We start from the raw sequence: 72,089 nt of genomic DNA, 5'->3' as shown, positions 1-72,089 counted from the left end.
TACCCCCGTAGGTACACCAGATGTATAGGGGTCTCCTAGATATGCCCATGAGCGTGGTTGCAGGTGGGAGAGGGCCCATCTTAGGCATACCCCAGAGGGGTATCCCTACCTTGTAGATGATAGGACAGGAGCCATCATCATGAATGATGAGGGGAGGAGGGTGATGGCTCGTATGAGAGAGTTGTGCCAACAAGTTTTTCGGCACAACGTCTTGGATCATTGGAAGAACATACCTGAGGGGAGAAATGACTACATAGTAGCATCCTTGCATGAGGAGTTTCCAGTACCAGCCACAACAGATAGGTTTTCCACGGGCTAGATGCTGGAGTGCATGCATGCATACATGTCACACAGACGATCGGACGCACGCAAGGTACTCAAGAGTAGGGCTTCAAAGCCCGAGTGGCTAGACGCAGACGACTGGCGCCGACTCAGAGAGGAGGCTACAGATTCTCCAGGATGTTGAAGACAGCAGCGCAAGGCAAGGAGGACACGACTAGAGGCCGGAGTGGTCCATCATCTTGGGAGTGGCGGCCACATGACATATTTGGAGGACTTTGTAAGTTTTTCTTTTGTTCTACTTGCTTATTTTTTTGCAATATCCTTTGTATTGACAATCGTGTTTCTAACTTCTTCTTTTTTTTTTGCAGCACTCCATTACAAACCACGATCCCACCGGCCTTGAGACTCGATATGCAGAGAGGCACAATCTCACTGCATTGATTGACCGATTGTATGGACACGGCGGCCCTGTAAGTCACTCATCTTTCTTGTCCGTAGTTACTAAGTTTAATTAAAATGCATTATTGTATGGTGGACTGATGTATAGTTGTTTCTTTTTTTGCAGAGTCTGTTCGATGCTCCTTTGTAGCGGGATGAGGTTTCGAATAGCGAGGATCTACATCTCACCCTTGGATCCCTAGAGCTCACATACTCTTCTTTTTTTGTCATGTGATCTATATAGACATTTTCTATGTAGTAGTAGTATCTTGCCATGATTGTACCGGTCACTTTCATTACGCGATCATACATTTATTTCATATATCAGTGTTATGATTTAAGTACACTTCGCATTTATTTACATGAGTATTGTACACATTACTGAAACTAATTTGTATGGCCCAAATAAAGCACATAGTGCTATATGTGGCAGGGCAGCTTACTGACCTGTCACTAATTTTTTTTTCCATGTTACTGTCGCTATTAGCGTCGCAAATTTACTACACGCGTCGCTATTAGCGTCGCAAAGCATTGTTATCAGCATTGCTATTTGCGTCAGTATCAGCGTCACTGATATCGACGAAAATAGTGACTCTGATAATGACGTTAATACCAACTGTTCTATGGCGTCACTAATAACGATGTTTTTTGCGACGACGAGGGTAAATTTCTTTATGAACATTTTCATCGCTTTTAACGTCGGTATAAGGCCTATATCTTGTAGTGATTATTTTGCTATAATTATAGCAATCTATATTATTATCATTTGTTGTCCTTTATAGTCATTATGGTAGGTACTTCTCATGCATCAAGTAATAGTGCTATTTTCAACATTAAAAAGCTTGATGATAACAACTTTCATATTAGAAGATGCAAATATGGCAAGTCTTGGTGCAAAAGAAGCAAGTTAGACCATTGAAGACAAAGGGCATAAAGCCAAAAGGTTAGAATAGAGAAGATTTGGATGAGCTTGATAAGTTATACAAGTCCACTGTCATAGTGTCTTTGTTTAAGCACGTCTACTTCAATGTTATTTGTACGGAGGGTAGTATGTATGAGTTATAGAAGAATATCATTGATCTTTATGACAAGTAGAGTCTTACATCTCAATTGTATTGGTTGAAGAAGCTTGTGAACCTTTGTATGAAGGAGCATACCCCTATGCCTACTCATTTGAATGAGTTCCACTCTATTTTCAACTAGCTTATCTCGCAGGACATCAAGTTCTTTGTTCTTGCATGTTACATTGCTGCTTGAATCATAGGATACATTTTGTACTGCTATGAGTGAGAATCCCCCTGAGAATGGTTTTAAATATGGTGATGTAGAGAGTGCTCTATTGACAAAATAAGTAAATAGAAAGAATATTAATGCAACCCACACTTCTTATCCATTAACTATTAGAGACAGAAATGGTAAAAATAATTGTAGTAGAGACTCATAGCCCAATAGGGGGAAGTCTCAATCTCATGAGAAATCTCACAGTAAGTCCTGCCATCGTAAGTCCTCATTAACATGTCATTATTTTGGACAACATTATCACATTAGCTATAGTGCCATGAAATTTGCAATGATAGGTGCAATGAGAAAGACAAGGGGTGTCACAAATCACATGGTGGGGGGAACTTGCTTGAGCTACAATGCCAAACACACACAATACACATAAAAGAAAGCTCACTCAAGAACACAAGAAGAGAGATGGATGTCAAAACATTTTCTTACTAGTTTTTCTTTCTTCTTCCTCTTACAATATAATGTACACAAAGTATAGATAAGATATACCATAAAAGAAAGTGGCCTACTAAGTCAAATAGTGCATAATTGACTATACTAATTAATTAGTACTATAACTATGCTAGTTGTAAGTAGGTGTAACTAGCACTATAACTATGCTAGTTGTACGTAGGTGTAACTAACCAAATATAATAATTGATAAGTCAGTGGCCATGTGAGGATCATAATGACCACTAATGTATTAAGTGTAGACATGTAGACCTATCTAACTAGGTTGTCCATTATTAATGTCTACACATGTTCAACTTTCCATCTCAATGCTCCCCCTTAAGCTCAACTATATCTCTACAAATCTAAGTAAGCTTCAAAATTTTTGAAGCTTCTCTGTATCCAATGCCTTTAAAAATTTCTACTATATGATCCTATGTGTTGATATATAGTAAGTTTATCTCTCCGAGAAAGTACATTCTCTCTTACAAAATGGTGATGCATCTCAATGTGTTTTGTCCTACCATGGAACACTATGTTTCTAGCTAATTACATACTACTCATGTTGGCACAGTGAATGACAACTAGACTATTTCCTTGCACATCCAAATCACCCAATAACTTTTATAGCCATACCACCTCACATTTGCCATAACAACGCCTCTATACTTGGCCTCTATACTCAATAAATCAACTATTTGTTGCTTTAAGTAGCTATTGCACTACCAAGGAAAACATGAATCTGTTGGTAGATCTTCTATCAAACTTGCTAGTATATCTTTACCTACCTTATAAAAAAGTCCATAATATAAGGTAGACTTCGCATATCTCATTATGCATCTGATTGCATCTAAATGAGCTTCATAGGCACTTGCATAAACTGACTCACAATTCCAATTGCATAGCTCAAGTCGGCCCTATGATGATCATATAGCTCAAACTCCCCATTATCTTCCTAAAAATAGTAAGGTTCTCTATCTTATCTCAGACATCAACACTTAACTTTATATTTTGCTACATTGGCACTAAAAGAGGTTTACATGCCATCACACCATACTTTGATAATATATCCAAGGCATACTGCCCTTGGGACAACCATATACCATTAGCACATCTAATCACCTCAATGCTAAGGAAGTATCTCAACTTACCCAAATCCTTCATCTCAAACTTTTGCTTCAAAAGCCCCTTGACGTTAGCAATCCCATTGTTTAGTACTATCGCCTGTAATAATCAAGTCATCCACATAGATGACTATGATGACCAAACTTGCGTCACCCTTCCTCACATAGAGTAAGTGATCTACATCTTAAGCATAAAAGCCATTATTGACAAGATATTCTCCAATCTTATCAGACCATGCTCTAGGCACTTATTTCACTCTATATAATGCCTCATTTAACCTACATACATATGTGGGATGCCCTAAATCCTCATAACCTGCTTACTGCCTTGCATATACCTCTTCTTGCAAATCACCATGCAAGAAAGCATTCTTTACATCCATTTATTTGTAAACTCCAACCTTTGGCTACTACCAAAGCAATCACATATCTAAGAGTTGCTATCCTAGCAATTAGATAAAATGTTTTTTCATAAGATACGTCATATGTTTGTGCATAGCCTTTCACAACCAACTTGGCCTTATACCTACTAATAGGTCCATCTGCATTATACTTTATTTTGTAGACTCACTTGCAACCAATAGCTTTCTTTCCTTTGGGCAATGGTGTTAGATCCCAAGTCTTGTTGGCCTCATCCACCATTGCTACATCCCAATGAGAGTATGACCAACAACGTCCTCAAAACAAGTGGGCTCAACATCCTCAACTACTTTTATACGCATAATGGCGAGTTGCATAACCCTAAAAATCAAATCTTTTAATAGGATATCTCACCTTGCTAGACCTTCATACCACTAGATCACTCAAAGGAGTAGTTGCATTACCATGTGTTCTCATACACCTAATGTCCTAACTAAAGGAATACCAAGTTCATCATGGATACTCTCTGAGCTACTAGAGTCTCTATCAAGAACCGGATGACTACTATATGTATTATTACCATCTGACACTTTCTTCTTCCCTTTGTCATTACCTACAACACTTAATAGATACACTTGAATATGTGGGACTACTCCTTAATCTTCTAGACCAAGGACTAATTGTAGATCTACTACCATATGATGTCTCTAGTCCACTAAGAGTCTGTGATTTCTACTTTTTGGTCTGCACATGACTATCATTGATATGTTTGTGTCTTATTTCAATGTATGCAACCAAACCTTTTCCTTCAGTATATAGAGCAGTATTTATAACAATAATTTTAGCATTAAAAATAAACATGTGACCAACTCTACTTCCGTTTTCAACCAACTTACACTTATTATTAAAATCTTCAACAACATAACCCTTTCCATTAAATCTAACATACACTCCTTGCTCTACCATTTAAGCAATAGATACCAAATTCTTTGTGATGGATGGCACATGTAAAACATTTAACAAACTCTTTGATTGACCATCATATAAGAACAAAGTAACTTTTCAAACATGTAAGATCGGATGGCATGAATCATCACCTATCTCTACATAACCTAAACTTTGTAAATCATACATCTCTACAAACCTTTCAACATGGCTAGTCATATGATTAGATGCACCCAAATCAACATACCATATATAATCACATGTCCCCTTTCTTGTAACAACATTCATCATATACTACATGACAAACAAATGCTTATTTTTCTCATCATTATATCTTGAAGTTGATGCATAATTTCCTTGTTATAAGTTACACTATGAATGTCATCCTTTATATCATAACAATGGGCTATAATATGATATGTTCTTTCACAAAAAATAACAAACAATACCAAAATTATTAGAACCTCTATTTTTCCAACCACCTCTTCCTCTAGAGCTCTCCTTGCCCTTTAGAATTGCCATGGCCTTCTGAAATCTATAAGTCACCAAATTGTTGATTAAACAAGTTTTGTTGGTTACCATCAACATTTCCCATACCACAGCCTCTTGAAGAGAATCTGCCACAACCTCTTCTTGAACTTGAGTAAAATGTTTGGACCTATTCACCACTTTTTTCAAATGATTCATCCTACATATTATAAAGACCACCCAAAGTAGATGAAACCAAATCATCATCATTAGATATTGCACAAAAATGTTACTAAGACGTCTCCAATACTCCTCACCTTCAAATCATACTCATTTATAGACAATTTTTTTTTTTCAAAGTATTCAACTCTTACTTGAGTTGAATCTCTTATGTCTTTGTATTTACTAAAAACATATTCTCGAAGGGTGTCCAAGCTATATGTGAACGTTTTGTATTTCTAACTAGTATTATCAATGATTGTAGATAGCCAATACATTACATTTTTGTCTTTTGCATTCCATTCTTGTCATGCCTTTAATTCTTCTATAGTCACAGGATCACTTAGCTCTTGTTCAATTTTCTTCATCTAAAACTAACTCATAGAGCCTTTTCCACTAAGGAAGTTTGTCACACATAACTTCCATAATAGGTAGGTGTTCTTGTCTAGCTTCTTAATAATTGGATTTTCATTATTCTCAGTCACTATGATAAAATTGAGTACTAAATAGCAAGCAAAACTTCTATAACCCTTCACAAAATGTGAACAATGATAAAGTAGGCAGCCTTTCTCACTAATAACTGCTCAATAGTTGTAGCTAAACCTTGTGTTTACTTCTTGACAAATACCTCAAAACTTATAGATTTGAAATCTATAATTTGTACACCAAAGAACATCCAACATAATCGAAATTTGCAATATGTTGTGAAACTGTTACCCATAACCTTACGAAGCCAAAATGGACCCCAAAATGACCTTAAATGGCAAAAAAACACAGTGGAAAAGCCTTGAAGAGCACATCCGTAAAATATACACTAATTTATTTGCTCATGAAATCTCACAAGAATTTAAGATTTTTGCTTTGTCCTACTTTATATGTACCTCTATAAGCATTATCCATGAAAAAGAGAGAAAGAATATGAGGGCTTCTTAAATGATTGCTTGCTTGCTTATATCATTTATCCTTCTTCTTCACTTTAACCTTCAAAACCAACCTCTCTCAATGGCAGTACTTTGATACCATGTCAAAATCACGTGGTAGGGGGACTTGTTACTTGAGCTATTACATTGAATACACACAAGAGGAAGCTTATTCAAGAACACAAGAAGAAAGATGAAGGCCAATATGTTTTCTTATTGGTTTTTTTTCATTCTTCTTCTCACAATACAATGTATAAAAAGTATAGATAAGATACAACATAAAGGAAAGTGATTTACTAAGTCAAACAGTACATAATATACTATACTAAATGGACTGGCACTATAACTATGCCAGTTGTAAGGAGGTATGACTGACCAAATGTAATAAGTGATAAGTCAGTGGTCATGTGAGGATAATAATGACCACAGATATGCTAATTGTAGACATGTGGACCTATTTAACCAAGTAGTGTATCATCAATGTCTGCACATGTTGAGCTTGCCATTTCAATAATGGGAAAGTATAAGAAGATACAAAGTCCACTGAGATTGTACCTAAATCCAATATGAAGACAAAGGAGATCAATGCATTGGAGTACAATTCTGATGATTACATTCATACATTATCATCTCTTGATGCCGATCATTTGATTGATACACTGTCCACTTACTCTTAATGTTGGCTTCTTGATTCAGGGGCTTCATTTCATGTTACCCTATATCGCCATTAGTTCATAGATACGAAACTATTACGGGTTCAACTAGACGATGAGATGACACTACATTAGATATCAGTAGCAAAGGTTGTGTTACTTCAGTTTGGTATTGGTGCTCCTTTTATGCTTCATCATGTATGTCATATCTTTGCTTTGACGAAAAGCCTTATTTCAACTGGGTAATTGGATGATGACAAGTACCATGTATCTTTTAGTAATTCTTCATCTAGAAGATCACCCATGGTAATTTGGTTTTTACTAAAGGTACCAAGGTTAGCAACCTCTATCTTTTGCTTGTTTTTGGGTCAATTGATTGTGTTTTGGTTGTGATTGTTCTTTTATATGTATCTTTATGGCATTGTCACCTTAAGTACGTCTTTGAAAGCAATGAAAGTATTGATCCATTTGTAGTATCTCTTTGCCTTAGATTATTCTTGTTTCAATTCATGTAGTCATTATCTTTATGGCAGGAAAATTCATAATTCACACAAGAAGTTTTGTTCTACACATGTGGGTGAGCCTTTGGCTCTTATGCATTTAGATATTTATGGCCTCATTCCCTATCAGTCCTTGGGTGGTGCAAAGTCTTTTATTACATTTATAGACAATTTTTTGTGTAAGGTTTGGGCTTATCCTATTAAGTAGGAATTGAATGTTTTGCCTACGTTTTAGTACTTTCTTGCCATGGTTGAGAACTAGTTTAGGTATAGGCTGAAATGCCTATAGTTTAACAATGGGATGAATATGTCTCTAAGGCTTTTGAGAAACTATGTGATGAGAGGGGTATTAAGCGTCAGTTGATTGTCCCATACATGCCACCCAAGAATAGTATTGCAAAATACATGAACATCACTATACAAGAAAGAGCCCATAGTATAATTAGTTAAACAAGCTTACTACAACACTTTTGGGTTGATGCAATTACTATTTCCATGTACCTCATTAATAGATCCCCATGCAGTGGTCTTGGTGATAGAGTTGTAGAGGAGATATAGTTTGGGAAACCTCCCTCGTATGCATACTTGTGAGTCTTTGGATGTGAGGCTTTTTGCCATATTCCCAAAGACAAGCATAATAAGTTGGATCTAAAGTATCAAATGCATATTTCTTGGATATGGGGATGCAAGTGAGATGGACTATCGACTTTGGGATTCACAAGCTCGGAAGGTTATCCACAACTATGATATTATCTTCCATGAGGATAAGATTCATATGAGACTAGAGCAAGTGATTGAGATACACAGGGTTAGCTTTCAAGAGGAGCCTCATATTATAGTATAGCCAACCTCAATGAGACAGCATGCTACTATTGTTGATGATGTAGTGGCCTAGGATCTACATGTTGTGTAGGATCATGATGTTGGACAAAGATAATAGGTTATATAGGCCCCACAGCCCATCTTGAGATGCTTTGCTTGAGCTTCACGTCTTCCTGATCATTATGAGTCCTTTATGGATTTTATCATGGTGACAAACTCTACTAAGCCACTTACCTATGAGAAGATTATGCGTAGAGGTGATTCTCATTTTTGGAAGAGGGCTATGTAGTCTAAGTTTGACTTGTTGTAGAATAATGATACATGAAACTTAGTTTCCTTACCTAATGGAAAGCATGCATTATCATGCAAGTGGATGTACAAGTTGAAGAGTATTGATGGCCACCCTAAGCCAGCATATAAGACTAGATTAGTTGCTAAGGGATTTAAGCTTGGAGTTGATTTTGATAAGATATTTTCTCCTATGGTCAAGATAACTACCCTACGCTTGGCCTTAGCCTTGCCTTAGCCTTAGTTGCTTAGTTGGATTTGAATCTTTATCAAATGGATGTTAAGATGGATTTTCTGCATGGGGACTTGCATGAGGACATTTATATACAGTAGCCTTAGGGCTTTATGGAGAAAGGTAGGAAACATCTAGTGTGAAAATGGAAGAAGAGTATTTATGGGCTTGAGCAAGCACTAGAGAGTGGTACTATAAGTTGATACTTTCATGCATTCATAAGGGTATTCCCATAATAATATGGATCCAAATCTATACATGAAGAAGGCCCATGATGGTAGTCTTATTATCTTAGTGATTTATGTTGATGATATGCTATCTCTTGGATGTTCAGGGTGTAGAAATACATGGCCTTGTCTATTATCGAGGCTGAGTATATTGCATCCAATGAGGCTTGCAAAGAGGTGCTATGGTTAGGCTATCTTGTTACATATCTTAGTATGACTAGGACTCCTACACTACATTCGGATCCGATAAGCACCATTTAGTTGGCCCACAATCTAGTCTTCCATGATGTGAAGACGAAGTACATTTAAGTGCACTATCACTTTATCAAAGAGGTGGTAGAGGACATGTCCATTGAGCTTCTCAAGATCCCTATTGATATGAATCCTGCAAATCTACTGACTAAAAGTCTCTCAATGGAACAATATGCCTTCCTTAGGAGGTTGATGGGTGTAGAATGACATGACATCTTTCCCCATCCTATTGTACTCTATGTACATGTTGTAGTTTTCTTCTTTTTATTTTACTCCTCACTAAGGCACGTTCGTCTTTAAGTGGGAGGTTGTTAGGGATTGAAGAGGCTACCTATGCCTAGCCACCTACATTTACTTGTATACAAACTTGCACACCTGCACATTGCAAGTGGCCAGCGTACATCACTATTACTTTATTCTTTATTCTTTACATGACGACAAAACAAGGGAAGACAAGTCACACATTGTATCTATTGGAGTTCGCACATACTAGTCTCTCTCTTCTTGCTTGAACCTCCATATCTCTTACACTCTTCTTACTTCCACTTATGCTTCCACCTTCTGCTCACCTTTCATTTTTATAACTTAGGAAAGCCAAATATAGCAATCCTTGGTTCTAAAATGGAAATGTATGCTTATAATGAGATAATTTTCTTGCTTTTTTCATGTTTAATTTGGCTTTTATGTTACTGTTTGTCATTCTACGAGTCCCATATATATACATGTGAATTTTCATGGGAAAGTAAATGCACCCACTAGAGTGGGTCAAGTGTCTATGTCTCTACTCCAATATTGATGTAGTTATATATCCCAATAATATTTGGTTATCTTATATGAGCACATGTGTTAGACCATGGTACACTCAACAAATAATGCAATCAAGTCACACACCTCTACATCTTTTCGCTATCCCAACAAATCAACTTGAGAGTAGGTGGTGGTGGTGCTCTACTATTAGACCCATTTGCAATCCAAGTGACCACTATTGTAGTACATGAAAAGTTCCCCAATCCCCCACATCTAAGGTTCATAGATGAATGGACTTGAGAAAGGATCAAAACGACAATATCTAACAAGAGGGTCATTAATAAACAAAGAGCAATGGAAAATAAGAGGAGGGTAGAGCAAGGCTTGGATCCCAAGCCAATGCCAATCATTACACATGGTCAAGAGTGGATAGAGGCTCAAACCAGGCTAGAGCATGGGGTCTTTATCCCACAATAGCAAGAGGCCTCGATGAATCCAGAAGCGATTTGGTTTGTCACATTTTGGATAATGAGGTGTTGATAGATGGTAGGCAGACTTTATAAGTATTTGATTTTGTATTTCAAAATTTTTGTGTAACAATTTTGCATTGATTGTATTAAGTACTCTTGGTTGTTTCATTTTGCAATGGAGTCTTGTTGGGGCCGAGTCTACTAATAGCAAGATGAGCCATAAGTGTTGTCATAACATGCTCAATACATGGATGCACTTATGGTAGCAAGGTGTCATCACAAAGTAGTAGGCGCATGAAATCATAATATGTAGTTGAGAGAAAGAATAGATATATCATGGAGATATCAATGTTGCCCCTTTTGGTTCTATACTTGATGTTCGTAGCTTGCCAACTTTTTTGGTCCTTTGGACATGTGTGCATTGACACTTTTATAAAATAACCTCAAGTCTACGAGCTTTAACAAGATAGGTCTCTGAGTTGAGAGAAAGAACAAATATCTCATGGAGATGGCACAATGTATGATCAAAACTTGAGCTTTGCAATTGGCTTGAGGCTATCATCTATGCAACATGTGTACTTAATAGGTGTCCCACTAAAGCATTGTAGTCTCTTAATACTTATGAGGCTTGGCATAATAAAAAGCTCACTTGCATACTTTTGATTGCCTAGCTTATGCACTAGTATCAATGCAATAATGCAAAAAGTTGGATGACAAAGCTAAAAATCTATATTTGTTAGTACAGTACTGAAAGCAAATGTCACATGTTATGTCATCTACAAACTAAGTTTACTTGGTCACTTGTGATGTTATCTCTGTAAAAATATTTCCATGAAGATAACATCACAAATGGCCAAATACAATAGTAAAAACTCTATTGTGAGTAGCATCTTATTGCATTTTCACTCGATGGATAAAGAATAAGGATATACATGTGTAGTTAGGGTTAGTACCACATTGGCCTTTACCCCAACAACCTCCCACTTAAAGGCCAATGTGCCTTTAAGGGAGACAAATGAGTAAGAGAATGTGTGAGATAAATACACGTGAGGTACCATCACTAAATACTCATCAACTTCATGAAATGTGCAAACTTTTGAGAGGGCAGACTCTTAGTGAGAAAGTCTACATGGTTATCATCAATATAAACTTTGACAAGTCCAAAATGCTTGTAGTCAAGTACTTGATGAATGAAGTGATACCTCACTTCCATGTGCTTGGTTTTCATATGAAAAACTTTGCCACAATCATGGCCAATCTTGACTATCTAGAGACTTTAAAAAAAGGGCTAAAATCCAAAAAGAAAGGTTTCATACATGTACATGTTCAATCTAGTCTTAAGTGATAGTTGGGCACTCCAACGACTCAAGGAGTTGAGTCTATGCATCCAAAGTGAGTGCACCATAGACGTGGACACTAAGTAGGCAATCAAGCAATTAGTTGTGGCCACACATAGTCACCTTATCCACATAGAAACCTCTTTTCAACCTACTTCTCAAGATCTCAAGCAAATGAAACATAAAGTATACTAAATCTGATGTGAGTAGCCAATGAATCAAAATGCACAACATGGCTAATATAGGATTGAGAATTTTGATTTTTTAAGGGCTATTCTACTCTAATCTACCTTCATTCTCTAAACCAATTTGTCAACAATTTTGTCTTCGACATAGTTGTATATATTTCAAAATAAGCACAATGTGTGAGCAATAAGGGTGCAATTGCTTGGGGTACTTGGCAAGGTATATAAGCTTGTTAATTAAAGTGAAAGTGGCATGGACCTCCTTTTGTGGAATGGGAAGTTTGATGGAGTGGGATAAATAAAGTGTGAAGGAAGGATCTAACTAGAGTGGAGGTCGTTTTGAATTGATCTCCCATGGCAATTTACTTTAGGCATACTAGCCAATGGTGGTGGTTGTTTGAAGTGTTAGAGTATATGGAGGTAGAGGGTGAAGGCACACGAGGTAATCGGAGAGTGCATGGGGTAATGTGAGGAAGTAAATGGTGAGTGGTATAAAGGAGAGAGGAAGGTTGGTGGGGCCAAGGGGAGTGGGACCAATGAGTTGAGAGGGTGGGGTCACGAATGGGGGGAAATATAAGGTCATGGACTAGAAGGGAAGGATGGCCAACCTTCAAGGAAGGTTTCCATGGGAGAGAGGGTGCTAATGTGCCTTTACACTTAGAGACCAATCAATTATTAATCTTTACTATTAGTTAAGGGGAGGGCCCCCAACCTCCCCACAATGAAACGCGAGGGCAGGTGCCACGCGCCCAGCACCTGCCCTCGCCGCGAAAATCGCGCCCGCCCCACCGCGAAGCGCCGGGGTGAGTCTAGGCGCGAAGCGTCTAGGCGTTTTCATTATAAAGAATGTAAGGGGTTCTAGATTGGCATTTCAAGACATTGCATGCCAGTAGACATTTCTCTATACATTTCAAGGCATTGCATATCCATAGACACTTTTATATACATTATACCGTGCCTTTCCATAAGATCCAGAAATTTAATGCCACTTATGATTTTGCTTACTCATTTACCTCACAATCTCAAAACTTTGATTTTGTTTTACCATATACTTTAAAGTCTCTCAACTTTTGGAGATCTTAAGATGGGCACCGCCTACAAGAAGGCTTTTTGTAGGCGCACCGCTAAGGGTGGCTGAGTGTGAGACTCTGTCTCTTGGTCTAACTGGTTGGGTGGTGAAAGCCATTCAATGGCTGCAGTGGCCGTTCGTTCTTGCTGCCTGAGGGGCTGCTCCCCATCCATCGCTATGGTCTCCGCGCATCACCATGGCATGCCTCCCCCTCTCGGACCCACCCACCATCACCTGCCTCTCTCTTCAGCTCTATTGGCCAGCACCGTCTCGCATTTGCGCCCTCTCTTAAAGCGCATTGGTGGCCACCAACCTTTCCAGCTCTTCTTCTCCAGCAGTCCCTCCCCCAAGATCAGCATGAGCTTGCGGACAGGCATCGTTGGCTTGCCCAACGTGGGCAAATCCACTCTTTTCAATGCCCTGGTAAGAGGTTTTATTTACCTTTCTTTTTGTGCTTTGTTTCAGAGAAATCGAAAATTTCAAGAGTCGATTCGTACATACAAACAATGCCGGTTTTTGACTAAGTGCATCAGTAACTACATTAGCATGACTGGTGCTTGTCTGTATGACTCTTACCTCAGAAAATAATAAGTGGCTACCGAGTGCAATATGTAAGGCAGAATGTATACAGACGGATTGTAGTAGAATGTAAGGCATACTCATAGTAGAGTTTATACAGTAAAAATTTAATAGACCTATGTCCTGTTTCACGGGGAAAGTCCCACATACACCAGGGGTAAGCTTTTACGACTGCGCTGAGAGGTTGGTGGCTCGGGCACGTGTTGTTTTGGATTTGTGCTCCGACAATTTAGTTCAGAGAAAAGTAGTGCATGTGTAACATACAAAGTTTGGGGTCAAAATTTTGAGTTTTGCACCACAGCAAACAACCACCTTTTAAGCGTGCATCTTACATCTTACATCAAGTTTAATTTCAACTACTTTTAAAGCTGGAGGATAAAAGACACTCACATTTTGAAGGATGCAAGGGAGGTTTATGAGTAGGCTGACCCAGATGGTGATTGCTGACAGGTTTTGACTCCTAAAATTGTTTTCTTACTTTAGTGGTAGCCAGAGACTAGACTTGTCCATGTAGGATTCATTGTTGGAGATGTGACTCATCCATATCTCTCAAGTGGGATGGTTGAAGTTAGATGCAGTAGAAATCATAAGAACTTGGGATATACCATGGATTCCACTTTGACATTACTAACCCATACAATGTGGAAGAGAACAAGGATTTGAGAATTCCATTATAATCATGGCTAGCAATGTCTTTGGTTAACCACCATTTTACACACCTTCAATTGGCCTCCTTTGTTTATAGGGTCTGGATCATGTCCATCATTGAAGTCACAAGAAACCGGCAATCTATTGGTAGAAATGTAGGTGTAGTTGTTAGTTCAGCATAGCCCACAAATATATTTTTGTCCAATGTAGAGATTGGGGAGTTTCTATCTCCAATTTCAATCTTTGTAGTCTAGGATGTGGTTTGGATCTTTTTCTCTTTTTGGGCCTATAAAAAGGGGTGGTTCACTAGAACAAAAGACAACAATTGTTAGTTGGAGCTAAATGAAACAAAATTGAATTTTGGGCTGTTTTACCCTTGCAACACCTCTACTTCCTCGCATGCTTTAATAGACGGTGACTGGGCAGGATGTTTTGATATGAGTGTCTACTAGTTTCTATAGTGGCCACTTCAAGTTGTGAAGCTGAATACAGGGCAGCTTTTACAGCTCAGTTGAATATGTTTGGCTGAGACACCTTCTATCAGACCTACATATTGTACTTCCATCAGCTATATGTACCTACATTGAGAGTCGAAGTGCATTGGTAGTTACACGAAATCTGGTATTTCATGCATGATCAAAGCACATTGAGGTGCATTATCACTATGTTAGAGAGAGATTCCATGCAAGGGAGATTGATTTGGTCTATGTGCCTACACAAGATAACATAATAGACATATTCACCAAGGCTCTATCCAAAGAAAAGTTTGAAGCTTTTTGCAAAGTGACATCCATGTTTCGTTCACATCATTCACTCCAAGGGGCTTTGTTAAATACACCTTGTATTTTCCTTTGAGTCATTCTAGCGTGAATGCATCCTATCCACGGACACTTTTTACCCTCTTGCTTGGGAGGGGTTTTTTTCCCTGTGTGAACACACTTTAGTGTGTAGGTCTATATAATCTTATGGTTGTACCTTGTATTATTATTATTGTGATTCATTTTAGTGAAGGTACTCTTGTACACTTCTTTGTGTGTCTACTCTCACTCTTCTCCACTTCTTGTCTATTGAGTTGTTTATTTGATCCAACAATAGGAAGATATGCTCACTTGTCGGTGTAAGGCACATTGTTAAAAGGTGGCATTTCTGCTAATGATGTACCTGTCAGAGTGCAGCGATGCGGAAGCCTTGGACCAAGACTGAGAGAGAGAGTGAACGCAGAGAGGAGGGAGAGAGAAAGAGACAGTGGAAGATGAAGATCTGCTGTATAAAGTGTGTTGTATACAAAGATATGCAGATATGTACCCGGGCGCAGTGCGCGGGACTGCGTGTCTCCACCTCGACGATGCAACCTGCTGTTCACCTTGAAGTCCGCTGCAGTCTGCACGATTTCTAGCCTGTAACCTGCGAACAGAACTGTGGCAAATTGTGTAGAATATCGGCTATAAATAGCCAGCAAAAATGCGCCCAGAATATGCAGGTCGCCTGCATTAAATGTAGCCGATTGACCAGTACAAGTTAGACTGCCACGTGGCAGTCTGACTGGTTAGTCCGACCAGGCTGCCGTACTGTACGGCCAGGAATCTAATCGCTATCACCCCCTCTCAGAGCCTGGACGGGGTAGAAGCTTGAGGGATCTGGCATGTCTCCGAAGTAGAGCCTGGGGAAGCGCCTTCGTAAATAAATCTGCAAGATTGTCCTCTGTCTTACAGTACTCCACAGCTATGGTCTCATCCAGAAGCTTCTCTCTGATGAAGTGGTATTGGATCTCTATGTGCTTCGTCCGGGCATGGAAAACAGGATTCCGTGCCAAGGCAATGCAACTCTCATTGTCGCATTGCAGCAAAGTAGGACGAGTCTGGGGGCAGCCAAGCTCCTCCAACAATCGCCGAAGCCACACAGCCTCACATGTGGTGGAAGACGCGGCCCGATACTCCGTCTCAGTAGACGAAAGGGCTACCGTGGGCTGCTTCTTGCTACTTCATGAGATAACACCTGCACCCAAGGTAAAATAATAGCGTGTAGTAGACCGCTTGTGGTCCACATCACCAGTCCAATCCGAGTCTCTCCAACTTGCAAGTACAAGATCTAAACCACCTGTGCCTACTGGATAATGAATCCCTAAGTCAGATGTCCCCCTCAAATACCGAAGTATCCTCTGGGCAGCCTGCCAATGCACCGTCTGAGGTTCACTCATGAACCCTGCCAAGAGACCAATAGCAAAACAAAGATCAACACGAGTGTTAAGGAGCCAAATCAATGATCCAATCAACTGACGATAGCGGGAAGCATCCGCCAAGGGAGAATCTGAATGTGAAGTGGCCTTCCAGTTCGGATCCATAGGAGTAGAAATGGTCCGACAATCCTCCATCGCAAAAGAAACCAAGAGCTCCTGTACATATCTCTGCTGAGAGATGAAAATCCCCCTCTGAGACTGATAAATCTCATGGCCCAAGAAGAAGTGGAGTAGACCCAAGTCCGTCATCTCGAACGCCTGATGTAAAGTTGCCTTTGTCTCTTTGACCTTCTGTGCATGATCACCTGTGACAATCAAATCGTCAACATACAGCACAAAAAGCACACAACCAGCCTCGGAAGTGTGTTCATAAAGCTGTGGATCGGCCTTGAAACGCCGATATCCCAACTGTGACTGAAGGAACGAGTCAATCTTCTTGTTCCATGCACGCGGAGCCTGCTTGAGGCCATACAAGGCCTTCTTTAACCTGTAGACTTGCCCATCTGAAGATCCAAAGCCAGGAGGCTGCTCGACATAGATCTCCTCCTTCAAATCACCATTGAGGAAGGCCGACTTCATATCCAACTGGTAGATAGGCCATCTCCTACGGCCAGCCAAGGCAAGAACAACTTGAATAGTCGCCATACGAGCAGTGGGGGCAAAAGTGTCATGACAATCAATCCTTGGGCGCTGTGCAAAACCTTTAGCAACAAGGCGAGCCTTGTGCTTGTCCAAAGAACCATCACTAAGGCACTTGGTCTTGAAGATCCATTTGACGCCAATCACCTTCTTATTCGAGGGGCGAGGCACGAGATACCAAGTGCCATTCCTCTCAATAGCCTCCAACTCGGCTTCCATAGCTTTCTTCCATGGTGCGGACTGTAAAGCCTCCTTCACAGAGGTGGGCTCTCGATCCTGCATAACACGGGTTATTAAACAACAGTTAGAGCAAACAAGCTCCGTAGAATGTGCCTGGTGCCTTCGTGACCACCGCGGACCATCCTGCGGTCCCCACTCCTCATGGACCCCCTTGATTCCTGAATCTCGGAGTGTGTCACGGGCCCAACGAGGAGGAGGCCGGACCTCTCCTCGTCGCTCTCCATCAGCTGAAGACTCTGGGATATCCACTGGTGGTAACTCCTCGGGGGTGACCGGTGGGACAGTAGATTCTGTATCGGAAACAGAATCGGAATCAAAAGGCGCTGGCTCCAAAGGAACTGTCTCGGGAGCCCAACTCTACCCTGGATCTCCAAGAACGGGATGCTCCTCACCCGCTGCTATGGCTGGAACCTCCACAAACCGCACATCTCGACTGGTGTACACATCCCGCTTGACGGGGTCATACAAACGATAGCCTTGGGACTGAGAGCTGTAGCCAACAAACACCTATCTTGGGGAAGCTGCTTCAAATTTATCGCGATGAGTCTTGGGAATGTGAACATAGGCATCATACCCAAAAGTCCTGAAATAAGAAACATCGGGCTTAGTCCCAAAGTAAGCCTCAAAAGGTGTCATCCCATCAACAACCCAAGTGGGGGATCGGTTAAGGATGTGGACTGCAGTAGCCACAGCATCGGCCCACAGAAACTGAGGTGTCTGTCGGTGCTCCATCATGGTGCGCGCCATCTCGATCACACTTCGGTTCTTCCGTTCAAGAATGCCATTTTCTTGAGGAGTGTTGGTGTTAGCAAACTCCTGGTGAATGCCTTTATTTGCACAAAAACGAGCTAACTCATTAGAAACAAATTCACCACCCTTGTCGGAGCGCAAGGTCTTCAATCACCAGCCTGATCGGTTTTCCTCAAAGAGAAGCCAATCCTTGAAGTGGGAGAAAGCCTCCGACTTCAATGCCAAGAAGTAGGCCCAAGTCATCCTGCTGTAGTCATTTACGATCAACATGAAGTACTAGCTCCCTCTCAAGGACTCGTTCCTCATAGGGCCACAAAGATCCGTAGATACAAGCTCCATCGGTGAAGTAGACCGCCGCGAAGCTTTGTTGGGAATCGCATCCCTATGCTGTTTCCCACGAATGCAGGAGATACATGGCTGCTGGCTCACCACTATGTCCGGCAACCCTCGAACAAGCTGTCCACGTGACGCCCTCCGAAGATAATCATAGTTGAGGTGACCAAACCGAGCATGCCATAGCGCTGACTGTGTCTGAGAGGTAAGAAGAAGAGTAGGGAGAACGGTAAAAGACGTCAATTTGTAGATGCCGTTCTCCTCATATCCTGATGAGAGAACCTTCGTTGACCCACGATCAAGGATTCGCACCGAATCACTGTCAAACTCCACCAAAAGTCCAAGTGAACAAATCTTATGAACCGAAAGTAGATGATACCCTAAACCTGGCACATGCAAGACTTCTGAGGTATGGGTACCACCACGTCCATCTGGAATAAGCTGCATCTCACCCCGTCCTGCAATTGACACCGAAGAGCTATCTCCAATGAGAATCTGCCCACGCGAAGGTCGCAACTGGGCAACACCAACTGATGAAGGAGTCATGTGCCGGGAGGCACCACTGTTAACGATCCACTCTCGAGCCTGGGGAGATGTCATCGCAGCATCAGAAGCCTTCGGTGTAGAGTCCTCAATGATTGCTAGATGAAGAAACGCAGTTGATGAGGGTGCAGCCACCGCTCCAGAATCCTTCGTGTCCTTCTTGTCTTTGTCGGGGCAATCCTTCTTCCAATGGCCGGTCTTTCCACAAATATGGCATGTGGATTCTTTTTCCTTGTCCTTCTTTGACTTGTTGTCCTCCTTCTTCTTCTTTTGGTACTTCCCCTTCTTCTGAGAGGCTTGACCTGTCAGAGCTTCCGACTTGAAAGCATGCTGTCCCTTTAGTTGTTCCTCTTAGTCCAAGACCATAGGAACCAGCTCTTCCCACCGAAGAGTAGACTTACGCCCCGAAGCAATAAGGGTGGAGTAAAAAGCACCGAATCGTGGCGGCAACTGGGACAAGAGTGTGATCGCCATGTCTTCGGAGGAAATTGGCTTCCCCGCATTCTGAACCTGCATCTGAAGCTGTCTAAGCTTGTTGATGTGCTCCCGCAACGAAGAAGACTTGTTCACGGACAAGGTCCGCATCTGCACCTCCAAAGAAACCCGCTTTATAAGGGTCATCCGGTTATACATCTGATCAAGCTCCAGCCATATCTCCCGAGCCACCGTCAAGTGATCGATGTGGGCGATCACGGCTGTAGTACAAGACAGAAAAAGAAAAGAACGAATCCGGGCGTTTAGTTTGTCCCAGTGAGACTGTGCCTTGGCCAACTCCGCTCGAGCATCGGAAGAGAGTTTGGACTCATCTCTCATCGAGGGCCGGTTGATCTCCTGTACAAGCTCCGCCAAATCGTAAGACTCAAGGATGGCCAACATCATCATGCGCCAAATGCGGTAATTGTTGCCATCGAGCTTTTGATCTGCGGGAAGAGCTGGTAAGACAGGCACCCTCCGATCCATGATCGTCTGGAACTCCAAGTCAATCTCTGTAGACATCTTCACCTGTAATGCCTTCACAAACGCAAAAGCAGCCCCCTCTGACTGTGAAAACGCAGCTTGCTAGGGCTCTTTCTTCCGCGTCCCGAACCTTCTTCACCCGCCGGAGGCGATGAAAAAGTAAAACCTGCACTTGAAAGCTGAAAACTCAGCCTTCTTCCTCTTCAGACAGCAGCAAACAGCAGCAAATTCACCAACTGGACTCCTTTTCCGCGCGACCAGGCTCGCCTCAGCCTTGTTCCGATGCGCAACCCTCCCGCTCGCCCTCGAATGCTGGAAATGCAGCCTTGTGTCGCGATGGAATCTCCTCTTCAGGTAGGTTCTTCGCTCAGTCAGCCCTTCTTCACTGCTCTGATACCATGTTAGAGTGCAGCGATGCGGAAGCGTGGGACCAAGATCGAGAGAGAGAGTGAACGCAGAGAGAAGAGGGAGAGAGAGACAGTGGAAGATGAAGATTTGCTGTATAAAGTGTGCTGTATACACGGGCGCAGTGCGTGGGACTGCGTGTCTCCACCTCGACGATGCAACTTGCTGTTCACCTCGAAGTCCGCTGCAGTCTGCACGATCTCCAGCCTGTAACCTGCGAACAAAACTGTGGAAAACTGTGCAGAATATCGGCTATAAATAGCCAGCCAAAATGCGCCTAGAATATGCAGGTCGGCTGCATTAAATGCAGCCGTCGGCTGCATTAAATGCAGCCGACTGACCAGTACAGGTCGGACTGCCACATGGCAGTCCGATTGGTCAGTCCAACCAGGCTGCCGTACTGTACAGCCAGGAATCTGATCGCTAACAGTACCAAGGTGCAGAGTGACATTCACCTATGGATAGCTCACGTGTGGTGTAGAGAAAGAAAAGGTGCAAGGAATTGAAACAGATAATCCAAATTGTAGTGTGTTGAATGCAGATGTGGAGTGCAATCCTAAGTTATTGAAAGTAAAAGAAAGAAAATTTATGTTTTGACTAGAAGATGGAGGGATGGGAGGAGTTTGAGAAAAGTGACTACCCAACTCCATGCTTAAGTGAAATTGAAGTGTCAATCATACATGGAAGTATGGCTGCTTCGAGATCCTCCTCTATTGGATGTAAAGACCCTTCATTACACTTCTCATGTATATATTTACTTGTATATGTGAACGCACCCTTATGGGTGTTGAGATATCGAGCTCCACTCGTGATACGCCAGGGTGACCGTTGTGTATTTATGTCACCGACTTGTCAGTTGCAGACGCGGTTGGTACACCGCCTATGAATAATAGCTACATGATAGCTATCCTTATCTACTCTAGTTTGTGGCTCAGTTAGTATGCCACCTTAGTTAGTTGAGTTTGGTTTGAGACCCATATATAGGGTTCTTCTATTTCTTTGTATGAGAGTTCTTTTGGCTTACACAACTAAGAAGAGGAAAACTGTTTTCAGCCTCCACCCTTGTGTGTCTTCCCCCATTGTGCAAGCAAGAAAGCTTCAAGCGAGACTCCTTCCTTCTCTCCCACAATCTTGACATGGTATCAGAGCCTTGTTCGTGGTAAGGAGCTCAAGAAAGCAAGCCAAGCTCGCGGTGTTCTGGTAAGAGGAGCAGTGTTGCTTTCATTTTCTATTTTGGGAGCAGATCTCTGCAGGTAGCACAGTCGAAAATTGCAGGAGTGCATTGTCTCAGGTTGAGACGCCCTTCGCGCTGAAGCAAGAGGGCAGTATATGCTGCGGATGAGAGCTTTAGCTCTCGGCGACCCTGTTTTTTTGATTTGAGGCCATTTCGGGGCCTGTTTTGGAGGCGGAAGTTTTCTGCACGCACTCAGGAAAAAGCCCTGTTTTATGCTGTGCGACCACTGTTCTACAGGTCGGTGAAAAGTTACCACAGTAATTGCATCGTATGCTTGTGCGCAGAGACATTGGGAGTTTCAGAATCATCCTTGGTTCCTGTTTATGCAAAATCGTCACTAGGAAGTGACTGTGTGGTCAAATACCACTTTCGCCAGTTTTCCAGATTTGCCCTTGTGAGGGTGAAGCTGTGTTTTTTGCAGTGACAGAATTTCTTGCAGTATTCTGTAATGGCGTCTGATTCTCTTTCACAGATTGTCACTGAAAAGCTTGACAAGAACAACTTCCAGGCATGGAAGTTTAGAATGACGAATTTCCTTATGGGAAAAGGATATTGGGAATTTGTTGCAGGAAATGAAGAAGAACCAGTTCTTCCTGATGTTCCCAATCAACAACAAATGCAGGCATTTAAAGCATGGCATGAGAGAGCCAGGAAAGTTATGTATTGGCTGTCTATCAGCATTTCAGACTCTATGATTGTGCATATTCAGGATGCAAGTACGCCAAAGGAGGCATGGGATACTTTGTCAAAAATGTATAGCACAAATACGCAAGCCAGGAAAATGCAGCTCAAGCAAGAGTTGCACAATGTGCAAAGAGATAATATGAGCATCAACGACTACCATATGAAGGTGAAGAAGATTGCAGATGCACTTGCTTCCATTGGGTCACCAGTGGAAGATGATGATTTAGTTTCTGTGACCTTGAATGGTCTAGGAAAGGATTATGCACAGTTTCGGACATCCATTTCAGTTCGTGAAAGATTTCCTGATTTTGAGGAGTTGATTGCTCTTCTAATTTCTGAGGAACAGAGAAATGGTGGTGCATCTTCTTCAGGAGGAACTTCAAAAGAAGCTGTCTTCTACTCAAATGCTGGAAGAGGTAGAGGCAGAGGTAGAGGAGGCCGATTTGGAGGCCGAGGTAGAAATCAGAATATGCAGCAAACTCAAGAAAACCAGTCCTATGGAGGAGGACGTGGTAACTCTAGAGGCAGGGGGAGCCAAAGAGGTCGTGGTGGATGGCAAAGAGGTCAAAATGCAAACAGTAATGTTGAATGCTACTACTGTGGTAAAATGGGTCATATGGCTAAAGACTGCTATAAAAAGCAGAATGATATCATGAATGGAAAACTGCAACAAGGGAATTATGCATCTTCTAGCAGACAGGGTGATGACAGAAATGAGCATTTGTTCATGGTGCAGCACATGAACAATTCTGTGACAAGTGCAGAAGAAAGCAATGATGTATGGTATGTTGACTCAGGTGCATCAAACCACATGACAGGTCATGCAGAATGGATGGAGGATGCAAGGAAAATGGAAAAACCAGGATTTGTGGAGACTGGTGATGATACTGCACATCCTATTGTGCAGATTGGAAAAATTCCCTTGTCTATGCAGGATGGGAAAAAGAAATACCTGTCTGATGTATTTCATGTCCCGAATATCACCAAGAATCTGGTTTCTGTTGGTCAAATGGTTGAGCAGGGCTTGCAGGTCAGATTTAATCCTCATGGATGCTTTGTTGAGGATATGAAAAATAAAGGTCGCTTGATAGCAAAAGGAAAGAAGAAGGGCAGAATGTTTACATTGGATGCAGACATGCCTGAATTGAGTGCAGCAATGTTTGCACATGGGACCGGTGTAGTTGCAGATATTGATATCTGGCATAAACGCATTGGTTATGCTAATATACAACGACTTAAATCAATGCAGGCCCAAAACATTGTTGCAGGATTGCCTAAGTTCAAGGTTGCAGAAATGCATAAGGTATGTGAAGCCTGTCAATTTGGAAAACAGGCAAGGAAACCATTTCCTAGACATGTTCAAGAGAGTAAGAAGCCATTGGAATTAATCCACTCTGATGTGTGGACTACTAAAGCTGCATCTCTTGGAGGCTGTCATTATTTTGTCAGTTTTATTGATGACTATAGCAGAAAAGTTTGGGTGTATTTTATGAAAAAGAAAAGTGAAGTTTTTGGGCATTTCAAAACTCTTAAAGCTATGGTTGAAAAAGAAACAGGCCTGCAGATAAAATGCCTAAGGTCAGATGGAGGGGGAGAGTACCTCTCAAATGAGTTTGCAAGGTTCCTGCAGGAGCATGGCATAAAGCAGCAATATTCATGCAGTCATACCCCACAGCAAAATGGAATTGCAGAAAGAAAAAACAGACATATTGGAGAGGTGTCTCGTGCCATGCTCAATGAAAAAAACCTGCCAGATTTTTATTGGGCTGAAGCAGTTGCTACAGCAGTCTACATAATGAACAGGACTCCCACTGCAGCAATACATGGAATGACTCCAGAGGAGAGGTATACTGGTAGGAAACCAGATATTTCTCATTTGAAAATTTTTGGTTGCATTGCCTATGTACATGTGCCAGATGAGTTGAGATCCAAGTTGGATCCAAAAGCTGAGAAGTGCATCTTTATTGGTTAGTCTCTGCAGCAAAAAGGGTATAGATGCTATAACCCTTCTACTCGTAAGTTTACAGTGAGCAGAGATGTTGTTTTTGATGAGATGAGTAGCTGGTATAAACCAGTAAATGTGATTGATGATGTAGATGCACAAAATGGTAATGCTGCACAGAATTCACAGCAGCAGTCACAAAATATTAGTGGACCTGGAGCGTCCTCTAGTAGTGGTTCACATTCTTCGCCATGGACAGGCAGATTGAGATCATGAGAATCTTCTCAAAGTAATGCAGATAGTGGTATGCAGGTATCACGAAAAGGAAAAGAGAAGGTTGATCAGCCCATGTTTGATGTGAATGCAGGTCACTCTTATGTGGATGGTGAATCCAGTGGCTCAGAACAGAGCATTGATGATGAGTTGGGTATTCCTTCTATTGTTACACCTGGAGTAAGGAAGACCAGGGATGTTTTGAGAGCACCTGGGAGTGAACCTACTTTGCGCAGGTCTACGAGAGCTAGGTATCCTGTGGATAGGCTGAAATATGATGGATTTACAGCCATTCACTATGCATATATGGTCAAAGTGATACAGGAACCAGAACCCACTTCTTTTGAGCAAGCCATGGGAAAAGAAAAATGGGAGAAAGCCATGGATGAAGAAATGGATGCCTTGGAAGCAAATGCTACATGGGAATTGGTACCTTTGCCTAAAGGTAAGAATGCAATTGGCTGTAAGTGGGTTTATAAGGTGAAGCACAATGCAGATGGTTCTGTGAACAGATACAAGGCAAGATTAGTAGTCAAGGGGTATGCACAAACATATGGCATTGACTATGAAGAAACATTCAGTCCGGTTGCAAGGATGGCAACCGTAAGAGCAGTCATTGCTATGGCTGCATCAAAGGAATGGTCTTTACATCAGATGGATGTAAAGAATGCCTTCTCGCATGGTGACTTGCAAGAAGAGGTCTATATGGAGCAGCCACCAGGTTATGTGCATGATGTTCATCCTGAGTTTGTTTGCAGGTTGAAGAAAGCCTTGTATGGCTTGAAGCAAGCACCTAGAGCATGGTCTGACAAGATAGGACAGTATCTTGTCACTATTGGCTTTCAGATTTCCAAGGCAGATTTCTCACTTTATGTGAGAAAAACAGAGAAAGGTATTATGCTACTTGTCATTTATGTTGATGATTTGATTATGACAGGTGACAGTGATGAAGATATCCTTCATGTGAAAATGCTATTGAAGCAGAAGTTTGAGATGAAGGATTTGGGAGAGCTGCGTTATTTCTTGGGCATTGAGGTGATTAGATCACCAAGTGGGATACAGCTCTTGCAGAGGCAGTATGGATTGGACATGCTGTCCAAATATGGGATGACAAGCTGTAAGCCTATTTCAGTTCCTTTGGAGCAGAATGTGAAGCTGAGCATAGATGCAGGTGAGCTTCTAGAAGACCCTACTATGTACAGACGCATAGTAGGAAGTTTGATTTATATGACTATTACCAGGCCAGATTTGAGCTATGCTGTTGGATTGGTAAGTCAGTTTATGCAGGCTCCAAGGAAACCACATTTGGATGCGGCTAGACGCATACTCAGGTATGTGAAGTCCACATTGCAGTATGGACTATTTTATGAGACTGGGGTTCAGATACAGTTGCATGGATACACTGATGCTGATTGGGCTGGTAGTATTTCTGATAGACGATCTACCAGTGGATATGTGTTCTCTTTTGGGAGTGCTGCAGTCACTTGGAGCAGCAAGAAACAGCCTACAGTTGCCTTGTCGAGCACAGAGGCTGAGTACAGGGGTGCAGCAATGGCTGCATGTGAGGTAGCTTGGTTGCATAAGCTACTTTATGATATGCATCAGTCTACAGATGGGCCAGTTGTCATTTATTGTGACAACATGAGTGGTATACACTTGGCAAATAACCCAGTCTATCATGCTAGAACAAAGCACATTGAGGTGCATTATCACTATGTGCGAGAGAGGGTTTTACTAGGTCTTATTGATCTAGTTTATGTCAGCACAGAGGATCAGGTAGCTGACATATTCACGAAGGCATTGGGCGCAGAGAAGCTGCGCAAGTTCAGAGACCTGCTTGGTGTGCAGGAATTGGGATTGAGCTCGAGGGGGAGTGTTGAGATATCGAGCTCCACTCGTGATACGCCAGGGTGACCGTTGTGTATTTATGTCACCGACTTGTCAGTTGCAGACGCGGTTGGTACACCGCCTATGAATAATAGCTACATGATAGCTATCCTTATCTACTCTAGTTTGTGGCTCAGTTAGTATGCCACCTTAGTTAGTTGAGTTTGGTTTGAGACCCATATATAGGGTTCTTCTATTTCTTTGTATGAGAGTTCTTTTGGCTTACACAACTAAGAAGAGGAAAACTGTTTTCAGCCTCCACCCTTGTGTGTCTTCCCCCATTGTGCAAGCAAGAAAGCTTCAAGCGAGACTCCTTCCTTCTCTCCCACAATCTTGACAATGGGTGTAAGTGTACTATATCCTAAGTATAAATACATTTTATTCTTTGTTTGTACCACACTGGTGTTGAGAAACCCTTCACCTGCAGTTTGCGTTTTGCGTTTCTGCGTTCTGCATTTAGGGTTTGCAACCCCAAAAAGGGGCGCCATCCTAGACTGACTGTGCCTATTTACAGGCCACTTTCATTCATTCCTGACGGCTGTTTCATTTAGTCCGTCACCTCTTCTCTCTAGCCTCTCCACTACCCTCACACCCCTTCAAGAGAACATTGCGGTTCGTGGTTCATGGCTGTCTTCATCATCTTCCTTGTGCTACGGCACCCTCGTTCCCTTATATCACATTCACTCCATGATTTAGAACTTCATCATTCCATTCATCAGAGTTTCTTCTCTCTTCTCTTCTCTTCTCCATGTTTGCCGAGTTCACTTTGTGTTTCTTTCCGCAAACCCTACTGTCTCGCCGGTACGCAATCTTTTGACATGGTTTCAGAGCTGGATCTGATCATCTAGCAGCGAAGATCCTCCACTCCAGTGAAGGCAAAGACCGGTGGCGGGTTTGGCATCCCCTTCTCTTCTTCTTTTGCTGCATCAACATCTTGTTTTTGCAGTTTTCAGGTGTTTTCAGCTTGCTGCCCACACCCCTTTCGCGGAGGACATCACAGTCTCAGCTGTTCCTTGCTGTCATCTAGAGTCTAGCGCCTATTTCCAGCCTTCCACTTGCAGTTTGCAGCTGTTTACAGCAAAGCGTCTATTGCTGATCACTCTCCATTCAGAAAATAATCTCGTTTTTGCAGATTTCAGATATTTCAGCTTGTTGCCCACACCTCGGACGCGGAGGACATTGCGGTCTAAGCTGGCCATTGCTGTCTCTAATAGTTTGGCTCCTGTTTCTAGTCTACCACACATTGTTCGGAGTTGATTTTAATATACTGACTGCTGCTGCTGGTTTCACTCGCTTTTTTAGTCTCTCTCTCCTCCTCATCAGAGAAGACAAAGACCAGTGGGTTCGGCATCAACATTTGATTTCTCTATCATTTTTGCTGCGCATTGGGAGATACAATTGTTCTCCCTCCCACCCTCCCTTTTCCAGTTTGCCACACCAGTACCATGGCGTCTTCTCCAACAGATTGCCCATACTCGGTGTTCCTACTGCGGCATGAACGGTCATCCCATCGAAGACTCCCGACTTCAACCTTTGCTCCCAACCCTTGGAGTAATGCATCTTCCACTAGGCACTCCTTGTGCCACCTCTCCTTTCTAGGCCATAGAGATCGTTCTGCATCGGCTATCGGAGTATTATGCTTAAGGCCATAAGCTGCACCCAACGCGCACTAAGTCTTTTTGAGCACATGGAGGCTCTAAGACCTTACGAGGCAATAAGCCCTCCTGGAGACTACCCCACTGCGTGGAGGTTTTCCCCACTCACTTTCGGGTACAGTGGCTTGCTCGGCCTACATCTCCTCTACAGTCCACTCTCTTGAGAGCCCGCGACTATTCCCCATGCTTGGCTCATCCTGAGCCCCCTTCTTCCCCACCCTCTTGCACTTAGGTTTGAGAGGCCACTTCTGAGTGCTTTTTGGTTTCTTCTTCCGAGCCCCAAATACCTTCTTCGGCACAACCGGCGGCACTTCATCATTAGATGCTTCGTAGTCCGTGAGCCTGTAGTGACCGGGAGGCACGAAGATCGAGACAATCGGTGTTCATTACGCGCTGAGAGACAGAGAGTGAGAGAGAGCAGAGTAGAGAGTGTGCACGATTTGTGGGTACAATGATGAGTGTACCTCTTTAGGTTTTTAGATAGATATATATGTGTAAGTACAAGTGCTAAGGGTGTGTTCATACTCGAGCACATTAAAAGGCACGAGGGCCTTTATTCCCAACAACCTCCCACCTAAAGGCAATGTGCCTTAAGAGAAGAAAAGAATCAGTTAAGTCTAGGTATGTACAAAGTTGAAATACCTATATCTATCCAACTCCCATCATCTGTCGGCAATGAGCAAACCGCTCTGCTGGAAGACCCTTCGTGAGAAGGTTTGCAGGATTATCATTTGTATGCACTTTGACAAGCTTAATGCTCTTGTTGTCAAGTACATCTCTAATGAAATGGTATTTCACCTGTATGTGCTTCGTCTTCGTATGAAAGACGGGATTCCATGCTGGCATGATAGCACTCTGACTGTCGCAATGGAGAACAAGTAACTCTGTAATGCCAAGCTCTCCCACTAGATGTAAAAGCCATAAAACCTCCTTGCATGCCTCAGTGGTAGTTACATACTCTGTCTCTGTAGTAGACAATGCAATACACTCTTGTAGCCTGGAGATCCAAGAGACTGCTCCTCGTGTGAAAATAAATACATACCCAGAAGTGGACTTTCTGCAATTCGCATGACCAAGATAGTTTGCATCCGTAAAGCCAACAACAAATGCCTTCTGCTTTCCAAAGAAGATGCACAACTCCTTTGTGCCTTTGAGGTATCTCATAATACCTTTCACTGCTTTCGAATGCTTTTTGCCAGGGTTTGCCATGTATCTGCTAACCACTCCCATTGCAAAGGCAATGTCAGGACGTGTAGCAAACTGCCAACAGTTGAAGCATATGGTATCTTGGCCATTTTAGCCTTCTCATCATCAGATGTAGGGCTGTCCTCTGCACTAAGTTTCACATATGGAGGCAATGGATCCCCAATTGTTTTCCCCCCCTCCATATTGAAATGCTGCAAAACCTTTGAGATATACTCCTGCTGAGATAGATAGAGCAATTCTTTGGACCTATCTTTGAGTATTCGTATACCAAGAATATGATTTGCATCACCAAGATCCTTCATGTCAAAGCTGCCATGAAGACTTTGCTTTAGTGAGTCCAAGGCATGAGTATCCTTGCCAGCAATCAGCATGTCATCAACATACAAAACCAAGATAATCAGGCTGCCATCCGCTGCCTTCTTAGTGTACAAGCAGTGATCCACTTGACTTCTATGGAAACCTTGAGATTGCATAAATGTATTAAATTTATGATACCATTCTCTTGGTGCTCGTTTCAGCCCATACAAACTCCTTTTGAGTTTACATACCAGTTTTTCTTTCCCTTTTTCAACAAACCATTCAGGCTGCTGCATATATATGTCTTCATGCAGATCACCATGTAAGAACACAGTCTTTACATCCATCTGCATGAGCTCTATATCTTTAGTTGCAACCAAGCCCAAAATGGTTCTCAATGTAGTCATTTTGACTACAGGAGAGAAAATCTCATCAAAGTCAATTCCATGTTCCTGTTTGTACCCCTTTGCAACCAATCTTGCTTTGTACTTTGGTGAGGAACTAGAAGTGACCTTTATCTTGTAAACCCATTTGTATGGAAGTGTTTTCTGCCCTTTAGGCAACTGCACCAAGTCCCAAGTGCCATTTCTCTCAATAGATTTCATTTCTGACAACATGGCTTTATACCATTTCTTGCTGTCGTGTCTGTCCATTGCTTCCTTGAAGCAAGACGGTTCACCACAGTCTGTCAACATGACATAATCAGCCACATTGTTTGCACTAGGAATGAATCTATCAGGTTGCCTAGTAGCCCTAGAAGATCTTCTAACCCAATGATCATTGTTTGCTGGTTGTTGAGCATTTCCAGCTTGCTGTCATGGCATTTCAGCCTGCAAATCAGCATTATCAGTTTGCTGTCCTAATTGTTCTTGCACAATGTAGTGGTTCATTACCATGGGCAATAGCTGGCTGATCATTTCAAGCATTATTTTTTGCATTTACATGTTCATTTACAGCAGGTATTTGCTGCTGTATAGCGGGCACATTTTGCTGTCCAAAAGATATTTTTTCTCGGAATACAACCCTACAGACCTCCTCAGTTTTTTCGGGCTGTTTATGCATGCGATCTTCTCGGAAGATAACATTATTACTGGATACTACTTTTCTTTTCAGGGGATCCCATAATTTATACCCCATTTCACCCTCGTCACCGTATCCTAGAAAAATGCATTTACAGGACTTTGGCTCAAGTTTGCTGCATTTTTCTTTACGAATGTGTACAAAAGCCTCGCAGCCAAACACTTTCAGGAGCATATGAAGGTGGCTTCCCCGATCATGCTTCTTGGGGAACTCCCCCCCTCCCCCTCCCCCTCCCCCCAAAAGACGTGTTTGGTGACCGATTAATTAAGTGTACGGCTGTCATAACAGCCTTTGCCCAAAAACCATGGGGTAATGTAGTATGAGACAGCATCGTATGGACTTTATCCTGTATGGTCGGATTCATACACTTTGCAACTCCATTTTGGGGTGGATTATGAGGGGTAGTGAGCTCCCTCTTTATCCCTTTGCAGTCACAAAATGCCTGAAAGGCCTTGGACACATATTCCCCACCATTATCAGAGCGAAGACACCTGAGTGTCTTATCAGTTTGATTTTCAACCAATGCCAAGAAATTTTTAAACTTGTCAAGCACTTTATCCTTGCTATGAATAGGATAAACCCATACCTTCCGCGTAGCATCATCGACAAAGGTGACAAAATATCTCTCTCTAAAGATAATCCTGGCATCTGATATACATCTGAATGTACTAACTCTAGAGGAGAAGATTTCAACGAAAGAGACTTTTTGTGAGATGTCTGTGTATGTTTACCATAAATATAGTGATCACAATGCTCAAAACCAGCATAACGAAGACAAGGCAAGTAACCCAAACGAGAAAGCACTTTCATTCCTGTTTGACTCATGTGTCCCAACCGGCAAAGAAATGCTTGGCTGCTCGGTCATAGCAACAACATGATCACTCACACTAGGTACATGGAGAGGATACAAAGTGTTACTTTTACAACCTCTGGCAATCACTCTAGATCCCTTACAGATCTTCCATTTTCCATCACCAAAGGTGGTATAAAAACCATAATTATCTAGCTGCCCTGTGCTAGTTAAGCTCTTCTTGAGCTGAGGTACATGTCGTACATGTTGAAGTGTGAAGACAAAGCCATGCTGAAACTGCAACTGCACACTGCCAATACCTGCAATGTCACATGCATAGTTGTCCCCAAGATGGACAACACCATGTCGACCCCCTGTATAGGCAGAGACCCACTCTCGATGAGGGGTGACATGAAAGGAAGCACCTGAATCGAGAATCCAGGTATGCATGTCCTCATCTGTATCTGCAAGTAAAGCATGTGAACCAAAGTGTGAAGAGACCTAAAGTACGCCATTCCCACTATCCTCACTGTCATGAGTGACTACATTCACCTCTTCAATTTTGACATTGCTCTTCTTGGGTTAACCTTTTTTCTTCTCTTCCTTGCTATCATCTGTCTTCTTGCCCTTTCCTTTCTCTTTCGTCCATTTGTAGCAATCATGTTTAAAGTAACCCTTCTTACCACAATGGTGGCATTCAACATCTTTGCCACGTGATTTACTGCGTCCCTTGCTATCAGATTTGCCTTTTTGCTATGATCTGCCCCTAGTATGCAAAGCACTAGAAGACTTATTGGATGCATTGTTCTGTCGATTCATTTTTTCCATGAGTAGAGCACTCTCTACATCAACATACGAAAGAATCGCATTGGAATTGCTCATAGCAATCTTGAATGTATCCCAACTCTCTGGAAGAGTGCAAAGCAAGAACATAGCCTCAAATTCTTCATCAATCAAAAACTTCAAGGCAACCAACTGGCTGAAAATGGAGTTAAACTCACTCAAGTGAGTAGACATTGCTATACCCTCTTTCATATGCAAATCCATAAGCTTTTTAAGCCAATACACTTTGCTTGCAGCACTCTTCTGCGCATACAGTTCTTCCAGTCGAGTCCATATAGCATATGCAGAATCCAAACCTTCAATGTTAAACAACAAGGCATCAGAAATCGATAGCTCGATGGTTGAGCGTGCAAGCTCATTTAACTCATCCCAATCTTCCTGTTCCATGTCTGTGGACTTTGTCCCTTTGGTTTTAATCGGCTTTGCCTGCTTCTTTTGCAACATGATATTGTAGCACTGTTTTTGCCAAACTGCAAAGTTATGTGCTCCTTCAAGCTTATTTATGTGCATGAGATTACTGTTGTCACTATTGCCAACCATGATTTTCAGCCCAAATGTGACAAAAAAATCAGCAAATGCAGGCCTAAACTGTTACACAAGTGACCAAGGTACAAACAAGTACCAACTAGCAATAAATGACCACGTAGAAGTAGAGATTTCAGATCTGTAATTAAATTTTCAGAAGCTCCAAACCATGTTCTACAGCATTCCACAACTAATTACAGCTGTTCCAAGGGCATATATATCACATTACATGAGAAATTCCAAATTTTAGCTGCAATTTCTGTTGTACATGTATCCACGGGCATAAAATTTGACACGCATGGTCAAAAGCCCCAAAATTTTTGTGCTCAAAGCATCAACCACACATCTGTATTTTCTCTGTCATGCATAGAACAGACAAATTTTGCCAAAATAGAGCAATTTCAGCAAAACCCCCAAATTTTCCAAGTGTTGGATGTCCAAATTGCATGGAATTGAGCCTGCATATACATAAAATGACCAAATGGTGCACGAATTTTAACCAAACTGCAAAAGCCCCAAATTGCACGGGGTCCAATGTGCATCAGTGTCGAGAAATTGGGTAAATTTCAGCCCAATTTTGCATATACATGAAAAACGCAAATGTCAGGGACAAAATGTCACAAATTCTTGCAATTTTTGAAACAAATGTCATTGCTGTGTCTTGCTCGTACCAAATTTGGACAAATCCCTAAATTTTCCAAGTCCTGTGTGCACTAATTTCAGTGAAATTGAAAGAATTTCACTAAAATGTGAAATGCTCCAAAATTCCCGAGCAAATGTGCACCGATTTTGCAATTTCTGAGTCAGATTGTCCAATTTTGCGTTAAGATCCCCAAATCCGAGAAAAGCCCCAAATTTCTGGGCCTAAATCTGCCCAAAATCCTGACTGTCGCCTTGCAGAAAAAGTGCCGCCTGATGTCACGGGAGCTGTCGCCAGCTAGTCGCTGACCTGTCACGTGCCTGAAAGCTGTCGCTTGGTGTCGCCTGGTTCATGCCTGCTTGCCAGGTCAAAAGACGACCCGTCGTCTGACTAGAAATGACATTTTTAACCTGCGCCTGCACCCTAGAATTGTCGCCTGATGGGAACGTGACTTGTTGACCTGCATGAACTTTGAGAAGTGTGAACGCCTTAACTGCAGCTTTGATACCAGTTTGTAGTGACCGGGAGACACGAAGATCGAGACAGTCGGTGTTCGCTACGCGCAGAGAGACAGAGAGAGTGAGAGAGAGCAGAGTAGAGAGTGTGCACAATTTGTGGGTACAATGTCGAGTGTATCTCTTTAGGTTTTTCGATAGATATATATGTGTAAGTACAAGTGCTAAGGGTGTGTTCACACCCGAGCTCATTAAAAGGCACGAGGGCTTGTATTCCCAATAGAGCGATGAGTGGTTGGATTCCCTTTCTCTCTCAGACTGGGATTCAGAGGGGGGTTTTTTTTGCTTTGCCCTCAGAGGGGGATTTCCAATTCTTCTTCGGCTCCTACTTCTACTCCATCCGATTCAGGGAGGGACCCTATGTGCCATGAAGTTCTTCACACACCACCACCTTTCACTTTCGAGGATTGGCTCTTCTTTGAGCAATCATTTCCTCTACCCATACCCAGGATCTAGAGGATCTACCTAGATCGGAGCCCTTGGGTCTTCAACAATGACTTGGTGGCTAGGCCTTCGTATTCCTTCCAGCATGGAGTCATGGAGCTAGTGGCTTCTCTACTGAGGTTGAGTTTCGAGTTCTATTGCTCATCCTGTCTCCTGATTATCTTTAAAGGTCTCCTTTTAGGTGGCGTTCTCAGATTATAGGGTGGATCTTCTTCGTCCCTTGGTCAGCATGGAGCCAACTCCCAAGATCGAGTATGGGCATATCCTTATGGTTCTCGACACCACACAAAATCGGACATTTCTTCTATGCATTGCTTGTTTTCATCATCTTTGTACTAGGGCGCTTGGGCAAGTGAACAATTTTCCCACAAGGGACACTGTCCAAGTGGCACCTACTGCATGAGCATTCTTCAGCATGTAGTATTGTATCTCCACCTCACTCTTCTCTTGTTCCCCTTTTTGGGTCTGAGAGGGGGTGTTAAGAAACCCTTCACCCGCAGTTTGCGTTTTTGAGTTTTTGCGTTTTTGCGTTTAGGGTTTGCAACCCCAAAAAGGGGCGCCATCCTAGTCTCTCCACTACCCTCACACCCCTTCAAGAGGACATTGCGGCTTGTGGTTCGTGGCTGTCTTCATCATCTTCCTTGTGCTACGGCACCCTCGTTCGCTTGTATCACATTCACTTCATGATTCAGAACTTCATCATTCCATTCATCAGAGTTTCTTCTCTCTTCTCTTCTCTTCTCCATGTTTGCCGAGTTCACTCTGTGTTCCTCCCCACAAACCCTACTGTCTCGCTAGTACGTCATCTTTTGACAACTGGTACATACCCTACTCACGTTTTTACTCTCTGGAGTCTCCACTCTCTACTATTGCACACATTGTACTCCTGTGCACACCCCCTTCAAACTGGTATCAGAGCTTCGGTCAAGGCGTGCATGCTTCCTAGAGTCCGCGCGTGTCAGATCCAGCTCATTCAGTGTGAGAAAATCATCAGGTCATCACTTCCTGGGTTGCGTGTGTGCTGGACTATCAGGCGACAGGCCGGAAACCCTAAATCTGGTAGAGGTGCAGGTCATTTTTTGCGTAGGCAAGCAGGTGCAGGTCATTTTTGCTCAGACAGACAGTCTGAAACCCTAAATCAGATAGATAGTTTGAAACCCTAAAATAAGACAGAGAGTCTGAAACCCTAAAATCAGACAGACAACAGTTGGCAGCACCTTTTGGAACAGTGCAACTGCTGTCAGGCCCTCCTGTGGTGATGTGGCAGTCTTGCTGTCAGTTCTGGACTGACATTGATTAAATCTGGAGCAATCTCTGGACACTAAAGCAGTCAGCCCTTTTGGGATTTTCTTTGATTTTGTATAGTGAATGCTTGTGCAGTGACATTTGACCCAAAACTTGCAGACATTGTACACATTGGCTAAGATCGTATATAGGGTATCCTATTTCTGAAGGATTGTGATAATGCGTTGGAAGAAGAAAAGCCTATTGCTTTGTCAAATGAGGAATGGGCTAAGATGAATAAGAAGGCTATTGCGTACATCAAAATGGCAGTCACAGATGATATCTTGGCTGATATCAAGGGACTCTCCTGTGCACGTGAAGTTTGGGTGAAACTCAAAACTTCATTTGAAAATACGACTCTTGTCAATCAGGTCCATCTCATGCGAAAGTTGGTTAACTTGGAGCTTGATAAGTCCAAGCTTATCTCAAAGCATTTGAATGCATTTATTGGGATTTTGAGTGAGTTATAGGATGCAGGCTTATAGCCTTTTGATCCCAAATTGAAGGCTATCTTCTTGCTCATGACTTTATCAGATTCATGGGAAGCATTGGTTGTCTTTTTGAGCAACAACCACAACTTGACTTTTGATGGTGTGTGTGGTTCTATTCTCAATGAGGAGATTAGACGCAAGGCAAGTGGGGGCAGTAGTGGATTAGTCTATAATGTAAGAGGAAGGACTGAAAAAAAGTCAAATGCTGCAAATAAACACAAAAATCATAGCAAAAGCAAGGAAAAACAACAAGATGTCACTTACTACCAGTGTGGACACAAAGGGCATAAAAAGCCTGATTGCAAGTACTTTAAAAGGGAACAAGAACACAAAAAGTAGATAAATGCAAAAGGCAAAAAGAATGAGAAAGATAGCAACTCTACCCCTAAAGAAACAGAGAAGGAAAATGTGGTATCTAAGGTTGTCATTGAAGAGATAGAAGAAAATGGAGATACTACAGATTTGTTAGTTGCATCTTCAGATCCACATGCTATGGCAATAGAAGACATGTATATCACTAAAAAGGATGTGATAAATGTCTTGTTGTCTACCCATGATGGTATGTCACAATCGTGGGTTGTTGATAGTGGTGCTCTGTTTTATATAACTTTGTCTTTGGAGTGTTTCTCTTCTTATGTAGCAGGTCACCTTGGGAACGTTTACCTAGGGAATAACTATGCATGTGACATAGAGGGAGCTGGTACCATACACCTGGCTCTTGAAAACGGCGAGGAATTGATTCTTCATGATATTAGGTACGTACCTGATATCAAGAAGAGTTTGCTTTCAGTTGGGCAGTTAGACAGTAGGGGTTACTTCACTACTTTTGGTGGTGGAATGTGGAGGGTGTAGAAGGGATCCATGCTTGTCACTAGAGGTAGTAAAAAAGGAACTTTATATTATCTGCATTGCAAGACACTTCTTGGGAAGTTTGTTGCAGAAGTGCAGTCACACATGGAGCTATGGCACAAGGGTCTTAGACACATGAGCTACAAGGGTATGCAAGTACTTTTTTCACTTGGAAGAGTTGATGTGAAAGATTCAAAGCTTGACTTTTGTGATGATTATATTTTGGGAAAACATGTAAAGAGTTCATACTCTCATGGAGCCTCTAGGAAGGTATGTATTTTGGATTTAGTCAATTTCGATGTATGTACCATGCCAATAAAAATTATAGTGGTTTCCGTAAATTTTTCTTTTATTGATGACCACTCTAGAAAGCCATGGGTGTACTTACTTAAGTAGAGAAATGAGGCATTGGACCTTTTTAAAAGGTTTTATGTGTTCATTAGCACTCAAAAGGGTTTAAAACCAAAGTGCATAAGAACAGATAATGGGGGAGAGTATATATCAAATGAATTCAATCAATTATGTGATGTAAATGGGAGCTCATTGCCTCTCATAATGTGTCATCTAATGGTGTGGTTGAGCGGATGAATGGCACTTTATGTGAGAAGATTTGGTGTATGCTATCCATAGCTAATCTCTCGTAATTGTTTTGGGGGGAGGCACTTAAAACCGCAGTGCATATTTGCAACTGATCTCCATATTGTGCGCTTGATAGTGGCATCCCTGAAGAGGTTTGGTCTAGCAAACTTGCTTCATATGACCACTTACAGATCTTTGGTTGTTAATGTAATGTACATGTACCTGTTGAAAGCAAAACCAAACTTGACATGAAATCCATCAGAGGCATCTTCATGGGTTATGGAGATGAAGGTGAAATGGGTTATAGAGTATGGATTCCAAGCATGAAAAAGGTTACGTAGCCGAGATGTGGTATTTAATGAATCAAAGCTGTTGAAAAATTTCACATCTAGTGACTTAGATAAGAAGAAAGTGAAATTTCAGCATGATCAGCCACTTGAACAGCCGTCAGCCATCATTGAAAATTTAGCCCTGTTTGATACTGGTTTTGATGATCAGTGTGTCATTATTGAGCCAGATGAAAATGGGCAGCAAAGAGATGCTGAAAGTCAGCTTGGGCAGCATAATCAGCATGTTGAAAATGAATTACAACAGCTTGAAAATGTAGTTTAGCAGCCAAATAATGAGGTTATTGACATTCCTTTGGATGAGACCCATTGCCCGAGAATATAGATCATTGGGTGAGAAGGTCGACATGTGTTAGAAGACTATACAGAGGTTTGACCCCTCTTTGGATTGCATTTTACTCATAGATGAGGGTGAGTCTCTCACATACAAAGAGGCACAATCTTGTGAGTTAAAGAAAAAGTGGGAGCTAGCTATGTAGGAAGAAATGAAATCTTTGTATCAGAATGATACTTGGGATTTGGTCCCATTGCCCTCTTTGGATTGCTTTTACTCACAGATGAGGGTGAGCCTTTCACATACAAAGAGGCACAATCTTGTGAGTTAAAGAAAAAGTGGGAGCTAGCTATGCAAGAAGAAATGAAATCTTTGTATCAAAATGATACTTGGGATTTGGTCCCATTACCCTAAGATAGAAAAGCCATTCCTAATAAATGGGTCTATAAAATCAAGGGTGTATATGGCAAACCTAATTATAAAGCCAGGCTTGTGGCTAAGGGCTATACATAGAAAGAGGGGATTGACTTTCAGGAAGTGTTTTCACGTGTTGTTAAGATGACCACTCTCCATGTATTGTTTGCCATTGTAGCATCTATGGATTTGGAGCTTGATCAAATGTTAGAAATTGCATTTTTGCATGGTGATTTAGAAGAAGAGCTGTTCATGAAGCAGCCATAAGGCTTTGTTATGCCAAGAAAGGAACATTTGGTGTGTAGGCTTAAGAGAAGCTTGTATGGTCTAAAGCAGGCTCCTAGATAGTGATACAAGAAATTTGATGCCTTCATGCTTTCACATGGGTTCAAGAGAAGCAATGTGGATCGGTGCTTGTAAAGAAGGCTGATGATGGAAGCCTTATTATTCTTGTGCTTTATGTGGATGATATGCTTATTATTAGTAAGTATAACAACCAAGTTAATGCATTGAAAAGACCTCACAATAAAAGTACATCAGCAAAGTACTTGACATGTTTTCTATGGTTGATGCTAAGCCTCTTGGTGTACAGTTACTGCCGTACACTAAGATAGCAAAGCAGATTGCCCAAAAGATGACGAGGCAGCTAGTACTATGAAGGGTGTTCCCTATGCTTTAGCTATGGTTGCCAGTAGACTTGATATTGCTCATGAAGAAGGGGTCGTGAGTAGGTTTATGTCAAACCTTGGCAAAGTGCATTGGGAGGTAGTGAAATGCATCTTTTGGTACCTTGAGGGCATACAAAGAAGATGAATGTGCTATGGAAAGGGTACATTAGATTTGCAAGGATATTGTGGTGCAGACATGGTAGGTGACTTGGATACTCGCCAGTCTACTAGTGGGTACATTTCACCTTGATTGGTGGGGCAGTTTCATGGTGCTCTAGATTGTAAAAGATAGTAGAACTCTCTACCATTGAGATTGAATATATTTCAGCCATTGATGCTTTGAAAGAAGCTATTTGGCTTGGCCATTTGGTCAAGGATTTCGGGCTGCCCATCAAAACACATGTACTTGGATGTGATAGCTAGAGTGCTATATACCTGGCTAAGAATGCCATGTTTCATGCACGTACCAAACATATTGATGTGTAGTACCACTTTATCAGATAGGTTTTGGATGATGGTCTAGTCACACTGACTTAGATCAAAACACAAGATAACCTTGCAAATATTCTCCCACTAAGAGTCTTGCAAAGGCTCAACATGAGCATTGCATTTGACGAGTGGGAGTTTCACTCCGGACCTTTAAGTGGGAGGTTTGGTGTAAAGGCTCTTCATTACGCTTCCTGTGTATATATTTACTTGTAAATGTGCATTATAATTTCACCCTTATAGGTGTAAGTGTACTGCACCGTGAGTATAAATACATTATTTTATTCTTTGTGTGTACCATAGTGGTACACACCCTACTTACGTTTTTGCTCTCTCTGCACTCTCTACGGCTGCACACACTGCATTTCTATTGCGCACACCCCTTCATCCTCAATTTACATTTATATACTCAAACTTGTCGTTATCTAGATCTTGCACACCAAAAGGAAACCCAAGGGAGGGTTTTGATTCTAATGATGCAAAAGGGTTAGATGAACCCAGGATTGGGCTTGGCTTTGATGACCAAATGCTGCATGTTCTCCCTAGGGCCTAGTTGGAGAGGTGGTTAGCCTCACGTGTTGGGAATAAAAGGCCATCGTGCCTTTTATATGTGCACGGATATGAACACACCCTTAGCACTTGTACTTTTATATATCTCTCTCAAAAACCTAAAAGAGGTCCACTCTATTGTACCCACACATGGTGCATCTCTCTTACTCTCTATTGCTCTATCGTTGCTCATGTTTTTCTCTCTATCTGCCATCGCCATTGTTGACCATTGTATCTCCGCTATGTATCGCTCACTTCAAACTGGTATCAGAGCCTCGGTTATCATGAGTGCTCTTCCTAGAGTTTGTTCGAGCTTTGTTAGTTTGTCCCACGCGAAGAAAACAGCTTCCAGGTCACGTTTTCAATCAGCGATAGTAGGCGACATCGTTCTTTAGTTGGGCGACACCTTTTTTCGGTCAGCGCAAGTTAGGTGCAGCCATTCGGTGTAGGTCATGCAAGTGAGGCAATAGGCAGCGAGACAGGTGATAGGTTGTTCTAGGTCACGTGCAGCAATTCACTTTTTTTTTTTGTAAACATCACATTTTTTTCAAAAGGTTCATCCTTTTGGGCAAATTTGTGGGCTATCACGCACTACTAAGCATAGATTGAAGAAGCTCGGAGATTGTGCATGCATTTCCTCCTAGAATTTGGGGCTTTTAATGTATGCTCGGAGCTTTTACTAGGCTGAGTAAAATTTGTGAAATTTGCACACATTCGGGTCTCAAAAATTGGGGGTTTTCATGTATTTGTGGAAATTGCATAGTGACAAGTATAATTTCTTGAAATTTTGACACATTGGACCCTACAAAATTTGGGGCTTTTACAAAATTTGCAAAATTTGTGTCAAATTTGGTCTTGAAATGCATTTGCGGTACAATTTCTATGCAATTTGAGCACATTGGACCCTAGGCAAATTTGGGACTTTTGCAAAATTTGTGAAAGTTTGTCAAAATTGGCTTGTGGAATCTATTCAGGAGTTATATCTGAGCAATTTGAGCAATTTGAGTAGAGGAGTTTTTGCAATTTTGACCGTGTGGGTCAAATTTGTGCCCGTGGATGCATTTGGAGTAGAAATTGGCTAAAATTTGGGGCTTTCTCATGCAATTTGATGTATTAGCCCGTGGAACAACTGTAATTACTTGTGTATTGTAGCACACATTTTGTGACTTTGAAAATTGATTTGCAGATTTGAAATTTCTGCAATTACTTTATTTTTCATTGCTGGTTATGTTTGATGCAATTTGAGCAGTTTGAGCAGAGGAATTTTGGGGCTTTCGACCGTGTGGGTCAAATTTGTGCCCGTGGATGCATTTGGAGCAAAAATTGCAGCTAAAATTTGGGGCTTTCTCATGCAATTTGATGTATTAGCCCGTGGAACAACTGCAATTTCTTGGGGAATTTTGGGGCTTTTGATCGCGTGGGTTAAATTTGTGCGTCTGGATGCATTTGGAGCAGAAATTGGAACTAAAATTTGGGGCTTTCTCATGCAATTCGATGTATTAGCCTGTGGAACAGCCACAATTACTCGTGGTGTGCTGTGGCACACATTTTGTGACTATGAAAATTGATTTGCAGATCTGAAATTTCTATAGTTACTCGGTTTTTCATTGCTGGTCAGTACTTATTTTGTACCTTGGTCATTTGTGTGATAGTTGGGCTTGTATTTGTTGACTTTTGAGTCATTTTTTGGGTTGTCAATCATGGCTGGCAGTAGTGATAGCAGCAATCTTTTGCACATCAAGAAGCTTGAGAATGCACACAATTTTGCTATATGGCAGAAGTGGTGCTATAATGTCTTGGTGCAGAAGAAACAATTGAAGCCCATAAAGACAGAAGGGGTAAAACCAGCAACCATGGATCAAGATGAGTGGGATGAGTTACAAAGCTTGCATGCTCTACCACAGAGCTTTTAGTGTAGACACTCTGCTATTTAATATAGCGAAATTGAATACTGCTTATGATATGTGGCAAAGATTTGAGGAGTTATATGCTCAGAAAAGTGCAGCAAGCAAGGTTTACTGGTTGAAGAAATTGATGGACCTTAGTATGAAGAAAGGTATAGCCATGTTTGTGCATTTGAATGAGTTTAACTCTATTTTCAGCCAGCTGGTTGCTTTGAAGTTGAACATTGATGAAGAGTTTGAGGCAACATTTTTGCTATGCTTTTTGCTTGAAAGTTGGGACATTGGTAGGACAGCAATGAGTAACTCCAATGCCATATTGTTTGTTATATTTAGATGTGGAGAGCTCTTTCCTCATGGAAGAGCTAAATAGGCAAAATAATTTAGTAAGCAAGTCTTCCAATGTATTGCATACTAGAGGCAGATCCCAACAGAAGGGCAAGTGTGAAAACAAAGCACGTAGCAAGTATCGTGGAAAAGATGTAGAGCGCCATCATTGTGGCAAGAAAGGGCACTTCAAGCGGGATTGCTTTAAGTGGAAGAAAGAGAAGGGCAAGGGCGAAAACACTAATGATAGCAAAGATGAGAAAAATGATAGCTAACATGCAAAGAAGAGCAGTGTGAAGATAAAGGACGTCAATATAGTTAGTCACAAGAATGACAATGGTAGCGATGTACTCTTTGTTTTTTCTTTTAGTGCACACTCATTGATTGCAGATTTTGATGATGACATGCACACTTGTATTCTTGATTTAGGTGCTTTATTCCACGTGACACTACACCTTGAGTGGCTTTTTGACTCTAGTGGTGGTGGACATGGTGCTGTTCACTTGGGGGATAATTATGTGTGTGACATTGTAGGGATTGGCAGTGTGGATTTGGCATTTTAGCATGGTTCAGTGTTTACCTTGCATAATGCGAGGCATGTATTCAGCTCAAGAAGAGCTTGATAAGCACAGGGCAGCTAGATGATGAAGGTTATCTCACCACTTTTGGGGATGGCAAATGGAAGATATGTAAGGAATCTAAGATTTTTGCTAAAGGCTCTTAGAGTGACACTCTATATCCATTACATGTATCTAGTGTGCGTGACAATGTTGTTGCCATAACCAAGCAGCCAAGTGTGTCTCTGTGCTATGGCCGATTGGGATACATGAGTCAAACTGGAATGAAAGTGCTTTCTCGTTTGGATTATTTTTCGTGTTTAAGATATGCTGATTTGGACCATTGTGATCATTGTATATTTGGTAAGCATGCTCAAACGTCACATACAAAGTCTCTTTTATTAAAGTCTTTACCCTTAGAGTTAATGCATTTAGATGTATGTGAGATGTTAGGGTTGTCTCTAGGGGAAAATAAATATTTTATCACATTTTTTAATGATGCCACGCAAAGTATGGGTTTATTGAATCCGCCGTAAAAATGAGGCATTAGATAAGTTTAAAAAATTCTTGGCACTTGTTGAAAATATGACCAGTAAGACAAGAAAGTGTCTTTGCTCTGACAATAGTGGGGAATATGTGTCAAAAGTCTTCTAGGCCTTTTGTGATAGCAAAGGGATAAAGAGGGAGCTCATTGCCCCTCATAATTGGCCCCAAAACGGTATTGTAGAGGGTATGAATAGGACTATTTAGGAGAAGGTCCGTACCATGCTCTCTCATGCTATATTACCCCATGGATATTCGGCAAAGGCTGTTATGACAGCCATACACCTAATAAATCGGTCACTGAATAGGTCTTTGGGGGGAAGAGTCCCTCAAGAAGTATGGTTGGCAAGCCACCTTCGTATGCACACTTGAGAGTGTTTTGCTGTGAGGCATTTGTGCACATATGCAAGGAACGACATAGCAAATTGGAGCCAAAGTCCTGTAAGTGCATTTTCGTAGGATATGGCGATGAGGGTGAAATGAGGTATAGATTATGGGATCTCGAGAAAAGGAAAATTGTATGCATCAATGATATTATCTTTTGGAAAGATCACATGCATAAACAGGTTGAAAAGATTGAGGAAGTCAGAAGGGTTGTGTTTTGAAAAGAGATACCTATAGGATAGCAAAGAGTGCCTGTTGTACAACAGTAAATACCTGTTGTAAATGACCCTATAAATGTAGGGAATGATGTTGAAATTGATTAGCAAGAAGTTGCCTACGATATACCATAGTCTTAGTGAGAAAATGTGCCATTAGAACAGTCCGAACATGTAGGATAGCATGTTGAACCATTTAAATAGCAAGTTGTTAATGCAGATTTGCAGGCTGAATAGCTAGCAAACATTGATCATTGGATCATAGATTAACGAGAAATACAAAACAGCTGGATAGGCTTGTTCTTGGTGCAAATTATGTTGTTGATTATGTCATGTTGACAGATTGTGGTGAACTGTCATGGTTCAAGGAAGCAATGGATGGAGAGGACATCAAGAAATGGTATAAAGCTATGCTGTCAAAGATGGAATCTCTAAAGAAGAATGACTCTTGGGATTTAGTGCATTTGCCCAAGGGGAAGAAAGTCCTATCATACAAATGGGTTTACAAGATGAAAGTCACTTCTAGTTTCTTGCCAAAGTACAAGCATGGCTTGTTACAAAGGGGTACAAGTAGGAACATCACATTGATTTTGATGAGATCTTTTCTCTTGTAGTCAAGATGACTACTTTGTGGGCCACATTGGGCTTGGTTGCATGTGGGGATATGGAACTCATACAGATGGATGTAAAGACTGCTTTCTTACATGGTGATTTGCATGAGGAAATACATATGCAACAATCAAAAGGTTTTGTAGCAAAGGGGGATGAAAAGATAGTATGTAAATTGAATAAAAGCTTGTATGGGTTGAAACAAACACCGTTGTTATGCCGTTGTGTAGACACAGTGTGAAAAACTCTAGGGTGCATCGTCATTCGGCTTTCTTATTGGTCTAGAGAGTCAATGCCATATTAGTCATTAATGTTAGTGTATGTAGTGTGGATGGTTCAAAAATACTAGATTTTTGGACTAGTTTAGCTTATTTTTGATATTTTGGATATTATTTCTTGTAAATATCCAAAAGGTGTAGACAACTTCTAGAATAGGATGACATGTAAAAAAAAAAAAGCAAGTGGCTTTCAGCCATTTTTGGGAGATTTTATGCAAAAAGAAGGATTGGCGAAATCATGTGATATACGATCGTAGTTTACAAGCATTAAACAACACTCCGAACTGGGAGAAGAAGAAAGAGCGATTTGAGAGTATTCTTACCAAGTATCCTAACATTTTACCCCCCTTTCGGAGTCAACGGAAGCATTAGATTAGCAGTCTGAGCAGTAGAGAAGAAGCTATTGTTTTATATACGTTTTTGGTCTATAAGAGATTTATCTTCTCAGGATGTAGAAATAAATTGATAGGCTTTACCTCTATGAGTTATTTTCTACATCTTCTATTTCTTTAAACCCCTTCTCTTTCGTCTACTTTTTTCCCTGAATCTCTCTTTACCCTACTGTCTCTTATCTTCATAGTAGACTTTCGATCCCAAACGCTTCGACTGTGGTGAACCCGATGTGAAAGTCGGCAGCATGTGTGTAAAGATGGGGAATTCTACATGTTCAAGTAGTGGTGATGCTTTACAACAGATGATTGCTTTGTTGCAATAACAACAATAACAACAATTATTGTTACAACAGCATATGCAAACTCGGTAGGAAGCAGAAAGAATTGATTCCTTAGCTGTGAATGCATTGCAGGCAGTGGGACATGAATTGAAGCAGTTTAAGGGTTAAAATGTTTCGGCCTTCAATTAGTTGTATGAAGAAAAGATGTTTCATGGGGTACGGCAATATGCATGGAGTTGATATTTCTCCCGTTTGGCCATGCATGCATTGCATGATTGGATTGATGAGTTATATATAGAAGAGATGTCGATTGGGCAGCTTTTAAGAAAGCTTTGAGAGAAGAGTTTTTCTTGGAAGATGCAGGATTGGTAACCAAAAAGACATTTACAGATTGGATTGAAAAGCCTAATAAAGGGTTGGCTGCTATAGCTTTGCTCCATGAATTTGAAAGTCAGATGAGTAGCAATCATTAAAGAGTCAGAAAATTGATTTGTTTGAAGGCTGCAGATCCTATCTTGCAAGAGAAGCTGACTAATTGTTTAGAAGATGCCTCTGCTAGCGATTGTTATCCCCTAGCGGAGCAGGCAGCCACGTCACCAGGCCACGTCAGCTGCCACGTGGCTGTCTGGTGCAGGTCGGACAGATCTGTACCAGTCGGCTGCATTTAATGCAGCCGACTTGCCATATTTTTCGCATTTTCCCAGGCTATTTATAGCTGGCAGCCAACACATTGTTTCCTACTTGTGATTGCAGATTTCAGGCAGGAGGTCGTGTAGATTGCAGCGTACTTCGAGGTGAACAACAGGTTGCATCATCGAGGTGGAGACACGCAGTCACACGCACTGCGCCCGTGTATATATCTGCATATCTTTGTATACAACACACCTTATACAACAGATCTTCATCTTCCGTTGTCTCTTTCTCTCTCTCTCTTCTCTCTGTGTTCACTCTCTCTCTCAGTCTTGGTCCCACGCTTTCGCATCGCTGCACTCTGACATGGTATCAGAGCAGTGAAGAAGGGCTGACTGAGTGAAGAACCTGCCTGAAGAGGAGATTCCATCGCAACACAAGGCTGCGTTTCCAGCGTTCGAGGGCGAGCGGGAGGGTTGCGCATCGCAACAAGGCTGAAGTGAGCGTGGGCGCGCGGGAAAGGAGTCCAGTTGGTAAATTTGCTGCTGTTTCCTGCTGTTTGAAGAGGAGGAAGGCTGTGTTTTCAGCTTTCAAGTGCAGGTCTTACTTTTTCATCGCCTTCGACAGTTGAAGAAGGTTCGGGACGTGGAAGAAAGAGCCCTAGCAGGCTGCGTTTTCTCAATCAGAGGGGGCTGCTTTTGCGTTTGTGCAGGCATAATAGGTGAAGATGTCTACAGAGATTGACTTGGAGTTCTAGACGATCATGGATCGGAAGGTGCTTGTCTTACCGGCTCTTCCCTCAGATCAAAAGATCGATGGTGACAATTACCGCATCTGGTGCGTGATGATGTTGGCCATCCTTGAGTCTTACGATTTGGCAGAGCTTGTACGGGAGGAGATCGACCGGCCCTCGGTGAGAGATGAGTCCAAACTCTCTTCCGATGCTCGTGCGGAGTTGGCCAAGGCACAGTCTCACTGGGACAAACTGAATGCCCGGATTCGTTCTTTTCTTTTTCTGTCTTGTACTATAGCCGTGATAGCCCACATCGAGCACTTGACGGTGGCTCGGGAGATATGGCTGGAGCTTGACTGGATGTATAACCGGATGACCCTTATGAAAAGGGTTTCTTTGGAGGTGCAGATGCGGACCTTGTCCGTGAACAAGTTTTCTTCGTTGCGGGAGCACATCAACAAGCTTATATAGCTTCAGATGCAGGTTTAGAATGCGGGGAAGCCAATTTCCTCCGAAGACATGGCAATCACACTCTTGTCCCAGTTGCCTTCACGATTCGGTGCTTTTTACTCCGCTCTTATTGCTTCGGGGCGTGAGTCTACTCTTCGGTGGGAAGAGTTGGTTCCTATGGTCTTGGACCAAGAGGAACAATTGAAGGGCCAGCATGCTTCCAAGTCGGAAGCATTGACAGGTCAAGCCTCTCAGAAAAAGGGGAAGGACCAAAAGAAGAAGAAGGAGGACAACAAGTCAAAGAAGGACAAGGAAAAAGAATCCACATGCCATATTTGTGGTAAGACCGGCCATAGGAAAAAGGATTGCCCCAACAAAGACAAGAAGGACACCAACAAGAAGGACTCGAAGGATTCTGGAGCGGTGGCTGCACCCTCATCAGCTGCATTTCTTCATCTAGCAGTCATTGAGGACTCTACACCGAAGGCTTTTGATGCTGCGATGACAGCCCCACAGGCTTGAGAGTGGATCGTCTACAGTGGTGCCTCCCGGCACATGACTCCTTCATCAGTTGGTGTTGCCCAGTTGTGACCTTCGCGTGGGCAGATTCTCATCGGAGATAGCTCTTCGGTGTCTATTGCAGGACGGGGTGAGATGCAGCTTATTCCAGATGGACGTGGTGGTACCCATACCTCAGAGGTGTTGCATGTGCCAGGTTTAGGGTATCATCTCCTTTCAGTTCATAAGATATGTTCACTTGGACTTTTGGTGGAGTTTGACAGTGATTCGGTACAAGTCCTTGATTGTGGATCACAGAAGGTTCTCTCATTAGGATATGAGGAGAATGGCATCTACAAATTGACGTCTTCTACCGCTCTCCCTACTCTTTTTCTTACCTCTCTGACATAGTCCGAGCTATGGCATGCTCGGTTTGGTCACCTAAACTATGATTATCTTCGGAGGGCGTCACGTGGACAGCTTGTTCGAGGGTTGCTGGAGATAGTGGTGAGCCAGCAGCCATGCGTCTCCTGCATTCGTGGGAAGCAGCATAGGGATGCAATTCCTAACAAAGCTTCGTGGCTGTTTACTTCCCCGATGGAGCTTGTATCTACGGATCTTTGTGGCCCTATGAGGAAGGAGTCCTTGAAAGGAAGCTTGTACTTCATGTTGATCGTAGATGACTACAGCAGGATGACTTGGGCCTACTTCTTGGCATTGAAGTCTGAGGCTTTCTCCCACTTCTTGGATTGGCTTCTCTTTGAGGAGAACTGATTGGGCCAGTGATTGAAGACCTTGCGCTTCGACAAGGGTGGTGAATTTGTTTCTCATGAGTTTGCTCGTTTTTGTGCAGATAGAGGCATTCACCAGGAGTTTGCTAACACCAACACTTCTTGAACGGAAGAACCGAAGTGTGATCGAGATGGCGCGCACCATGATGGAGCACCGACAGACATCTCAGTTTCTGTGGGCCGAGGCTGTGGTTACTGCAGTCCACATCCTCAACCGATCCCCCACTTCGGCCGTTAATGGGATGACACCTTTTGAGGCTTACTTTGGGACTAAGCCCGATGTTTCTTATTTTAGGGTTTTTGGGTGTGATGCCTATGTTCACATTCCCAAGCCTCATCGTGATAAATTTGAAGCGGCTTCCCAAAGACAGGTGTTCGTTGGCTATAGCTCTCAGTCCCAAGGCTATCGTTTGTATGATCCCATCAAGCGGGATGTGTACACCAGTCGAGATGTGCGGTTTGTGGAGGTTCCGGCCATAGCAGCGGGTGAGGAGCATCCCGTTCTTGAAGATCCAGGGGAGAGTTGGGCTCTCGAAACAGTTCCTTTGGAGCCAGCGCCTTTTGATTCCGATTCTGTTTCCGATACAGAGTCTACTGTTCCACCGGTCACCCCCAAGGAGTTACCACCGGTGGATATCCCAGAGTCTTCAGCTGATGGAGAGCGACGAGGAGAGGTTCAGCCTCCTCCTCATTGGGCCCGTGACACACTCCAAGATTCAGGGATCGAGGGGGTCCCTGAGGAGTGGGAACCGCAGGATGGTCCGCGGCGGTCACGGAGGCATCAGGACTTCTATGGAGCTTGTTTGCTCTAACTATTGTTTGATGACCCGTGTTATGCAGGATCGAGAGCCCACCTTCGTGAAGGAGGCTTTACAGTCCGCACCATGGAAGAAAGCTATGGAAGCCGAGTTGGAGACTATTGAGAGGAATGGTACTTGGTACCTCGTGCCTCGCCCCTCTCATAAGAAGGTGATTGGCGTCAAATGGGTCTTTAAGACCAAGTACCTTAGCGATGGTTCTTTGGACAAGCACAAGGCTCGCCTTGTTGCTAAAGGTTTTGCACAGCGCCCCGAGATTGACTGTCATGATACTTTTGCCCCCACTGCTCGTATGGCGACTATTCGAGCTGTTCTTGCCTTGGCTGGCCTGTCTACCAGTTGGATGTGAAGTCGGCCTTCCTCAATGGTGATTTGAAGGAGGAGATCTATGTCAAGCAGCCTCCTGGCTTTGGATCTTCCGATGGGCAAGTCTACAGGTTAAAGAAGGCCTTGTATGGCCTCAAGCAGGCTTCGCGTGCATGGAACGAGAAGATTGACTCGTTCCTTCAGTCACAGTTGGGATATCGGTGTTCCAAGGCTGATCCGCAGCTTTATGTACACACTTCCGAGGCTGGTTGTGTGCTTTTTGTGTTGTATGTTGACGATTTGATTGTCATAGGTGATTATACACAGAAGGTCAAAGAGACGAAGGTAGCTTTACATCAGACGTTCGAGATGACGGACTTGGGTCTACTCCACTTCTTCTTGGGCCATGAGATTTATCAGTCTCAGAGGGGAATTTTCATCTCTCAGCAGAGATATGTACAGGAGCTCTTGGTTTCTTTTGCGATGGAGGATTGTCGGACCATTTCTACTCCTATGGATCCGAACTGGAAAGCCACTTCACATTCCGCTTCTCCCTTGGCGGATGCTTCCCGCTACCGTCAGTTGATTGGATCATTGATTTGGCTCCTCAACACTCGTGTTGATCTTTGTTTTGCTGTAGGTCTCTTGGCGGGGTTTATGAGTGAACCTCAGACGGTGCATTGGCAGGCTGCCCAGCAGATACTTCGGTATTTGAGGGGGACCTCTGACTTAGGGATTCATTATCCGGCAGGCACAGGTGGTTCAGATCTTGTACTTGCAGGTTGGAGCGACTCGGATTGGGCTGGCGATGTGGACCACAGGCGGTCTACTACAGGCTATTGTTTTACCTTGGGTGCAGGTGTTATCTCATGGAGTAGCAAGAAGCAGCCCACGGTAGCCCTTTCGTCTACTAAAGGCAGAGTATCAGGCCGCGTCTTCCACCACATGTGAGGCTGTGTGGCTTCGGAGATTGTTGGAGGAGCTTGGATGCCCCTAGACTCGTCCTACTTTTCTACGATGCGACAATGAGAGTTGCATTGCCTTGGCACGGAATCCTGTTTTCCATGCCCGGACGAAGCACATAGAGATCCGGTACCACTTCATCGGGGAGAAGCTTCTGGATGAGACCATAGCTGTGGAGTATTGCAAGATGGAGGAAAATCTTGCAGATTTGTTTACGAAGGCGCTTCCCCAGGCTCTACTTCGGAGACATGCCAGATCCCTTAGGTTTTTGCCCCGTCCAGGCTCTGAGAGGGGGTGTTAGCGATTGTCATCCCCTGGCGGAGTGGGCAGCCACGTCACCAGGCCACATCAGCTGCCACGTGGCAGTCTGGTGCAGGTCGGACAGATCTGTACCAGTCGGCTGCATTTAATGCAGCTGACCTGCCATATTTTTCGCATTTTCCTAGGCTATTTATAGCCGGCAGCCAGCATATTGTTTTCCACCTGTGATTGCAAATTTCAGGCAGGAGATCGTGCAGATTGCAGCGTACTTCGAGGTGAACAGCAGGTTGCATCATTGAGGTGGAGACACGCAGTCACGCGCACTACGCCCGTGTATATATTTGCATATCTTTGTATACAACACACCTTATACAGCAGATCTTCATCTTCCACTGTCTCTTTCTCTCTCTCTCTTCTCTCCGTTTTCATTCTCTCTCTCAGTCTTGGTCCCATGCTTCCGCATCGCTGCACTCTGACAGCCTCTTTTGAAACGGGGTTGAAATTAGATTGGGCTAATGTAACTGAGACAGTGCATATGTTGGTAAAGAGAGTGGATGAAATTAAGATGGGATACAGGCACCGCATTTGCTAGTGCTCAGAAGGGGGACTGAAATTGCAGCCAAGGCGTTTGTGGCTATGGTAGAAAAACCGGCTATACCTGTTGGTCCAGCTCTTGAAGGTGATAATGTGGATAAATTAATCAAAGGCATGCGTGATTTGAGGTTGAATTTGATAGAAATCTATCCAAAGGTCAAAAAGTTGGATGTTAAGGTAGAAGAGAAGGGTCGGGCAACAGCCCAAAGACCGTACAAAGAAGTATACAAGAGGAAATGCATTTGGTGTGACAATTTACAGCCTGAAAAGTGAGACTGTATAGCCTACAGTGAAGCGGAAGTGAAAAGATTAGTCTTTTGGAAAGATGGCAAAATACATGCAACAGAAACCGGTCTTCCAATAGAGCCAAGTTTTGGAAATGGTGGTATGGAGAAAAGGTTGAAAGACATGGTTGCAAGGACAGTATTTGTTACCATAGATGCAGCCACATATGGATTGAGAATTGAAAGGACTAATGAAGCTCGTAAAGGAGGCATGGTTAAAGCAAAATCTTGCGTTTGAATACAAGCTTTAGATTGCATGGAAAAGGGCAAAACAACAAAGTTTAAATTGGTTGATGCAAGTCAGAGCATACGAGGGAGAACAGGATGGAGTGCACCGATGGATTCATTTTTAGCCTATGCTTATTTGACTGAGGTTCATAATCAAGAAGCTCTTGTGGAAGAAAAGAGAAGAAGAGAAATTTGCAGAAGCATTTGCAGGCAAGGCAATTTACTCTATGGGAGATTTATATTCAGGATATGATTAGTTCTAGCTTGCATTAGAAAGCCGGATATCACTACTATGAAGACACTGCTTGGATTGGTTAGGATGTGTACGCTTCCACAAGGAGCAACCAATTCAGTGGCGCATATGATGAATGCCATGCATAAAGTTTTGAGGGAGTATATTCCTCAGTTGACCTTATCCTTTCTTGATGATGTGCCGATCAAAGGATGTGATATCTATGAGAAGAATGAAGAATTGAATGAGCATGGATGTAGAAGATTTGTGGCTGATCATATTGCTGATTGTGACAGGATTTTGAGTCGTCTTGAAGAAGTGCATTTGACTCTGTCAAGAGAAAAGTTGGTTTTTGGAGTGGAGGAAGTATTAGTTGTTGGGCACATGTGTGGACTATATGGGAGAAAGCCCTCACCGGTAAAGATTGATGCCATAAGCAGGATGTAGGAGACATGTTCGAATGTATCTGAGGTGAGAAGATTTTTGGGTGCATGTGTCTTTTACTTGATATGGATTCTACATTTTGCTCATGTGGCTAAAAGTTTATATCAACTCTTGAGAAAAGGGTAAAAGTTTTGGTGGGGTAAACAACATACGAAGGTAGCTAAGAAGTTAAAGAGCTTATTGATTTCAGCCCCAACACTAAAGAGAGTAAGTTATGAGAATGGGCAGCCTATTATTCTCACCGTGGATACAAGCCCAATTGGATTGGTTGGACAGTGGGTCAGGATGATGTTGATGGGAATAGGTATGCCATTAGGTTTGGAGCAATGACTTGAGAATACCACTGTTGCCGTTCATTGAGAGCTTTGGGGTGTAGTGACAACCCTTAAGTGTGATAGGGAGTACTTTATAGGAGCTCATGTAGTTGTAGAGACTGATTGTCTACCTCTATTGGGCATGGTAGTAAATTGTTCAACTCTTGAAATTACCATGTTATGGTGGATTGTATATATAAAGTTACTTAACCCTGATTTTCAGTATATTGCAGGTAGAGAAATCCGTGGCTGATATGCTTTCACAAGCAAGGTTTGAAGATGAAGAGGACGATGTGATAGGTGCTGAAAATGGCTTTATGACAGCAAGGAATGAGTATGCAACCGCTGTTACTTCAGGTATAGATCTGAAAACAGCAAGTACAGCCGTCATTAATGCAGGTACAGTTGTCATAACAGTAAATACACCAGTACAACTGTTGTAACAAGGATTTCAGCAGTAAGAAAAGAGCTTACAGCCATGGAGAAGAGATAGACAGCAAAGAGAAAGCATCATCAGTGCTATGGTTCAGTGAGAACACAATTTTTGGAAGAGTTATATGAGGATGATTGGCTAAAAATAGGCCAATATCTCAGCCTCGTGACAAAGAAGGCTGAGTGGTCTGAAGCTGAATTCAAAAGGATTAAAAGAAAATCTTATTGGGTTTTTCTTGAAAGATGGATATTTATGGAAGCATGCAAAGAAAAAGAGAGGAGCTTCAGTACGTGTATTGGGAGATAGGGCTTCTCAACAACAGGTGATGTAGAAGTTTCATGAAAGTTTATGGTCTGGACATAGAGGAGTTTGGGGCACATTTGCTAAGATCAATGAGAAGTATTGGTGGCAGAACATGTATAAAGATGTGGAGCATTATGTGGAATCATGCAGTGACTGTCAGATATATTCCATAGTAAAGCATGGAGATGGGTTGCAACCGACCTATCCATCATCTATGCATTATAAATGGGTAGTTGATTTGGTTACCATGCCTACAAGTTTATGGAATATGAGATATCTTGTGCTTGTACGAGAAGACTTGACAAATCAAGTGGAAGGTCGAGCTCTTAGTATAAAGACTACTTACGCAGTTTGCAGGTTCTTATTGGAAGAAATCTTTTGCATGTATGGTTGTGTGGGTAAAGTGGTTGCAGATGGAGAAGAATTGGATGCGAATGAGGCTCGTGACTTGTTTTCATGATTGGGTATCAAGCTGGCTTTAACTTCAGCCTACAATCCTGAAGCAAATGGCAAAAGTGAAAGAGGTCATCAGCCTATCATTAAGGCATTAGCAAAGTCATGCAAGGGCAGGATGAAAGAGTGGCCAAGAATGTTACCCTTTGCTTTATGGGCTAATAGGACCACTTAGTGTGTAGTTACAGGGTATATGCTTGCTGAATTAATGTATGGACAACAACCAATCATGCCTATTGAGGAGACTATTGCTACTTGGAGTGTTTTACCATGGAAAGAGGGTTTGAATAGAGAAGAGTTACTGGTCCTACGCATTAGACAGTTAGAAAGAAGGCTCGAAGACATTGAGATAGCCATGACAAAGCTGAAGATTACAAGGATCAAGAACAAGAAGAGGCTTGACAAGCGGCACAGATTTTGACCACGAGCTATACAAGAAGGGGATTGGGTGCTGGTTTATGATAGTAGCTTGGAAAATCAGCATAGTGCCAATCGGAAGATGGCAAAGCGGTGGTTTGGTCCGTACGTGGTAAGGTTTGTTTTTGACAATGCTATCTATGCATTAAATGAGATGGATGGGACAACTCTAAGGACTCCAGTGGCTAGAAAACGTATCAAGCTCTTTAAACGTAGAGAGTCTTCAGTATATAAGTTGAAGGAGTTGGATACTGAGCATAAACATGAGAATATGGAAGAAGAGGTAGAAGATAAAGACATTGATATGGCAGAGGATACTTCTTCTAACACCGTAGATCCATAAGACTTTGGCATATGCCACAGGACGTGCAGGTTAAGAGAAGGTGGATATCGTGCCGCTATGTGAACACAGTGTGAAAAACTCTGGAGTGTATCGTCATACGGCTTTCTTATTGATCTTGAGAGTCAATGCTATATTAGTCATTAGTGTTAGTGTTTGTAGTGTGTGGATGGTTCAAATATACTAGATTTTTGGACAAGTTTAGCCTATTTTTGATATTTTGGATATTATTTCTTGTAAATATCCAAAAGTTGTAGACAACTGTTAGCCAGTCATTTCTTGGACAGTCAAAGTAGTATGACAGTCCACGCAATCCATGTCAGCAGTCGGCCTGATTTGCTGGTACAGTCGGCCAGATTTAATGCAGTCGGCTGTATTTAATGCAGCCGACCTGCTCCAATTATTTCTTATTTTTTCGGCTATTTATAGCCTGTTTGGTGGCTCACTCCAGCATTTATTATTTCAGATTCTGATCTTGAGATCTGTTGGCTGAGACAGACTGTGCTCGGGCTGACGGAGATCGATGTCATCAAGTCGGAGACATACGCAGATATTTCATCTGCCCCTCGTGTATTTCTGCACTCTTATACAGCATACTACACCGCAGATTTTGTGTGTTTACACTATCTCCTTTTCTCTCTCTCTCTCTCTCTCTTCTCTCTGTGTTCACTCTCTCTCAGTCTTTGTCCTATGCTTCCGCATCGCTGCACTCTAGCATGGTATCAGAGCGGTGAAGATGGACTGACTGAGGGTTGAAATCTCTATGGACTGGTGAAGATGGACTGACTGAGGGCTGAAATCTCTTCTTCAAATAGGTTCAGCCCTCAGTCAGTCCATAGAGATTTCAGCCCTCAGTCAGTCCATCTTCACCGCTCTGATACCATGCCAGAGTGCAGCGATGCAGAAGCGTAGGACAAAGACTGAGAGAGAGTGAACACAGAGAGAAGAGAGAGAGAGAGAAAAGGTGACAGTGTAAACGTAGAAAATCTGCAGTGTAATATGCCGTATAAGAGTGCAGAAATACACAAGAGGGCAGAGGAAATATCTGCGTATGTCTCCGACTTGATGACCTCGATCTTCGTCAGCCTGAGCACAGTCTGTCTCAACCAACAGATCTCAAGATCAGAATCTGAATAATGAATGCTAGAGTGAGCCACCAAACAAGCTATAAATAGCCGAAAAAATAAGAAATAATTGGAGCAGGTTGGCTGCAGTCGACTGTACCAGCAAATCTGGCCGACTGCTGATGTGAACTGCCATATTGCTCTGAGTGTCCAGAAAATGACTGGCCATGTCAGAGTGCAGTGATGTGGAAGCGTAGGACAAAGACTGAGAGAGAGTGAACACAGAGAGGAGAGAGAGAGAGAGAGAAAAGGAGACAGTGTAAACACAGAAAATCTGCGGTGTAGTATGCTGTATAAGAGTGCAGAAATACACAAGGGGGCAGAGGAAATATCTGCGTATGTCTCCGATTTGATGACCTCGATCTCCGTCAGCTCGAGCACAATCTGTCTTAGCCAACAGATCTCAAGATCAAAACCTGAATAATGAATGTTGGAGTGAGCCATCAAACAGGCTATAAATAGCCGAAAAAATAAGAAATAATTGGAGCAGGTTGGCTGCATTAAATGCAGCCTACTGCATTAAATCTGGCCGACTGTTGACGTGGATTGCCGTACTACTTTGACTGTCCAGGAAATGACTGGCTAACAACAACTTCTAGAATAGGATGACATTTTAAAAAAAAGCAAGCGGCTTTCAGTTATTTTTGGGGGATTTTATGCAAAAAGAAGGATTGAAAAAATCACGTGACGTGCGATCGCAGTTTACAGGCAACAAACAACAATCCAAATTGGGAGAAGGGGTGATCTGGGAGTATTCTTATTAGGTGTCTTGGTATCTTACTCCCTTTTTGGAGCCAATGGAACATCAGATTGGCGGTTTGAGAGAGGAAGCTATTGTTTTATGCACGTTTTTGGTCTACAAGAGATTTATCTTCTCAGGATGTAGAAATAAATTGATAGGCTTCATCTCTATGAGTATTCTTCTACATCTTCTATTTCTTTAAAACCCTTCTCTTCCGTCTACTCCTCTCCCTGATCTCCCTTCACCCTACTATCTTTTATCTCCGTGGTATACTTTCGACCCCAAATGCTCCAACACCGTATGAATGGTATCATACGTTTGATACATTCATGCAATTTCAAGGATTCAAAAAGAGTCAAGTGGGTCACTGCTTATATACTAAGACGGGAACAGCCTTATTATATTGATTTTATATGTGGATGACATGTTGATTGTTGGTAGAGATGTTCATGCTTTGGACACATTGAAGTAGAACCTATACAACAGTCTTGACATTAAGGATCTGGGTGAGACTAATCACATTCTTGGCATGTGTATACTCAGGGACAAATTGAAAGGTCTTTTTTATTTGTCATAGTAGGGGTATGTATCCAAGATTTTGTAGCATTTTAATATGGAGGAGGGGGAGAAGCAATTGGCCTACCTTTGTCTCCATCTGTGAAACTCGATACAAAGGACAACCCTACATCTGATGAGAAAAAGGCTGAAATGGCCAAGATTCTATATGCTTCAGTTGTGGGTAGCTTGATGTATACTATGGTTGCTATACATCTTGACATAGCTTTTGCAATGGGAGTGGTTAGCAGGTATATGGCACATCCTGGCAAAAAGCATTGAGAAGTAGTGAAAGGTATCATGAGATATCTTAAGGGCACAAAGGATTTGTGCATTTGCTTTGGAAAGCAGAAGGCATCTGCCATTGGCTTTACGAATGCAGACTATGTTGTTCATGCTGACTGTAGAAAGTTTACTTCAGGGCATATATTCACCTTCATAGGGGGGGCAGTTTCCTGGATCTCCAAGCTATAGAAGTGTGTTGCATTGTCTACTATAGAGGCAAAGTATGTGGCTGCCATTGAGGCATGTAAGGAGGTTTTATGGCTTTCACGTCTGGTGGGAGAGCTTGGCATTACTGAGATTCTTGTCCTCCATTGTGATAGTCAGAGTGCGATCATGTTAGCACGGAAACCCGTCTTTCATGCAAAGATGAAGCACATACATGAGAAGTATCACTTTATCAGGGATATACTTGATAGCAAAAGCATTGAGATTGTTAAGGTGCATATAGATGATGACCCTGCAGATCTTTTCATGAAGGGTCTTCTAGCAGAGCGGTTTGCTCATTGCTGACAGATAATGGGAGTTGGATAGTATATGCATTTCAGCTTTGTACATACTTAGACTTAGCTGATTCTTTTCCTCAACCTTAAGGCTCGTTGCCTTTAGGTGGGAGATTGTGGGGAATAAAGTGCCACTGTGCCTTTTATATGTGCACGGGTGTGAACGCACGCTTCGCACTTGTACTTTAATATATCTATCTCAAAAACCTAAAAGGGTAACACTCTATTGTACCCACACATCGTGCATCTCTCTCACTCTACTACTCTATTAATATTCAAGTTTTTCTCTCTATTTTCCATTGCCATCGTTGATCATTGCATCCCCACTATGTATCACTCACTTCATCACCAATTGATCCGAATGTATTGGAAGCAAGGTTTTTAGGAGTTAGAGAGCGGTAGTTTTGACCATACTTGATGTGCAAGTTTTTTTGGAACTTGGTCTATCATGAAACGTGTATCTAGACAGGAAGAAGAAGGTGAAGGTAAAATGTTGTCTTCCTCATCGAGTTCATAATGCCTCCTTAGGGTCTCCAATGATGGAGAAGCTTGATGAGACATCATAGGATCCCTAGGACTCCGAGACTTTGTAAATTGGTTACACGTCATTTATGTATCTTGCACAAAACCAAGCTCTCCATGATAGCCAGAAGATACTCTTTACAAGAGCATCAAGTTTGATACCATGTGAAGATATGCTAGGGTTTGAACTGAGAAACCACCGGATGTACAAACACAACTAAAACACAATAACTCAGACATGCATTGTGCTTGAGTTCACATGTAACCAGCCTATCTTCTCAGGTAGGGTGGTTTAATCTGATTAAGCACTTAATTACAGTAATCAACAAATGAACATAAACTGAAATGCTCACTTTACCTTCATAAACTTGGACAGTGGACACCTTGTTGGCCCCAAAACTGGTGCCCCTTTCGGTATTTCTTTAATTTCAATTGCTAATGGATAAATTACAAGCCGAGATTTCATGATCTCCTTGGCTGATTCAAAAGCCCCTTGTTGTTCCAATAATCAGCGAAGCATTCGGGCAAATCGCTCCTTGATTTTCACCCAGCACTTGCTCTAATGGAACCCCAACTGGTCAAATGTTGCCCCAAATTCACAATAGATGGGTTGGCATTTGAAATCCTCACAATTCCACGAATTTTCGGTGCTGATTTCAGTGTACAATGCCTTTGACTGATGGCACGAGTCCCAAGGTGGCTGCTAAACCCTAATTACTGCTGTAATTTAGGGTTTACAGCAGTAAACTCTTTGTTGTCCACCAAATTTGGCTATACTCTGCTATCAATGGCTGAGAATTACTGAGAATGCTTGAGCATAGACTAGAGGAGATGAGAGAATGCTATAGAGAGAGAGAATCAGCTGAAATGTATCTTTTGATTCGTAGCTTTGATGACAAATCTGATGGCACCAACAGCTTCAAAGGGGGGGTATAACACTAGCTCGGTTGGTGAGCCCTCCTCTTCTACCGCCGCCTCTCTTGAGGCGGAAGAGAAAACTTGCTGTCCCCTGTCCTGTAGCGGCGCGTGATCAATTGTCGTCGCCTCTCAGAGCCAAATTTGATCACCTTCTCTCCCTCCACCAAGCTTCAGAATGGTTGCAATCAGCTTCCACCACCCTCCAACAACCTTCTCCCTAGTTGCATGGGAAAGTTTTGCCAAGCGGCAACCTTCCTAATGCATTTTCAGCCATTAAATTAAATTTTCAGAATTAATTAATTCTGAAAATTAATTTCAGCCCTTTTGACCTTGCCCAAAATTAAACATGCCCATTTGTAATGAAATTGGCTAGGCCATTTGCAACTTGGAGTGGTTCCCAACCCCTGTTGACCCTTAGACTAGCATTAATTAATTAATTAATGCTAGTCCCTAGTGTCACCATTGACACTTAATGGCCAAACAATTGTCCTAGGGTCCAACTTGGCACCAACTGACCACCAAAACCCAGTTGGCATAACTTAACACAACTTTTGTCTTTAATACCCATTGCATCCTCGAAGTCCTTGGTCCGTTCCCATGAAATAACTGCCATGTGCATCACATGTGCCAAACAACCTTGCACATTTGTTTAATAACTTAATCAAATGTTACTAGCAAGATTAAAGCATCTCAAAATTTCACGTCCCTGTGACATCACACACAGTGGATAGAGCTGATCACAACATGACTGTGCAAGACGGCAAAAACTGATCAAACACAGCCAATAGAGGATCAAAAAGGAAGATTACAGCCAAAAATCACTTAGAAAAGCCTGAAAATACAAACAAGGCCGCTGTTCACAAAATACAGGGTGAAGATGGCTGAAAACAACTGAATTGCTGCAGGTTGAGGTCATGTGGACAATAGGTAGTAAGTAGAAGGCTGATCAGCAGCAGGAATGTGTGAGGGTAGACTGTTCACAGCAGAAAAAAGCACCTAGGGCCTGAACACGGACGTCTAATACCATGTTAGAAGTGGGTGTAGTGATGGAAACATTGAAGACTGCTACAATAGACTGCACAACACGAGAGAGAAGATAGGAAACACAAGAACAGAGAAACACTGCAAAAAGAGAACTTAGAGATGCTTGGGAAATAGAATTTATATACCAAACATGAGACAGTCACGTACAACAATGAGTCATTGGATGTGTGAACATTGGCACTAGCTCCCTCTCTCCAACGTGACCTGCTTTGGAAGACTGCAAGTGAATGTGCCATTAAGGAGGAGGGAGCCCAAATAAATAGGCATAAAACAATACCCAAAATGCATCAGGTCAGGTAGCAATAAAATAATCATAAAATGTTGGTCAGCCATAAAATAACACTAGGAATCACAAAAATAAGCACCAGAAAAATGCCTAAAATAATCCCATGTGCCCAGCCCACAAATAGGGATGCATAGATTCACTCGTGAGCTGACTAATTTGCTAACAATTTCTTCCAACAGTTTTTGTCCAGATGGGTCATCTTCCCACATGTGGACACAAGCTTGAGTAGCTGCCTAGAGGAGGCGCTACTTCATAGGTACAAGAAAGGTTGTGGTGTAAGGAACTCTGGTGTTTGCTCAAGATCAAGGGTTACCATATGCATGAGGCCACGTCATTTGTTGAGTCTCCGTTTGGAGTGACTCTTTGCATCTACTTTGGGTCTACTAGGAGGCTATGAATGTAATGGATTTGGATGCCACCCATGGCAGACTGATGATGCAGCACACAAGGTGGGACAAATAGGTTGGACCATTTGGACAGGACACAAGAGTCATATTGGATAGACGGTTGATGAAATAGTTTGAGTGTTATGCTGGCCTATTTTAAGGCAATCTTTTTCCCCTAATGAGTGTTTGCTGTCCTGTTCTCATTCTCCTTTGCAGTTGCTAGTGCTATATGTAGCTAAGATCCTGCTTCCTGACTTGAGGCTTTCAAGTTCTGCAGTTGGGACTACTGGAGGCTGAGCAGGGATCCGGCCTGGACAGGACAGCAGGTGAGATCATACTTCCTTGAGGCTCTGGAAGTTTTGCGGTCAGAACTTCTAGAGGCTGAATGGAGATTTGTCCTGGACAAGGCAGCGGGCGTAGTTTGTGGATTGTTGTTGGGCAGCCTTTGCCCTTGTATATATTGTAACTACTGCTGTGAGATATAAGTAGAATCTCATTTCTGCCTTTGGATTATCTTCTTTCTTTTGAGTTGTGTGGCTTGTTTGATCAGTGTTGTACATTATGTGATCCGCAAACAACCCAAGTTAGAATAAGCTCAAGCACAATAATCTTCTTGATTGCCTCCTCTACTCTGCTTGTCAAAGAGACATTGCAACTTATACCAGCAGAATACTCTCATATTACACCAGCATAAATGCTGCCCTCTTTGGCTTCTCCAATTGACTACTCTTCATTCAAGATCCACTGTTGCCCATAGCATCTGGCAGTACTTGAAGAGGAAATCAAAACTTAGACACTGTGCACCCATGCTGCAAGATTGAAGAACTTCTTGAATGATCTTCTTCTGGGTTTGACAATTATACTGCTAAGATTACAATGCTTTTTCCTTCTTGTGCAATTTTGCTACTTATGAACATTTTATGGTGCAGAAGGTTAAGAGGAAGTTAGAATAAGACTCTTAAGAGAAATATTGTGGTAGAGCTTAGAATCATAGCTTTAAGGTGATTGATAACGGAGCAGCAGTCACTGGATTCCTCCTTTAATCAATTAACCTGTCACAAAGTAGAGCATTGATTATTATTTGAACATCTAGAATTCATTATAGTATATTGATTGATGAATTATTTGATTTTTCACATTTTATGTAGGTGGAAAATGGGAAAGCACATGCTGCAAACTTTCCATTTTGCACAATTGAACCAAATATTGGAATAGTAGCTGTACCAGACTCACGGTTGGATGTTCTGTCAGAGCTTAGTAAGTCACAACGCTCGGTTCCAACCAATGTGGAATTTGTTGATATTGCTGGACTTGTGAAGGGAGCAAGTCAGGGAGAGGTGAGCCTTTTCATTCGTGGGGGCTTTGATGTTGATTAACTATAAAGATTGGAAATAATGTGTCTGGCATTGAAAAATCTAGTGTATTTAACAGAAGAGTCTGGTTCCTCAGATTGGGATGCTTTAGGAGTCGTTGCAGTCAATTTTTTGACTGGTTAAAGTGCTGAATAAAATCACCATGTCCTGGGTGCTGGTACTCCTTGCTTGCCCGTGTCTCTGTGTGTGAGTTTGAGCTTCAGCCTTGGATGAGTTTGGTTCAGCTATAGCCTCCTTATGTGAACAGCATGAATAATGAGTGGTATCATTGTCCTGTTCTTCTGAACTTACAATAGATTAAAATGACACTGTTTTGCAATATCTAATCTGCAGGCTAGAGCTCTGCCCATTCTTTAAGAATATGTGTTGTACATGATGATAAATGGGAAAACAACTTCTTTTGCTTTGTGATGGTTTAAAATATGAATAGCTATGCTTGATAATGTGTTTTATCTCAGTGGGTTGCTTGATAACGAGTTATATACATGGTAGTAAAGCAAAAAAAGAGACTACTCTGTCATTGTGTATACATTGCTTGGACATGTGTTGCATCTTTATGACTGACAAAAACTGTAGCTTTTATTCTTCCTAAGCGAGTGGATTCTGTGCATTTCTTATTTGGGGAAGAAGTATCTTACATGCTTCTCAAAACAAACATATGACAGGGCAGCCTTCATAATTCCCTTGCAGTGTATGACACCACATGGATGGATTTTTCCATGTACGTCGATTATCTGAAGTTTTTGATAATATCATTGCTTAGTAGATTCTCAGGCTAGCTCCTAAATTGGTTGTTTCCCATTAGTCTTTCCCTGGACAAGTGTTCTAATAAACATCTTTTAGGCTAATTAGGGATGGAGCTCAGATGAATTGAGTGTGAGAGAGACTTTTGGGTTGAAGTTCTCATTTGTTTTAAAGCATATTTGGACTCAAAGGTGAACGCTTGGTAGTAGTTAGGATGCTGATACAATATATCTTAGTCTAGGAGGCAACCTGGATGCAGCATCAGAAAATTTTGCATTGTGCTCAAACAAAGATTCATGTAGTAGTTGTTGTATTGTTTCCAATCATCAATGATCCTCTTCTATGAACTCCAGGAAGAACTGTAAGTGATTTCCTCTGTAAACATAAAACAATTTATCTGTAAAAAGTTTTCTCGGTGTTTACCTGTGTATCTGTTGACAAATGCAGGGCCTTGGAAACAAGTTTCTTTCACATATTCGAGAAGTTGATTCAATTGTTCAGGTCAATATCTTAGGTGTACCATGCCTATCTATCTCAGTTTTTAAATGTGTTTCTGTAGTGTAGGGCTAATTTTTGTTAAGGAAAAGGTGAGAAAATAGAAAAAGGATCATGAAGAAAATGAAATACATTGCATCATTGCATTGATCCTGGGTAGGGTCTGGGAATCCTTTGTGAAATGGTCACTCACACTGTATAGAGAAGTCTATGGTTTTATGGGCCTGCCTAGGCCTTTGTGTTTATTGTAGAACATCTAAGTTTTCCTCAGGGAAATGTACTGAAAATAGAAAAATAAAAAATTAAGCAAAGTAAAGATTTTTGCAGGCCCATGATGGTGCTTCAGCATTAAAGTATTACTATATATTCAAGGATATCTGACTTTCCAACTCATCTCTCTCTCTCTCTGTGTGCTTGGCTTGATGTCCTTTTTTTGTTTTTTCCCTCTCCACTACTGCTTGATTTTCTCCCTCCTAACTCCTTGTCAATCTAAATTCAAATTTCAATCAGCACCTCCCCTTTGCTTTTGCACACTTATCAATATGGTGACCTTCACCTACTATTCAAACATGAGATGATGGGGACCTGAGACTGCTATCATCAATCTACGCACTTCCAACCTAGACACAACCTTACTTCTACTCTTTTGCCCTTAAAAAAACATTTACCCTCTGTGTGAACCATCTTCCAAGGATGCCAAATCATCCCGAATCTCCTCCATCTTGTTGATGTGATTCTTCATGATGGGGGAATCGGAGATAGAGCTATCTCAACCACATCTCCAAGTCTTGGCGATTGGCCTGCTCGTTTTGATGATCTGTTATGTTGAATCTTCAAATTTGCAAGGAATGCTGGGAAGGGATGTCTTGCTGGCCATGAATCCTCTACTTAAGTCTGTACTGAAGGAACCTCCATGCAGAGAAGATCACAGACTCGGGCTGGTTACACACCAAGTAACAGATGTCTGCTTCGCAAGTTATTAACTAATCAAAGTATTTGTTTAGGGTTGGGGTGTCCTCTCTCCTTCATCTTACACTTATCGTGTTCCTCCCACGTTCTAGTGTGAACGCTTCCTTATCCACGGGCACTTTTTGCCTTCTAGTCGGAGAAGGGTTTGTTTCCCGTGGAGTATGGATCTGTGTTGCATTTCCTAGATAACGATGTGACTGGCGTGAGTGATGTTAATGACACTGTTGCCATGCATCAGTTCTTTGTACTGGCAGGATGCTAGTTGAAAATATCTTTGTGGATTTTTCTGATTTTAAGAACTTGCAGGTTGTTCGGTGTTTTGAAGATAATGATATTGTACATGTGAATGGCAAAGTGGATCCAGAAGCGGACATTGATGTCATCAACTTGGAGCTAGTTTTTGCCGATATAGCTCAGGTTGACTTTTTGGTCCTGTGTAGCCCTATTTCATATCATTGCCCATGATCTTCAAAGACAGTCGTACCTGCTATTTAGAGCCATCCACTACTGCTATGTATGCTGATTGTTGTCGTGATGTTGCTTGCCTTATTGTTTCTATGGCTTGAAGCATACAGATTGAGAAAAGAATGGAGAGAATTAAAAAGACAAGAGCAAAGGATGCACAAGCTAAAGCCAAGGTTCGCGTGAGATATTTTTGTTTTTGAAAGGATTAATATCATCTGGTGTGCTATTATTCACTTTCTTCTAAGGAAACTAATTCAGTTAAGAGGATCTTCTTTCTTCCATTGCAGGAAGAGATGGAAGTTTCAGCACTCAATAGAATAAATGAGGCTCTTTTGAATGGAAAGCCAGCACGGTCAGTTGATTTGTCAGAAGATGAAAAGAAGCTAGTGCAACAGCTCTGCCTGCTGACGATGAAACCAGTAATATTTGCGGCAAATGTGGCAGAGCAGGATTTGACAGACCCTACAAATAACATTCATGTGCAAAAAGTTTTCAAACTGGCAAATGAGATGGGGTCAGAGGTTGTTGTAGTATCTGCTCAGGTATGCTTGTATTATATATGAACTAAATATTTGATGCAAATGCACTAGTATTGAGTTTGCTTAATCATTGCAAAACTGAGAATTTCCAGAAAGATGGTTCGCCAAGCCCTGGCAATGTTATTGCACTACTGTTCAAGATTTTTTCTCATATTCACATTTTCCTCAAATAACTAAAGAGAACAAGGTCAATGCAGGTTGAAGCTGAATTAACAGAACTTGATCCGAGTGAAAGAACTGATTACTTGAAGTCATTGGGAGTCTCTGAGGGGGGGCTGGGGTCATTAGTGCGTGCTACATATAATCTGCTGGGTTTGCGAACATATTTTACTACAGGAGAAAAGGTACTTCCTTTTGTCACTTGGTGAGTTGGAACATCTCTCTATGGTTTAAGGTTTTCACAGCGTGCACCTGCCTGTGCACACATGCAGTACCACATGTGCATGCACAAGCATGCATACCCACATTTACATGTCTGGGTGTATGTGTTAGTATGAAATTATGGAGAGCAATCTCAAAATCAAATTAGCTTCGAAAGAAAGGACTCTTCTTTGAAGATGCTTGCTGAATGTGCTTCCAAAGGGACATAGATTCATCTGAGCTTTGGCGGACAGATTGTCTAGGCAGATGCATGCTAGATTTCCCAGATAAAGGTTTTAACTTTGAAGATTTTTGCTGAATGTGCTTCTAATGGGACATAGATTCATCTGAGCTTTGCAGGACAGATTGTCTAGGCAGATGCATGCTAGATTTCCCAGATAAAGGTTTAAACAGTTCTGGTTGTTCGGTGGATTTTCTTATTGAGTGTGCATAAATCTCCATTGGACAGGTTTTGGGCATTCTGGATGGTCGAAATATCTAAATCACACCTTTCATTACTGCCTGAACTTTGATGTCTGCATCTTTTTCAGACGTTCTCTCTTTTTATTGGTTACTACTTTGGGCAAGCCATGACATGCAACTGTGATGTGTTTACCATTGTTTCTCATATTTTCCTGATTATCATCAGACAATCCCTTCTATTTTGGTGGTTTCACAAAGTGTGTTTTTATATGCGCAATAGCCCTTTCCATGGACGATGACTGACCAACTAGGGTAGGTCATGATTAACAAAGCCACCAAGCATATTGTTTTGCAAATGGTTTCAAACTTGAGATATCCTTAATGAATTTCTTACTAGCACTTCATTGACCTTGGGGACAAATTACAACTTCCTCATATGTTTTACTAACTGGATTTATGCAATTTGCAGGAAACAAAGGCATGGACAATACGTGCAGGTCAGATACTTTTTTTTACATGAATTGTTTTTGTAAAGCTATCGAAACCAGCATGGTGACATTCTTTTCTGATACAATCAGGCATGACAGCACCTCAAGCAGCAGGAGTGATCCATTCGGATTTTGAGAGAGGGTTTATTCGGGCAGAGACAGTACAAACCTTTTCCATTCCTTGATTTAACTTTTTAACATAGTTTTTTACCTTATTCCTTGTTTCAGTGCTCAAGTCCCTTGTGTCTACATGTTTTTCTTGGTTAAAAGAAAACCTGCTCAGTAGGCTACAAACTTATACAAGACATAAGATTTTGTTGGAAGTAACCATAATCGACAAAAGTGCACCTTTTCACTGGCTGGCTGCTGTGGAGCATGAGATTTGAGAGAACTTTGCTCAGTGACAAACGAGGACACCCATTCAAACCTTGCATTGCTATTAGAAATACCTTACAGAGTCCACCATGTGCTTAAAGGGTATTTTTGAGCTGATGTGTGAGCGAGTGATGATCTGAGTATTAGTGCAAGACACAAACTGCCTTTAAAATGTTGTACAATAATACTGCTCGTGGAGCTGCTATCTCAGTATCTTGCATGAGGTATGCTAACAGCAGATCCAATTTGTGTACAAATGCAGCAGACCTCTTATTCTCATAGTATGAGACCTGAAGGATTCTTGGATATGTGGTTACCACTTCATTATGTAGTCATCTTATGAACGTAATGTGCAAGAGCTAAAGGCTCCTCAGATTGCCAGTCAACTGCTACATATAATCAGCCAGAGTAAGGTAGAAAGAAGTAAACCTTGACGCAAGGCCTGTGTTCCATTGGGAGTGCCTCCTAGATAGTTGTTGAAATTGGCAAGGTGATACCAAGGATTCAATAGGCAAGAAGTCAATACAGTGTTTTTTCACAGCATGATTTAAGTTTCACACACTCCATGCTAAAAACAGGAAAATTGCCCTGATCATATGCCAATGCCGCTGGTGTAGTGGGCATAGGGGAAGAACATAGTTAATTAAAAAATGATCAGGCAAGAACTAGTCGTGGGTGCCAAAGGTTTGCAAGGGGATGGTGACTAATTTGGAGATTGGCAAGGGAGGGTTAAGGATAACCGTGTTCCGGAACTTGAATGTCAGCAATGATATTCACATGGTAGAGGCAAACAGCTGGATATCAGCTTTTGGAAGAGAGAAGCTGGGAATAATGTCTTTCTCAACCTGTGTTATCCCTTCTATGCTGGAGTGTAGTGTCTGCAGCCTTTTACCTGATTTGCCCAAGCATGTCTGTGCTTTGCATTTTTTTCAAACTTTTCCTCAACTCTTTTTTCCGCCAAAATTTGCCTGCAAACCAGCTACCTACCTCAATATCCCATGCTTACAGTGAATCTACACACAGTTGTTAATGGTGTGAATGTTGGATCTCCTTCGATGTTTACAAGCACCATTTTAGCAAGGGTTAAAACAATCTATATTTAGAGTAAAATAGGGTACCATATCCTGTGAGAAGATATGGCTTCATTTGCAGCGGTTGATTTCTCTTTGATGATTCTTTTCTCCTTTGTCAACCTTTAATGCATGCAGGTAGCATACAAGGAATTTGTTGCAGCAGGGTCCCTTTCAGCTGCTCGAGAGAGAGGCTTGGTATTTTGAAAAATATCATTGTGCTCCTATGGTTGTTCTTGATGTTCTGGACACTAAGGTTGTGATACTGTTTTGCAGTTGAGATCAGAGGGAAAGGAGTACATTGTACAGGAAGGAGATGTCATGCTCTTCCGCTTCAATGTCTAAAGCTTACCAAGCTTCTAGAGTTCCAGTCAGTGCAATAATGATCTGGCAGGATAGTAAAGCAACTAAACTTGGTTCATTCTTGCTGGCAATACATTGTTGCTGGCTTCAAGCTGCACTTGATGTGTGCTTCCTTTTAAAATGCTTTGCAACACTAGTGTCAAGATGTGCAATACATCTTTTCACCCTACATTACATATGGGCTGATTGGCAATAGAATGCTCAGAAAGCTAACCTTCTGCCATTATAGAGATGTAAATATGAGTTGTGTAGGCATCCCAATAGCAATTTTGCACTTGAAAGAACATCGATGAACATTCATGTTCTACCATTGTTTTTTATTGGTCAGTTGCTACAGGCCCTATTTGACCCTTAGGTTTCAGAGGTGAATTAATTCATGTGTTGTGCATAAGCTGTACACTGTTGGTTGAATTTGGTTTACAAGATGGTACATGTTATTCCTAGAATATCTGCTCCTGCTAACACATTATCAATTGTGTTTCCTTTTGCATCCAAATTTTGGTACCTAATGCTACTTAACAATGAATAAGAGTCTCAAAGGAAATGTGGGACAGTGAAGAACAATGTGTGTTTTAAAGAGGGTCTTTCAAACAAAATGTATTGAACACAAGAAGAGATATTGGTCAATCAACTCGATCTCCTGATGAAGGGTGCAAGCAAAGATTGCTTATGCTTTGCACTTCCACATGGAACAACCATTAGAATCTTTGCTTCAATGATCAATGGAGTTCAATCAGCCTATCACTCTTCACATTGTGTCATTGTAATACATACATGTCCTATTCAGCATTGTGGTACTCTATTGTTCTTATGTTCTATATGCTAGAAAGCTATTATCTTTTTTTGCGTTTATTAGTGAGTGCATGCTTCTTATCAAGACCAATATGAGAGTATTTTTTTAAATGATGTATATTGTTATGTGCACAAAGACTTGGAGTGATTATTAATGTTTAGGCCACTTTAGATAATATACATGTAGATAATTACAATTACTAAGCATCATCATAGGCCTATTGAACATATTTAGATTTCGAGGGTAGGCTAGTACTAATGAAATATTATCAAAGCATGTCATCTGACCCATAGCTAAAAGGCAATATCCTTTTCAACTATTTGACTATTTTAACATATTTGGGAAGATGCATTTGCGAAAAAGAATACACAAAAAGAATGGGGCTTTTTGTGAAAAAGGCAACATCATTACTACAATTGATTGCAAAATGGGAATATTATATGATATGTTGTGAGAGTTAGAAACATTGGTAGAAACATCATTATGACAATTGATTGTAAATAGATACAACTTTAGATATTACAATGGTTCTAATTTTAAGTGACGTCCATGAATTTTTATATTTTGCTCACATACACACACAACTTGATACTTGGGTTATTCCATTAGGGTGGATGTGGATCTTAGCGCTTTGCTTGATTGAATACCTTTACTTGTCCATGATAAGTTTATGTATTGGAAATCCCAAGGCTAGCTTCTACATGCGCAATTGAAAGTTGCACAAACATTCATGATTATTATGATATCTTTTTTCTTGCCTTTGCTTCCTTGAATGTAAGAGTCATTGCAACACACACACACACACACACACACACACACACACACACACACACACACAAACTTGATACTTGGGTTATTCCATTAGGGTGGATGTGGATCTTAGTGCTTTGCTTGATTGGATACCTTTACTTGTCCATGATAAGTTGATGTATTGGAAATCCCAATGTTGGCTTCTACATGTGTAATTGAAAGTTGCACAAACATTCATGATTATTATGATATCTTTTTTCTTGCCTTTACTTCCTTGAATGCAAAAGCCATTGCAAGAACTAGTGCAGCCCATACACTTTATGTTGTGGAAGAAGCAAGGAAATCAACTAGGGAAAGTGTGGGTATCTTAGTAACATGTTACTATGTCAAAACAATCGAGAGGTATTGTCTTGTTTGATGTTGAAATTCATATGATTGCCTTGTAGTTTGTCCCTTTGTAATCCTTATGTGCTTAGCATCATCCTTGAATAGATATTGCCCGGCTTTTTATTAAGGATATTAGCATTTCACATGGGCATACTACTTTCCAAGTCTCACGTGGAATGTTTTGCATTCGACACAATTAGTTAAAACTTCAAAGTCTTTTTTAAAAACTCACTTGATTACATCATGGTGACAGATTCTTTGCTTCATTGTTTAACACACTATTGATTTTAGAAAGGAAGCAAGTTTTTTACAAGTAGAGGTTTTGCCTATGTCCAAGTTACTCGATTGACTTGTCAAGCACATGCAAAGGGTTAAATCTAATCGGATGGTGAGATTAGGCTTTAACTGTTCATGTTGTTATTCTAGGTCAGTCTTGTGGTTTATTCTTTGTGCTATATTCATCAGTACTTTTGGATACCTCGAGGTGTTAGGTTGGTTTGGTCAACCTTGGATGACCAACTTTGGAGGCACTCTCCCTTGCTCTCTTTTTAGCCCTTATTGCATGATTGGATTGGGATTTTGTTAAACCAAAGGAATTTCTAAAGTGG

General features: G+C 41.8%; 1 protein-coding gene across 1 annotated transcript; it reads left to right on the top strand.

Moving 5' to 3' along the window:
- Nucleotides 1-13,298: 13,298 nt before the first annotated feature.
- Nucleotides 13,299-69,990, top strand: LOC148013088 (GTP-binding protein-like protein). Its single transcript, XM_087668215.1, has 11 exons — nucleotides 13,299-13,683; nucleotides 63,036-63,224; nucleotides 64,452-64,505; nucleotides 65,775-65,885; nucleotides 66,044-66,106; nucleotides 66,221-66,475; nucleotides 66,670-66,816; nucleotides 67,725-67,752; nucleotides 67,834-67,904; nucleotides 69,327-69,386; nucleotides 69,465-69,990. The coding sequence occupies exons 1-11, from the start codon at nucleotides 13,381-13,383 to the stop codon at nucleotides 69,531-69,533; spliced, it is 1,350 nt and encodes a 449-aa protein (XP_087524341.1). The 5' UTR covers nucleotides 13,299-13,380; the 3' UTR covers nucleotides 69,534-69,990.
- Nucleotides 69,991-72,089: the final 2,099 nt, after the last annotated feature.

This window comes from Lygodium microphyllum, chromosome 26 (assembly GCF_053477565.2).
Source record: "Lygodium microphyllum isolate KBCC chromosome 26, Lygodium_microphyllum_v1.1.10, whole genome shotgun sequence".
In the NCBI taxonomy this organism is placed as follows: Eukaryota; Viridiplantae; Streptophyta; class Polypodiopsida; order Schizaeales; family Lygodiaceae; genus Lygodium; species Lygodium microphyllum.
Note: the sequence above shows the minus strand (reverse complement) of the source record. Positions and strands in the feature narration are given on the sequence as shown.

Excerpts from the sequence above, each read along its gene's own strand:
- LOC148013088 (XM_087668215.1), top strand. The coding sequence starts at position 13,381 with ATGGCTGCAGTGGCCGTTCGTTCTTGCTGCCTGAGGGGCTGCTCCCCA. Across the intron at positions 66,107-66,220 it reads ATGCACAAGCTAAAGCCAAG|GAAGAGATGGAAGTTTCAGC; the intron begins GTTCGCGTGAGA and ends CTTCCATTGCAG. Across the intron at positions 66,476-66,669 it reads TTGTTGTAGTATCTGCTCAG|GTTGAAGCTGAATTAACAGA; the intron begins GTATGCTTGTAT and ends AGGTCAATGCAG.